General features: G+C 32.8%; 7 protein-coding genes and 2 non-coding genes across 14 annotated transcripts; 7 read left to right on the top strand and 2 right to left on the bottom strand.

Moving 5' to 3' along the window:
- The first annotated feature begins 335 nt into the window (after window positions 1-335).
- LOC118035941 (uncharacterized) lies at window positions 336-3,022 on the top strand. The gene is made up of 3 exons (XM_035041615.2): window positions 336-427; window positions 686-2,552; window positions 2,652-3,022. Exons 2-3 carry the CDS (start codon window positions 696-698, stop codon window positions 2,853-2,855), a joined length of 2,061 nt encoding a protein of 686 aa, XP_034897506.1. The 5' UTR covers window positions 336-427; window positions 686-695; the 3' UTR covers window positions 2,856-3,022.
- A 4,767-nt stretch (window positions 3,023-7,789) lies between these two features.
- LOC118035940 (ultraviolet-B receptor UVR8) lies at window positions 7,790-11,660 on the top strand. Of its 2 annotated transcripts, XM_073403625.1 has the most exons (7): window positions 7,790-8,177; window positions 8,613-8,699; window positions 8,840-9,095; window positions 9,194-9,543; window positions 9,653-10,054; window positions 10,308-10,692; window positions 11,154-11,660. In XM_073403625.1, exons 3-7 carry the CDS (start codon window positions 8,859-8,861, stop codon window positions 11,394-11,396), a joined length of 1,617 nt encoding a protein of 538 aa, XP_073259726.1. In that variant the 5' UTR covers window positions 7,790-8,177; window positions 8,613-8,699; window positions 8,840-8,858; the 3' UTR covers window positions 11,397-11,660. The 2 variants fall into 2 exon arrangements, with proteins under 2 accessions (XP_073259726.1, XP_034897505.1); XM_035041614.2 differs by lacking the exon at window positions 8,613-8,699.
- Window positions 11,661-19,389: 7,729 nt separating this feature from the next.
- Window positions 19,390-21,491, top strand: LOC118035939 (dof zinc finger protein 1). Its single transcript, XM_035041613.2, has 2 exons — window positions 19,390-19,560; window positions 20,076-21,491. The coding sequence occupies exons 1-2, from the start codon at window positions 19,534-19,536 to the stop codon at window positions 20,943-20,945; spliced, it is 897 nt and encodes a 298-aa protein (XP_034897504.1). The 5' UTR covers window positions 19,390-19,533; the 3' UTR covers window positions 20,946-21,491.
- A 3,505-nt stretch (window positions 21,492-24,996) lies between these two features.
- On the top strand, window positions 24,997-25,070 carry TRNAI-AAU (transfer RNA isoleucine (anticodon AAU)). The gene has a single exon. It is a non-coding gene; the product is annotated as a tRNA-Ile (tRNA).
- A 2,712-nt stretch (window positions 25,071-27,782) lies between these two features.
- LOC118035938 (pentatricopeptide repeat-containing protein At5g27110) lies at window positions 27,783-31,283 on the top strand. Its single transcript, XM_035041612.2, has one exon. The coding sequence runs from the start codon at window positions 27,885-27,887 to the stop codon at window positions 30,441-30,443; it is 2,559 nt and encodes an 852-aa protein (XP_034897503.1). The 5' UTR covers window positions 27,783-27,884; the 3' UTR covers window positions 30,444-31,283.
- Window positions 31,284-34,832: 3,549 nt separating this feature from the next.
- LOC140956200 (uncharacterized) lies at window positions 34,833-37,593 on the top strand. The gene is made up of 2 exons (XM_073412832.1): window positions 34,833-35,191; window positions 36,430-37,593. Exons 1-2 carry the CDS (start codon window positions 35,081-35,083, stop codon window positions 37,447-37,449), a joined length of 1,131 nt encoding a protein of 376 aa, XP_073268933.1. The 5' UTR covers window positions 34,833-35,080; the 3' UTR covers window positions 37,450-37,593.
- Window positions 37,594-40,183: 2,590 nt separating this feature from the next.
- Window positions 40,184-41,682, bottom strand: LOC118035937 (protein yippee-like At4g27745). 2 transcript variants are annotated; one of them, XM_035041611.2, is made up of 3 exons: window positions 41,436-41,682; window positions 41,117-41,240; window positions 40,184-40,612 (listed from the first exon to the last, which is right to left on the bottom strand). In XM_035041611.2, exons 2-3 carry the CDS (start codon window positions 41,207-41,209, stop codon window positions 40,385-40,387), a joined length of 321 nt encoding a protein of 106 aa, XP_034897502.1. In that variant the 5' UTR covers window positions 41,210-41,240; window positions 41,436-41,682; the 3' UTR covers window positions 40,184-40,384. The 2 variants fall into 2 exon arrangements, with proteins under 2 accessions (XP_034897502.1, XP_034897501.1); XM_035041610.2 differs by having other exon boundaries at window positions 41,117-41,680.
- A 2,803-nt stretch (window positions 41,683-44,485) lies between these two features.
- Window positions 44,486-45,341, bottom strand: LOC118035936 (uncharacterized). The gene is made up of 3 exons (XR_004685282.1): window positions 45,204-45,341; window positions 44,977-45,078; window positions 44,486-44,867 (listed from the first exon to the last, which is right to left on the bottom strand). It is a non-coding gene; the product is annotated as an uncharacterized protein (transcript).
- A 2,456-nt stretch (window positions 45,342-47,797) lies between these two features.
- Window positions 47,798-54,624, top strand: LOC118035935 (RNA-binding protein 1). 4 transcript variants are annotated; one of them, XM_035041605.2, is made up of 7 exons: window positions 47,801-48,133; window positions 48,816-48,937; window positions 49,316-49,550; window positions 49,696-49,757; window positions 49,874-49,955; window positions 50,829-50,949; window positions 51,076-51,356. In XM_035041605.2, exons 1-6 carry the CDS (start codon window positions 48,037-48,039, stop codon window positions 50,930-50,932), a joined length of 702 nt encoding a protein of 233 aa, XP_034897496.1. In that variant the 5' UTR covers window positions 47,801-48,036; the 3' UTR covers window positions 50,933-50,949; window positions 51,076-51,356. The 4 variants fall into 4 exon arrangements, with proteins under 4 accessions (XP_034897495.1, XP_034897497.1, XP_034897498.1 ...); XM_035041606.2 differs by lacking the exons at window positions 50,829-50,949; window positions 51,076-51,356 and adding an exon at window positions 54,139-54,624 and having other exon boundaries at window positions 47,799-48,133; XM_035041607.2 differs by lacking the exons at window positions 50,829-50,949; window positions 51,076-51,356 and adding an exon at window positions 50,516-50,811 and having other exon boundaries at window positions 47,800-48,133.
- The last annotated feature ends 16,388 nt before the right edge of the window (window positions 54,625-71,012 follow it).

Here is a 71,012-nt window from a genome sequence, read left to right as displayed (position 1 = left end):
TTGTATTTGTTTTCATCCAAATTATCATTCTCTTAATGGAATTCTGCTTACTAATAAAGCTCTCGGTTGTTCATAGCAAAAGAACAATAAAACCTATTGCCTCTTTTTAAAAACAATGTAATTTTCTTCTTTACTTTAATTTGCTATTTTCATACAGTGAGAGCAAAATAAAACATAGATGTTTGCCTGTTGTATTAGAAGCTTTCCCTTTCATAAAAATTCTTTTCTTGAGGAGAGCAAGGGTATCAAGTACTCACGATATTCGTTTGCTAGCTAGTTCTATACATGTAAACTTCAAGAACCATAACATCAATCAACAAGGTTTCATCTTTCAATTTCTCTTTCAATTTCTCTTTCAGAATATTCTCTCTCAGCTGAATTATCATATTTCACGGACGAAATCTAACAAGCATCGTCTTATAAAGAGGTAAACGCATATTAATTTCTGGAATGATGTTAACTAAGTTCCGTTAATTTGCATTCTAATAGGTGAACGCATATTGTCAACTCCGATTTTCTTTATGTGTTCATATCGAATATTTGTTGAAGTAACTTCATTATTTTCTATTTTTTGTTTCATGACTTAAAATGTATATATACATATCTACTTTACTTTTTTTGAATCTGATTGTTGCAATTTTGTTTCAATTGTTTGTAATTTGATTGTTTCATTGCATAAATATAGGACGATACCGATGGAGGCACTCTATCCATGTTTGAAGAAACTGTGGAATGAATGGCAGCTGCAAGCATTGGTCTTGCTTAGCCTCTTACTCCAAGTAATACTCATCCTTCTCGGCAATCGTAGGAAGTATATTAACAAAATTTGGATCAAGATTATTGTATGGCCTGCTTACTTACTCGCAGATTTAATAGCAACAACTGCACTTGGTATCCTCACAAATCGATTTTCTTATCATTCTGGGCCTTTGGATGCACAACTCGAGCTGACAGCATTTTGGGCACCTTTTCTCTTACTGCACCTGGGTGGGCCTGACACAATCACAGCGTATTCTTTGGAGGACAACGAATTATGGTCAAGGAACTTGCTTCAACTGGTCGGCCAGACAGGATTTGCATTTTACATCCTTTCCGCAGGGTGGACAGGGTCCCGCGTTTCATTTCTAACAATTCCAGTAATGGTGGCAGGGCTGATTAAGTATGGAGAAAGAGCATGGGTCCTGTGGTCCGCAAGTTATGAGCAGCGTAGTAAAGCATCAAAATCCCCTCATCATAATATCTTGCAGTCTATTTCTGATGTTCAAGATTATTCTAATATTTCTGATGATAAATTACTTCAAGTCTCCTATGGGATGTTGGAGATGGCTAAAAGCCTCTTAGCTGGTGTTTCAACAACTGCAATAGAACCGTCCATATTGGCTAAACATCAAGAAGTGACCTCAAATCTTTTGGAGAAAATGTCTCCTAAAGATGCTTTTAAGGTAATTGAAATCCAGCTTGGATTTATGTATGACCTGCTGTATACGAAGGCACTAGTGTCCTACACCCCCTGTGGAATTGTCTTGCGGATCACCAGTTTTCTTCTCACCAGCATTGTGCTGGTGTTATTTTCTTTGGCCCCGCACAACGTACACAAGTACTCAAAGGTCGATCTTTGCATTACTTTTTCTTTGCTTGTTGTGGCAATTGTTTTGGAGCTTTATGCGGCTCTAGCATTCCTATTCTCAGACCGTACTCTTGTCTGGATGAGAAAACATAATTTCCCTAGCATCTCACGATACATTACTTCTCTCCCAATACATAGAAATCATAGATGGTCAAATTACATGGGTCAATTCGATTTGCTAAGCTACTTCTTCAACGAAAAACCCATGGGTTTTCGTGGAATCTTAGAGCTCTTGAAAATCAACGAAAAGCTAGAAAAACAACGATATGCTACTTATCCTCAAGTCCCAGAGGATTTGAAGGAATGGTTAGTCATGCATTCGAAGAAATTTTGGCGTGTAATTAAAGAAAGTCAGGGCATAGAAAGTATGATGGCACTTTCGTGGAGAGGATCTGTATCGTTGAGTTATATGTTGCCCAAGGACACCGTTTATATATTAAGTACTGGAATAGAGTTACAGCAGACAATCATAGTTTGGCACATTGCTACAGAGCTCTGCTATCACCTAGATCATGATTATTTCACCCAAAGAGAAACCAGGCCATCTGGTAGTGCAGACACTGGTGTATTGAACTGGAAAATGAGCAAGCGCATCTCAAGATATATGATGTATCTCCTCGCCATTTCACCTGAAACGTTGCCAGCAAGTGGGGCAACTGGTCAGATCAACTTTGAAGGCACTTGTGATGAGGGCAGGAAAGAAATTGCATCATTTGAATCAAAGTTAGATGATCAAGTCTGCACCCTGAGAGAAAGAAAACATAAGATTAAAATCGAGGCTTCCAAATGGTTGTACGAGCGGCACAAAGATTCAATTACTGGTGAAAATCAAATAGAGCAACAACTGAGTGGATCCCTTTTATCCTTGGGGTGCGTGCTTGCTAATCACCTGACAAACTGCTTGCAGACTAAACCTGAAGAAGAGGTGTCACCTACATATCTGTGTAATCTTTGTATTCAATCTCCTTTATTCCCCCCTTCTTTTTGTTTGTAATGTATTCCTTCTTCATGTATGTGCTGTCAGCGCATGGAGAAAAGATGGGACGCAATTGGCAGTTGCTGGTTTGAATTTCTATACCATGCCGGAAGACAGAGCAGCGGAAATCAGCACGCACAGCAACTCAGGCAAGGTGGAGAGTTTCTCACTCATATATGGCTTCTCTATGAGGAGTTGACGCTTCTCGATAAATTGTCAACAGCAGAGGCGGACAGAAATGAGGGAGAATAAAAAGCTCTGTTGAGAAAGTTTGGTCTTATCAAGCATTACTCTCCAGCGAGCTGGTGCATGTATAATCATGCAAGGCCTGTAAACTTTGTTGACCATTTGTCACGTGCCAAGAGAGTCATAAAAATAACATCCGAACATTTCAACACATTGATTTTTACTGTGAAGCAGCTGCCCAAAAATGGATACTGCCTATCATGTTTGTTTTTAGAATAAGTTTAATTATTTGCATTTGTTGTGATATCGGTTAAATTAATTTTTTTAGCATAAAAAAAAATTATTCTATTAACATGTTTTCTAATAAAAAAAATAAACTTAAAATATAATGTATAGTAGATAACATTTTTTTAACAAATATTGATATGATAATATGCTTGTTTTTTAAATATTGAGACAATAATATAATAAATTAACTTGTTAAATATGTTACTTGGATTATGATACCGTGATAATCCTATAAAAAAAATTAAAAATAAATTATAAAAAATAAATTTTTAATTAACTCAATGTTGAAGAAAGAAATTTAAAAAATAATTTTATTAAATTAAAAAAGGATATAAAAAACTACTGGAGTTAACCTGTTAAATTTGCGACTCGAGTAAAAAAATCAGGATAATTTTATATAAAATAAATCCAAAAATATTATAAAATTCAAATTCCAATAACTACAATATTAAAAAATAAAATTAAAAAAAATCAATTAAAAAAAAAAAAAAAACTCAAGTCAACTCAGGTTAACTTGTTAAACTCATGACCTGGATAATAAGACCAAAATAATTTCATAAAAAACAAGTAAAAAAATAATAAAACTCTATTTTCAATAAATTAAATATTGAAAGTTGAAAATAAGGAGAAAAAAACTAAATCCATGAGACAGGATAACTATACATATAAAGTAAATAAAAAAAATTATAAAAAATATAATTTCAAAAATAATATAATATTAAAGGTTGAAACTAAAAAAATAAAAATAAAATAAAAAAACTAAGTTGTTGAAGATAAAATTTTAAAAAATAAATAAAAAATAAAAATAAAATAAAACAAAACACTATTAAGTAAATAATATTTTATGTATATGGCTACCGTAATTATTATCCATTGTTTTTGTTAATTAAGTCATCGTAAGAGCAGTATAACTCAAAAATCTTCACGTATACTTGTTGACACTTTTTCCAATGTCAGGAATCTTTTTTGCCTTCTCTCTCTCTCTCTCTCTCTCTCTCTCTCTCTCTATATATATATATATATATATATAGTCAAGAAGAGAAACTTGCTTTTAAAGATATCTTCAACATTCACAAAAGCAGCAGCAGCATAACCTATCAGCATTTGTCTCACCTCTTATACTCTTAACTTTCCCCACTCTATATTAGGTTTCATCTACCAGCAGATACCCCTTGAACACAAGTTGAAGAACAGGACGTAAAACATGAGCAAGCAAAACCAAGTTCAGAGTAGGTGATGATGCTTCGATTTGCACGTAATTGGTTGGACAGAGCATGTCAGCTCAAGAAACTCTGTCACAGCACATCTACGTTATTTGCGCTTTGAATATTTTCCTACAATATTTGCAGCTCACACATCATGTTATTATCCCCGACCTTTGAGGATCGATCGAGTTACTGGTCGAACCAATAGATTATAGGCAGAGCGCAGAGTCAATTGTGTGAATATGCAACTTCCTGCATTTAAAAAACAGTGCTTAAATAGTGGCAACTGCCGAGCATAGTGCTGGTGATCATATAATAAATTAGCGATGCCTTCAGAAAGGATCAAGTACCATATGGCTTCTTCTTGTTTCTCATAGTTAAAATGATTTTTCGATAGTCAACCAAGCTCGTAATTTCTCCGTTCTTTTACAAATACTTGAGTTGACTAATCTAACCCATTAATTAGATTTAGCTATGATTGTAGTACTCATCATGTTTTCCATCCAATTTAGATTTCGTGACGCTATCACACACGATGGTTGCTTACAATCAATTTAATAAAAATGCAATAATTCATGAATCAATCTATCACTCTTGTCTTGCTTGGTTGCTCTAAGCATGTCAGAAATCACAAATCAAGAACCATTTCTCTAGCTCAAAAGCAAAGAACAGAGAGAACGTCTGCAGAAAACCTTATCAGGAGGGGAATCAGTGAAGCTTCCTGCCATCTTCTTGAGAGAGATTCCTTGCTTCGCAGTCTGATAAGACTTCAACGAGAAAATCTTTCTTGGAGCCCATTTCAATGCATGCATCTGGGCTTCAAGGTGTCTGAATAATCTTACAACCATTACGACGATCACACCAGAAACAATCCCAGATCAAGTCTTGACCAAATACTATCCAATAACTTGTTCATACTTACAAGTTCTTTATTTATTCTTTTTATCCTTAAATATTAAGCAAATAAAATATTTTTCCATGAATTCAAGAGTTATACTGGTTATTTATCAACGAGGATCTGTCTTGGTATTTAAAAACATCCCACAGAAATTAAAAATCGTGAGGGATATTCGAACTAGGGGTGTTCACGGTTCGGTTCGGTTCGGTTTAGACTTAAAAAACCAACCGAACCGAGTTACATTAATTTTGTAAAATATTAACCGAACCGGACCGAAAACCGATTCAAACCGGACCAGACCGGTTCGGTTAAATCCGGTTTTTTTGGTAAAAAACCGGGAAACCTAATCCATCATCCAGATTTTTCATATGGCAAGGAGTTTGCATGAAAGGCACAGAAATTCAAGACAGAAACTTTCTTGATGGAGCTAGATGAAGAAAAATTATCTTTAATATCCAAAATAATTCCTCCATGATTTCCATTGCCATTAGTCCCATCGATCTCAACCATTACCACAAATACTTACCACAATAAAGACAACTAAGAATGAAAAGGAAGGAAAGATAAAAACAAGAAAAAGATACAAGAAGTGACAAAGATCATTGGATATCAATTTTTGTATGTGAAGTTGAAAAATATAACCTTTGCATTGAAAGCTCATTCAACAAACCCACTGGAAATGAAGATTGGGAAACGGGAAAGGAAGAATAAAAATTAATTAAGAGGGGAGAGGAAGACTAGAAATTAATTAAGAGGAAGATTGGGAAGCTGGAAAATTAATTGAGAGGAAACGGGAAATGAAGTTTAGAAATTAATTGAGAGGGGGGGGCGGCTGCTTTTGTGAGAGACAGGAAGGTTACATTAATTATTAGGGTTAGGTTACAATTTAACTATTTATACCTCAGATATGGGTAACTTTTGGTTTTTAATGGGTCCGGTTCGGTTTGTTCCGGTTTTTGGTTCAAAACCGAAACCGAACCGGACCTGTTAAAAATTATGGTTTTGACAATCGGTTTAATCGGTTTTTCATTTCGGTTCGGTTTTTTCGGTTAATTTTTCTTCGGTTTTCTCGGTTTTCTCGGTTAATCGGTTATTTTGAACACCCCTAATTCGAACCCATAAAATGAACCCAGAACATCCGATGACTCGGCTACTTCTTGAGTGCTTACTTGTTAAAAACGGAAACTTGGCTACTTCACTGTTGCGTGTTGGATTTGTTTTTCTTGGTCATTATGATAACAAGAATGAATATTCCTTTTTGACCCAGTGGGTTTTCAGCTTGCCTGTACACTTTGGGTTCTTAAATTGCTTCTCATGTTGTTTCTTCTATTGATATTTTTTATAAGTGTTTTTTTTTATAATTTTAATGTTAAAATTAAAAAATTATATATTATTATAATATATTTTATATTTAAAAATACCTATAAAAAATATCTTACATTCCAATACTAAATGACACTCGTTGTTTATTTAAGTTATTTTTATAAAAAATAAATACAGAAAAGATATAAATATGTTTAGCTGAAATAAGAAAAATAAAAATAAATCTGAAACTTTCAAATCAACAAGATGTATAAAATATATATTAATTATATGATATTTTCTAATGTATCCCTTTCTTTCTGTCCGACTGAATTCCAAGGTAAACTTTATTTTTTCCCTTAAATACATTAAATTTCCACAACTTTTCTGATATTTTCTAATGTCAACCCTTTTACTTTTCAAGAATTCTGATATTACCTCCAAAGTTAAATAAATTACTTTTTAAAATTTTAATTCTTAAAATTTTATTTTGATTTTTAATCATGTTTTAGATATTATGATATATGTATGAATTTGGGAGAAAGAAATGAAATACAAGTTAGAAAAAACAAAAAAAAAATACCATTAAAAAATTATACCTTTATTAGCTATTCGAAATATGTTAGTAACTTGAAAGGAGTATATTTTTATAAAAAATATATTTATTTAAACATATATCAGTTTCTTATATCATTTTCAAAAGTAATTTAAACATATTATTAAATAGAAGTCTTAGTAAAAATATAAAATCTAAACCATTATTATTAAAATTGGCTTGGTTATGTAAGTTAATTTGGTGACTGTTCATCTAGGACTTGATCAAAACTAAATTTTAAAGTTAATTAAATGGAAGCTAGGTAGTGTTTGGGATTTTAACTGTATTTTAAATATATACTAAAATAATAATTTTTTAAAATTTATTTTTGATATCATAAAATGATTCAAAAATATTTAAAAAAAAATTAATTTTTTTAAAAACAAAAAAAACAAAAAACACAAGCATGCCACAATGTCAAATTGGGTATTAATATATTGAATTCAATCAACACCAAGTTTAATTTAAAAAATTTAAAATAATATTATTTAAACTGTAAGAAAATAACTTTTTTTATGAATTAATACAATTGAACCTTTCAATTCTTGATACGGTCTTGAAATTTAACTGAAATTGTTTTTTTTTTAAATGCAAGGATGGTATTGGAGTTTTTAAACTATAGGGATAGGAGTGAAATATCGATGCATGTACATGTGTGAAAACATAAATTACCCGGAATTTCATATAGGATATATAGCCCTTTGATTTGATCTCACCCTCTCTATCATCATCCACTACACATCTAATTCCATTTTTTTCTCTTTATATATCTAACCTTTGATCATCATCATCTCTCGGATTTTTGCATCCGCTGATCTCCCTTTTGAGATTTTCTCAGTTTGCTCCTTGATCATTCAAGGTAGAGCTTTCAGTCTTGAAACATTTATGTTTTTTTCTTGATTTGGTTCACTGGTGATTGGCTGGCCAGATCAGGGAGAAACAGGAGGAACAACATGGGGTTTCTTGGAAAATCTTGTAGGGGCTTTTTGTTTCCCATTTGTTGACTTGTTGGCAGAGAATTTAAAGAAAAAATAAAGGGTCTGCAGAAACAGAGGATATTGAACCAGAGAAGCAGGGGAGACTGAGAATTTGAGATTTGGGTATGGGCTCTTTGATAAATTCTTGGACTTTATGGTGTTAATTTTGTATAGATCATAAAAAAAAATATCCGTTTGAAATATTAAAATCCAGTATGCAAGTGTAATTAATTCTTACTCCTTGCCAAAGCTTTTTTCTTGAGTGATTAGAATTAATTTCTTGCGTCATGAATTTTAATATATTTGCAGCTATGATGATGGTGATGTTGATGATTAAAGATAAAAATTGAAAATTGATACACTTTTCTGCACTTGATCATCGAATGGAACCACCCCATTTTGTGTACAAGGAAAATATTTTGCTTTTTGAAACTTTGAGACCCTCTTTTGGTTGGAATGTAAAGATGATTGATTTACTAGTTGCTGCCACTGTTGGTTTGATCAAATTATCTCCGTCCATGATCATGCTAACTAGTTTGGATTTGTGGTTTATCTTAGCTTTCAAGGAGTTTTCATTTGCATGGTGTTTTTATTTTGGAGGATTGATTTGAGAATTGAACTTTGCTGATAGATTTATAATTTAAGGTAAATACTTTTTGGCTGAGATTCTCTTACTGTGAAAAGTTTTAGTTCTTAGTACGATGTTGGATTACAATGTGGTGATGTCGGTATCTGTTTGTCTGTTTTTATTTAGCTATTTAAATCCTCTAACCTGCAACGTTCAGGCACTGCGATAGTTTGGCAATGCCCATGGATGCCACTACGAGTGGAACCCCAACTATACAATACCATAACATCAATGATCAGCCTGTCACTGTCACAGCCATTGTTGCTGTTCCTGTTTCAACATATCAGCGAAATCAGCGCCATTGTTTTGGGGACTTGATTCCTGGAGAATTCCCGTTAGCTACCAATCCATCAATTGTCCTTCATGTTCTCACCGCGTGTAACTTGGATCCTCAAGATCTTGCAAAACTAGAGGCAAGTGATATTTTTCTTTGACTTGTGACTGTGAAGCTCTTTTTTATTTGGTAGAATTGATAGTGCTGCTGATTTGATTTCCATTGTGAATATTGCAGGCAACATGCTCCTTCTTTAGGCAGCCAGCAAACTTTCCCCCCGACAATGAATTATCCATATCAGAGCTTGCTGCTCTGGATATGTGTCAAAAAAGAGCCATATTTAAGCCAATGGCACCTGAAGAACGCCAAGATTTGAAACAAAGATGCGGGGGCTCGTGGAAACTGGTCCTGCGATTTTTGCTGGCTGGAGAAGCATGTTGCAGGAGGGAGAGATCCCAGGCAATTGCAGGACCTGGTCACAGTATTGCTGTGACATCAAATGGAGTAGTTTACTCCTTTGGCTCTAATAGCTCAGGACAACTTGGGCATGGCACCACTGAAGAGGAGTGGCGACCTCGGCAAATCAGGTTGCTCAACCTCTACAATCACTTCTTACACCATGCATTGTTAATTGAGGAAAATGCAAAGATTGATTGCTTTGCTAGAGAAAGTTAATGGAATTTCACTGTGTTGCAGATCCCTCCGAGGCATTCGAATTATCCAAGCAGCTGCTGGACCTGGTAGGACAATGCTGATTAGTGATGCTGGGCAGGTTTATGCCTTTGGAAAGGATTCCTTTGGTGAAGCTGAGTACGGAGCTCAAGGATCTAAAATGGTTACAACTCCACAGCTGGTCGAGTCCTTGAAAAATATATTTGTGGTGCAAGCTGTGATAGGAAATTTTTTCACTGCTGTATTGTCCAGAGAAGGAAGGGTTTATACATTTTCTTGGGGAAATGATGGCAGAATTGGTCATCAGACAGAGCCAAATGATGTTGAACCCCATCCTTTGTTGGGGGCACTTGAGAACATTCCAGTGGTACAAATTGCAGCTGGATACTGTTACCTTCTTGCTCTGGCCTGTCATCCTAGTGGCATGTGAGTGTTTCTTAATCATGCAACAATGCAAAAGAAAAAACTAAAAATTTTCTTTGGCATTTACTTTTTAACCCAGGATAAGAATTAAGTTCTGTTTAAGATTGTCCACAATTTAATATTTCCTACTAACCATTCCAAAATCCTTGAGATATATTCTTTTGTCTCATCACTGTTTGGTCATGACTGCTATTGAACTGGCTACATCAGTTTAGTAGTTTCTCATCTTTTGTGTTATATTTTGGATGTATACCAGGTCAGTATACTCTGTTGGATGTGGCTTGGGTGGGAAGCTTGGACATGGATCAAGAACTGATGAGAAATACCCCCGATTGATAGAACAGTTCCAGCTTTTGAACCTTCAGCCAATGGTGGTTGCCGCTGGTGCATGGCATGCTGCTGTGGTAGGAAGGGATGGACGGGTTTGCACATGGGGTTGGGGTCGCTATGGGTGTTTGGGCCATGGAAATGAAGAGTGTGAATCAGCTCCTAAGGTGGTGGAAGCATTGAGCAAGGTCAAAGCTGTTAATGTTGCTACAGGGGATTACACAACCTTCGTGGTTTCTGATGACGGTGACGTATACTCATTTGGTTGTGGCGAATCTGCTAGTCTAGGTCATAATGCTGCTGCTGATGAACAGGTATGGCCTCCAGTTTTATATATATATATAGAGTTTGTTTTCATTAATGCAGAAGGAAAAACGTTTGCCTAATTTCCTGGTCTCATGAACAATGTTTTTCTGTAACCCCCATTATTTTGGCACTTGAAGTGCAATTCAAGATCAATGGTCTAATTTCTATAATGTTTATTACTCTATGCAGTCATTACAGAATGAAATTACATTTTTTTTCCCATAATTCATTTAACATTAACAGTGATTGATTGATTGACCTATTATTATTAATGTTGCCTCTATTATATACCTATACTTAAAAGGTGATGGCGACATTAGAAACTGATAATGCTTCATGTTGCATTCATTGTTGTCTTGTCATGATTTGACCATGATTTCGAAATGCTATCTCTGGATATTGATGTTTGCATGATTCTTTGATTAAGTTACTGAAGCCTGTTTACCTTTGTAAAACTTCTCTTCTTCAGGGGAATAGGCATGTCAATGTGTTAAGCCCAGAGCTAGTAACATCATTGAAGGAGGTGAAGGAGCGAGTAGTGCAGATCAGCCTAACCAATTCCATATACTGGAATGCCCACACCTTTGCACTCACTGAATCTGGGAAACTGTATGCATTTGGTGCCGGAGACAAAGGGCAGCTTGGTATGGAACTTGTCAACAACCAAAGCGAAAGGGGGAATCCAGAACGTGTGGATGTGGATCTAAGGTAGAAATTAATTATACCCGTCCCCACCGTTCCTCCTCCGTGCCTCCTTGAACTATGCTAGTATCATTTACCATAATCACACATTGCATTTGATGTTTAGATTTCCTTGTTTATTCTGTACATAGGAAACAGAAAGACAATTGTTAAGATTTAAGTCTAGGTAGTAATGGCCAAAGCTCATTCATGTATATGATAACATTTAAAAAGATGACTAGTGCTTGGCTGCAAGTTGTTAATAATTCATGCATTGGTTAACGTTCATCAATAACCTGTTTCTGTTGATCTGGATTTCCTAACTCAATTCATGTTCACTCACTTGGTTTGAGTGTTATCAGTAGCCTGTAGGTTCTATAGATTTGGGACCATCAAACAAATGTTTCCCAAATCCACTTCTAGTTGCCGATAAAACATCGATGATTCCGGGCAACTTGGGGTAGTTTTCTTAACTTATAGTTGTGATTTTCTAGCAGAGCCACCCGAAGTAATTAAGAATAAATGCCTTCTCAGTGTGCTTTTCAAGTACTTTTTTTTTATAGGGAAATAGGTGATGGTCTTTGTAATATTCTCATGGTGATGGTATATTTCCCGGCCCATCTACTGGGGCCGAAAGGCTTCGTCTTAATTACTTGTTTAATTCATTGCATTACTTGTTAAAGTGAGTTTGACGCATGGATATCATCAGATTGGATTGGGTTACGTGTTAAGTCAAGCCCAAGCCTGGTATATTGTTTGGAAAAAAACAAATTTTAATAAAATAAAATGGTTTTTCTTTTGGTAAAAAAGCAAAAAAATAAATAAATTAAAGTTAACCCGGACAAGACTCATATAGGTTTGGTTAAGTTAATCAAGTAGTGAGTTAGCATGGGTCATCCAAGTTTAATTAGATCAACTAGTTATAAAGCAGACTTGACTCGAGCTAGATTTGTTATTGATGAGCTAATATGTTGGGGTTGGGTTAAATAACTTATTGTGCGGGCTGAATTGAGGGTTTGATGATGGTTAAAAACTCCAATTTGATTTTTAACCTAAGTCACCTCGAAATAACCATAAGCACACTTGGATAGGCAAACCTAGCAACCAAACGTAATTGTCACATTAATTTCAAAAGGCCAATATTTGATTTGCTGTTTTCTATCCCTCCTTCTCGAAAGATGCATGTAAACAGGTTTGATTTCAAGCAGATAGTACAAGTTTTAACCGGTGAGTGTTTGGTGTATCTACTAATTAATGTGCCAAAAACCTTTTGCTATCTCACATATTTGGTAGATGAATGAGGTGTGCATTAAGATATGTACTACTTGCGGAAAATTTATCTTGAACTTATTTCACTTTTATTGGAAAGTGATTTTGAAAATATTTTTCTTTGGTAATACAATAACTTTGAAAAAATTATAATATAAAAGAGATTGATTATTGTTATTTTTTTATATATAATTGGACCGGTCCGACTATGTGAGATAACAAAATTAGAATACAATAAATTTATCTAAATATATTGGAATGGGTCCGACTTAATAAAATAAAAAAATCCAAAAAAGTTCTTAGACATTGTGTTTTATTTCAAAAACTAGTGTTTAATATTATTTAATGGCACTATATAATTATATTAGAAAGAGATCGCATGATGTCGTAACATTTGCAGAATTTGATCGCAATCCCAATTTTATTTCTTATAATATTTTTACTTGATGTTGTTGCATACTCAAGAAGCCATGAAAACTGTAGTCCTTATCGAATAGATTTCGTATATGATAGAATTGCAGATAGTTTAATGAAAGAATAAAAATTATTTTATATAAAGTATTATTTATTTCATGATGTAATACCAATAGTTAAATCTATAATATTTCAATTAAAAACCATCAATATTAATATATGTCTTTTTTAGTTATTCTATAATCTCAATTTGAAAAACATTCTTAACCAAACAAGTTAAATTATTTTTGTTCAACCTCAATTTCAACCATAATTTTAACCAAATATATATTTTACCACACCAACCTCAACTAAACATATTTATTATAAAACAATTTTTTTCAAATCATTACCATAAAAGCTACCATAATTTCAATTAAATTTTTGAATTGATGAATCATGGAACCAACTACCAAACAGGGTGGAATTTAATAATCCTGCTAGTGACCTCCCTTCCCATGTGTTTTTGTTGTTCAAAAAGGGAAGAAAAAACAGAGACATCCATGCTCAAACAATGGTGTGCTTCTGGATCCATGCATGTGAGCCAAGTGCCTGGGCAAAGCAAACGTGAATATTCTCATTTTCTCCCCATCATTCAAGCATAGGCCATATATACAAGTGGGTCCATTGATTTGATCCCACTGTTTATGATTTCCCCAATCAAATCATGTTTACCCTCACTAATTAATCTTAAGCGCAGTTGCTAATCAGGAAAAAAAAATATTCTTCAGCAGAAAGTAAGTCAAACATTGCTGTCTGCCTCCTAATTTGGTACCCGAATAAATACCATGGAATATCGCTCCCATTAATTAAAACACTAATGATTTCTCGTTCAACTCTTGTAGTTTCCTTTTCCTTTTCCTTTTTTTAAAGATAAAGAAGAGTATAAATAGGTTAACTGCTCATGTAATGTTTTCAATTCATTTTTGTGATTTTTTTGAAAAGAAAAATAACCCAAACCCTTTTTTGTTATAATTATTCTTGAGTTAAGTTTATGATAAAATCATGAAAAATATTTGTTGGGTTTCATGATAGTAGAAATTGAACATGTGAGCTGTAAATTAATGGAAAAACAAGTCTAGGAAAAGAAGATGATGAAAATGTTTACCCTTATATTTTAAAAGTGTTTTAAAAAAATTTAAAATTTTTTATTTTTTTATTTTAAATTAATATTTTTTAAATGGTTTAAGATCATTTTGATACGTTAATATCAAAAATAATTTTTTTAAAATAATAAAAAATATTTTAAAAAAATAATTACAGTTATATTTTTATATAAACTCGATATGAAAAAGAAAAAAAGTAAAATATTTAACTTGGATCTCTAGTTTTAATTTATGTTTCACTCCATTTAAAATTGGTTTTTGCTTGGTGAGACCGGGTAAATTTATACACCTGATTTATAATATTTTTCTTCTTGAGAAGAAAATCATGTTATTAGCCAATTAACATGGCTTACCGGCTGGTGCGAGCTGCCAATTTCATGCAATAAAATATATAATCTATTTTTATTATAACATGTTTGCAAGTTATCCAAAAAAATCTTGATTTTTTCTAAGATAACTTTTGGCTGTCGTCGTATATTTTTATATATAAAAAAAAGGTGAATCAAAAGAAATTATTCTATTATTTATTTATGATTTTCTTAATAATGTAACTTTAGAAGAAGCATCTAGCACTCTTGAATATTTATTAAGTTATATGTGTATTTATGATTTGTTTCTCTCTCATTAGTTTACTAGATTAATAAGTGGTTATAAATTCAAACAATTAACTACTTTCTATTGATTTCATGATCACATATATTTGAAAAAAACTTTTTAATAAAATAAAAACTAAAAACAAATGGAGTCAAGACTAATCACTTATTCAACTAATTAAATTAATTTACATCTCACTCCATCAAAAATCTATTTTAAAATCCGGTTGACGGCATCTAATAATTTCTGAAAAAATTATTACTAAATTTGTCTTTAATTGTTTAGGAATTAAAAAAAATAAAAATAAAAACCTAAAAATAGTATTAGCCCAGCAAATTAATTATGTAACTTGATTTATGTTAAGTTTCAAATTAAATTTGATTCTATAAATTTGGATTAATTTAATAGATTCATTCACAATCAAAATAATCTGGTTGAAATTCAATTTATTTATTTTAAAAAAATATAAAAAATATTATTTTAAATTAATCTAAAAGTTTTATTTAAAAATATGATAAGGATTGCATTTTAAAATATTTTAGTTCAAGAATATATTAAAATAATTTTTTAAAAAATTTATTTTTGACATCAATTTATTAAAATTATTTAAAAATACTGAAAAAATTAAACTTAAAAAATTAAAATTTTAAACAAACAGTATTTTAGCCAAAATGACAAACGGGGTTTAATATGGCTAATCCATCACCCGGAATTTTAATAACTTTGCTCGACAGGTTTAAGAAGCGGCAATTAACCAACTCGAAAAGAGGTTTAGATGACGTGTGATGCACCAGGGAGCATCGGCAACTCCTGGCCCTACAAATTTCCCATCACATGACGTTGATTAAAACATAACCATCCATTCTTTCCTCAAATCATCAACAAAAGATCAAACGGTCGCTGCAGATTCTCTTTTTTTCTGATTGTGAAGGGCCCACTTTCTCTGACTTCATAGACACGTTTCGATATTTCATGGCGTTTCTTCTGTGGGGTCCGCTTCTTGGAATGTACGTATGCACCACGTTTATATTCTATCCAGATGGCTTGGGGTTCGAGCCGCCGCCGCCACTACGCCAGTAATTATTTTTTATTACTTTATATGTTAAAATAAATAAATAAAAGAACTGAGTCCTAATTTTCTGACGATATCCCAATAAATTTAAGCGTTATTTCTTAAGACAGAATTAAAATGGATTGAATTAATCAATTTGTTTATTAAACAAGCTAATTGGATAAAAAGCTACCACGCATTGAAGACTTTATGTATGTAATTTTTAAAGTTCGCATTATTTTTTGTTCATTTTAATTATTCTAATTACAGTTGATATTTATTTTTTAAATACGAAAATATAAATTTGATGATTTTTATTTAATTTAAACCACGTTTTTGTTGGTATAAAATATTTTTATAATTATTTTTAATGGTTTTGTGTAAAACATTTTATAACAAAACTCATTAAAGTAAAATCATAATTAATCCATAAACTTATTTTATTTAATGAAAACAATTTTAGTGAATAAAATCTTTTTATTATTTTAAAAAATATATTAGTTAATTTACACATACTAATTAATTATTTTAATTCCTATAGCTATTATTATGATCGTCTATATTATTATTTCATCATCATTTGTTTTTTACTGCTATCATTATCATATGTATTTATATTTTTATTATTTTCTTATAACATTCTTATCTCATCACCATGATATATCATAATTATTATACAATTACTATATTTTAAAAATTCATAAAAATAATTCCTAATCGTGTGGTTAATAATATTTAGTGTTGCAAATATATTTTTTAAAAAATATTATAACTTCCAGTCATAGATATAGACATGACTAGATGAAATAATTAGTTTTATTTAGTAAAAAATTAAACAGCAATATAAAGGATCAAATAAAAAAATGATTATGATAAACTAGTAAACAAATCATTTTTTTGAACAAAAAAATAATATAGTTTAATTCTCAATTAATTAAATATAAAATGATAAACAACTTGTCTTTTCTTTTTATTTTTTTCACCTAACCTTATCATTTTAAATGGTAACTTATTCGAAGAAAAAAAAGAAAAAAGAATCACTAAGTGATCTTTTAAATAAATAAATTATATTTTATTATTTTTCATATAACATCTTATCTCATCACTGTGATATATCATAATTATTCTACAATTATTATATTTAAAAATTCAGAAAAATAATTTCTCATCGAATTAGATTGTGTTGCTATAGTTGAAATATATAAACTCATCATGGCTTAGGTTATAATAAAAATCATCTGAGCAATTCGTTATTGGGTCAGGATTTTTATGTAAAAAAAATATTCATTGTTGCAAGTTTGTTTTTGTTTTTTTCCTTAAATCCTGTAACATCGAGTTATATCTATAACTAGAATAAATAAACTAGTTTTATTTAAATAATAATAAAAATAAACAACTATATAATATATCAAACAAAAACAATGATCACTATAATTTAGAGTTTTTTTTTTTTGAAAACAAATAATATAGTTTAATTGTCAACTAATTAAATATGAAAAAGATGAGATTTGAAAAAAAAAAAAAAAAAAACCAAGAAGAATCTTGTCAAACCCACAATTCTAAGTTATGAAATTACAATAACTTATTAAAAAAGAAAAAAAAGTAAAAAGAATTACTAAGTGATGTTTTAAATAAAAAGCAATGATGAAAAAAAAAACTAAAAAGAAAGTAAACTAACTCTTACAATTTTCTTGTGCTTCTAGAGGGAGTGTTACAGCTCAGCTCATTAATCACATTAATCAGCATTCAATAGCTGGCTAGCATGTCCCCGTAATATGCAGTGGTTTTTTTCGCAGGGGAAAGAAAAATGGTGGATTTGAAAAGGAAAGCAGCACCTTCTTGGTGCCATTTTTCATAGATTTTTTGTCACTTAGAAGGTAAGTTTCAACAATTGTTTTGACCCTTTCATGACTCCCAAAGTCTTTAGATCGAGTCATTCCCAAGTATCCCAGTTGTGAATGGTCAATTATGTTTGGCTCTTTATTAGCCTCATAATATATATATATATATATATATATATATATATATATATATATATATGTAGGGCATATATGCATGCATTTATAGACTTCCATCAAAATTCCTTTGACAAAAAACGGTTGCCTTCCTTTACTCTCAGAGAAACATAGGGAGCAAAGACGAATTAGAATTGGGCTCTGCTTGCTCTTTCCAGACACAAATATTGTCCAATTACAGGGGCTGCTGCTGCCACTTGCTGACTCCTGTGACCATGCGGAAGAAGCCGCCCTACCTCAGCCCTTTCTCTCTCAGGTTTTCTCACTAAAGAATCAAGGGACTAGAAAACAAGAATAATAAAGAATTCTTGAAAAGTAACGACGACGACGACGAGGAGGAGGAGGAGGAGGGGGAGGAGACTCATTGTTGCTTTCTCTCGTTCTCTGGTCAGAGATTACCCACTAAAGCACACTGTGCAACCGCGTAAAGACACCATAAAACAATAAACATTGACCATATGCCAAGAAAATCAAGTGTGCTCACATAAATTTCGCAAATAATTAGGATAATTTTGAAAGGGTTTGGTTCTTGCAGCACATGGGGGATCTTACTTGGCCGGACATATCCAAATTAATTAGAGTTTTTTCTCTCCAAATATCCTAGTTTCTATCTGGCAATACACCTGGGCTGCATTTAAAATGTAAGAACATGAGTTTCTTAATTAGTTAATATTTTGTTTAGCCTCAAACTCATATAGAATTAAGAACATCTCTAAAATATTATCGAACGCTCATCATTTAATACACACACACCAAAGTAATTAATATTTTTATGTCTAATTACTTTCATTCGTAGAAATATATAATATTTCTATATATGAAATTAACACTTATATATAAATAACGTGTGAGACGTAATATTATTTTCGAAACGGAAGAAAGTATGGATCAATGATGATATCGATGGGTGGTTTATTCTCTCTAAATAATAACGTCCATATTTTGATCTAGATGATAAAATAAAATCATTATCGTGCATTTTAAAACTGTTTTTTTCCCTGTAAATCCTATTTTAAAACAATATAAACTCATTTTAAAACTGTTTTAAAAAGATAGATTTATTCTATGTATTTGTATCGATTTTTTCAACTAAATTCAATTAAAAATATTAATTTCTTCAACTAAATTCATCTTCTATATCTTTTTTATTTGTTTTGAAATACTAATTAAACACATTATACTCATACTTGCCATCACGTATATATTTTTAAAAAAAGATAATAAAGATAGAAATTACATATCTTTCTTTGTAAATCCTATTTAAAAAAAATAAAAATTCATACTAGAACTGTTTTAAGAACATAATTTTTTTTTTAAATCATTTCTTCAACTACGCACGGCTTCTGTATCCTTTCCCTCGCTGTGAAACACTAATCGAACACGTTATGCTCACACTGTGCCGTCATGTGTTTTCTTCTTATTCTTTCTTTACACTCTTTTTTGTAACCGAAAAAAACTAAGATAACGATAGAATAGAAAAAGACAAGAATGCCCCTTCTCATTTCTTGATATGCTAGTAAACAACGAGAACACCAACCCAAGAAGACACCACAAATACCCTCTCAAGTCTCAAGTGTTTCCATCTCTTGCTTTTAAGACCAGTTTGCTAGAAAGTGAGAGTTGTTGATTTTTCCTTCAGCAAAAGACTGCATAACTCCCTTTTTTCCCCCTCTTTAATCCATGGATACTGCTACTCAGTGGGCACAGGTAAAGACACCGTCTTTTTTCTCTACACACAATCATGCTGTTCTTTTCCCTTTTCTCCTTTTCTGGGTTGGGGTTTTCAAGGCTAATTAGAATAGTATTTATCTTTTGGTTTGGTGGTATGTATGTTTTTTTCTTGATTACTACTTGCTTGGTAGTATATGTAAAGTTCACTTTTTTCTCCGTGAGATGATGCTGTTCATCAGCCCCCACTAATGTTTGAATTTATGTGTTCTTTGTTCTTGAAAGTTGAGAGTACTGCACTTCTTTTTATCTCCACCATCTGATAAAGCACCTAGAAAAGTTTTTATAGTGTTTTTTTTCCCCTGTTGCATGTAATCCTCCAAGGGTTAACAAGTCTCCTTTTGTTTTCTTTGTCTTGTTTGTTTCCTCTCAACTTTCCTTTTCTCCATCTTCATCTACCAAATTTGGAGTGAAGAGTTGTGAGAGGGCTTTGTTTTGTGTTGTGTGAATCCTGAAATTATGGCTTTTTTGTGTCCATGGTTTTTCACTTTCAGGGGATTGGTGCTGTTAATCCAATGGAAGGTTCAAGGTCTGATGTGTTAGAGAGAAGGGCAAGGCCTCAAAAGGATCAAGCTTTGAATTGTCCAAGGTGCAATTCCACTAATACCAAATTTTGCTACTACAACAACTATAGTCTTTCTCAGCCAAGGTACTTTTGCAAGACTTGTAGAAGGTATTGGACTGCAGGTGGGTCTTTAAGAAACGTTCCTGTTGGTGGTGGTTCAAGAAAGAACAAGAGGTCATCAAGTACTCCATCAACATCAGCAGCAGGAGCAGCAGCTTCAAAGAAGTTTCCTCTTGATCTGACCCAACCAAATCTCCCTCATTCAGCTTCTCAAAACCCTAAGATCCATGAAGGTCAAGATCTAAATCTAGCTTACCCCCCATCAGCTGACGATTATAGTAATTTGTCTGAGTTTGTTGAGATACCTTTTGATACTGAAAGCAACAAAACCCACCATCAAAACCCTAATCCTTCAAGTACATCTCCCTCTCATCATCATCATCATCATCACGTCTCACCCATGGAGTTTCTCAAGAGTACTGCCATGAATTCAAGAGGATTTAGTGCTTTCATGTCAATTCCACCACTATCCGATTCAAACAACACCATGTTTTCAACTGGCTTTCCTTTACAAGAATTCAAGTCAACTCAGAATTTTTCTTTAGAGGGGCTTGAAAGTGGGTATAGTAACACTCAAGGGGTGCACGAGACTTGTGGCAGTGCAAGGCTTTTGTTTCCTATAGAAGACTTGAAGCAACAAGTTCCAAGCAATACTGAATTTGAACAGAATACCAGAGAGCAAAGAGATAGTGCTCCAGCCGGGTATTGGAATGGAATGTTAGGTGGTGGATCATGGTAATTAACAGAGATAATGGATATGGTCACAAAAATGTTTAGCCTTGTGTTTGATCTTAATATAGCCCCTCCCCCCACCTTTTGTTTTTCTTCACCTGGTGAGTGACTTGTTATATGTTGAATCAAAACTAGCTAACAGGTAGGGTTTCATGTCTCTCTCTTGCTTTCATCTCTAGCCTTATTTTCCCTCCCTTCTCTTGACTTCATCTTGCTTGGTCTTCTTCCTCACTCCTAGTACTCAATGTGGATGCATGTTTGAAGCTTATTTTAGCTACGGCTTCAAGATGGAACAAGAAGTCTACAGGCTTCACTTAAATTGAGAACAAAGAGAATATGTACTTACCTAGCTCTCTCTTTTGGGTTTCACGTCAAGAGTTACTTGTTGGTACCTACCTAGCTTAAGTTTGGACATAAGTGTTCTAAGTGTGTAACATGTACTGTGATGAGGATGATGTTGAACATGATTTGACTAGTTTTGTTAATATTTTTTAATTAAGAACTGGGATTTGCGGTATGGTATGATTATTGATGATTGTTTCCATATGGATTATTCACTTTCTTGGGCTTGAAGTGAGTTGGCATGATGGCTGTCAATCCTTTACAGCACTTTTCGTGTTTCTCCTTTCTCTTTCTCTTGCTTTTTTGCTTGCCAACAGGTCCTGAAGTGTCGGGTCTTGTCAGCATCATCTTGGTCTTTGAGATTCTTCCACCCCTTAAAGCAATCTTCATGAGGCAAGGTAGGATCTGAAGGAGAATAATTAACCACCAGATCACGACTAGGTATGACCCATTAGCCATTTCTCCACATGGTATGCCACTTTCTCCCCATAGGAGATCTAATGCTAGCTTCTTTAGATAACACCTATCGCTTGTTTTCTAATATCAATCTAATCAAGGGTTCAATTCTGCATTTTTTCCTTTTCAATATATGAATTACTCCACTTTCTTTTCAATGATTCAACTTCATTATTCTAGCACTCCTGCTTATTTGATCCTCTTATTTTTTGGAATGCGCTTTTTGATCCTCTTATTTCCCCTATTCTATCTTTCCACCAAGGAGGAGGGTTGCGGTAGGTTGACACACAATGTAAAACTTACTCATGTCTTTTATATATATATATATATATATATACATGTGCTATTTGATCCTTAGCTACAAGATTTTCCTATTTTAGACACTCAATTTGAACTCTTTACACAACATTTTGCCCCAATTCTATGAAAGACAATTGCTTGCCCGCTTTTTTCCCCATTGTATATTTAAATACAAAGAAGCTCTAGCTTGAACTGGCATTCACCTCCTGTCTCCTTAGTTAGGTCCCACAAACATTCCCCTCGGTTACTCTGCCAAGGAATAATGTTCTCCACTAAACAAAGCAAATCCTTCAAAGAAATATATATATATATATATCATCACCATACTCCCATCATTAATTTACAAGAAAATAGTATGCACATCCTGCGTAGATCATACAGTTGTTATTGCATTAATATATGCAATGTGGACACCTTGAAGCCGTTAATGGAGGTGGGGTGACCCTTGCTTGCTAAACAATTATGTTTCTAATAACTTGTTCTGCTGAGTTGTTCTTATAAATTTGTCAATGAAATTGACAGATGTTTCATGTTTCCTTTTCTAGTGTCGGTGACCGATTATATAGAATATTTTTAACCCTTCCCGTGGAGAGGGCAACTTGCCTTTGTCCCCGGAATCAGTGGTTGAATTTTAGGCACTTCGAATTATTTGATGAACCCGTTGTATGGTGGCAAAGAGCCCTTTCTTTAACAAGATCACGGCAGAATAAGAATATATGCGGTTCTTGTGTTGCGGCAAGAGTTAATTTCTTTTTTTCACACTGGTAGACCTTTTAGTCATAAGATGACGATCTTGATCGAGTCTTCAAACAAATCTTTGTCTACACTGGAACAACTCCCTATCTCCATTAGATTTCTAAGATTTCGAAAAGTTTTTAATTGAGGTTTTCCATCCATGTTCGTTGATGGATTCCCTTCAAATCTTAACCGTTCAAGTGGGAATTTTGTAAAGATTTTACATAAAAAGAAAAAACCTCAATGGGAAAATTTTTAACTACGGCACTCAATGAGACTTCTTGTTATAATTTGAAGGCTAGCTTAAAGTTTGTTCTTCGACTCCATCGTTATCTTCTTATATCTTCATTTTATTTTTTGCACCTAACCCCATGTAATGCATGTCGTCCTCAATTGCACCGACTCCATGCAAACAAGGAAATTGCTTACATAGATAATGACACTTTCCATGATGGATCCACATGTTGATGCCGGCTGCAACCTCATCAGGGTTTTACCTATAAAAGTTTCTATACTGCTGTAAGACACTAAATGCACACAACCACGAGTGCTATCCAAGTATGCATGAAGATAAAAGCGTGTTTTGCACTGTATTTTAAAAATATTTTAAAAAAAAATTTGATTTTTTTTTTTTTTAACTTTGAATTAACATGTTTTTATATGGTTAAAGTAGCTAGTATCTGCAGAAGCCAGTGTTGTCCCCGTCTATAGGTTACTCATTGTCACGGTAATTATTGTAGAACTACTGCTGGAGTACTTGATGACAATGGACACCTGAAAGCTGCCTAGCTCTTGATCATAGCAGACAGTGGTGGAGTTAACATTCATTAATTATCTTTGAATTTCAGAATGTTGTCCGCTTTAAGTAGCCTCTTAGCTTGGCTGGAGAATCAGGGGCCAAATCTTTCAGTTTTTTTTTTAGTCCCTAATGTAAAATCATATTATTTATCAAATGTATTCTTCATTATTTTGTGTTCGGCAGGGGGTTGTGATTGGCAAATGCTAAGCTAGAAATATAAAATTGGAAGAACCATAGAATGTATTGAGAAGCCAAAATCATTTATACAAGCAAAAAAATTTGAATAAATTTCAATGATATAGAGTTAGGCTGGGTTTATTTACTTGAAGTTTTTGTGTTTGTGATGCAAAACACGTAGTATGGTGTTTGACAACACACTAATTTATGTTTTTTATTGTGAGATCCACTAAAAAATTGAGTTTGAATTGCAGTTTTTGAGAAGCAATTTTTAAATGTTTTTGTAATTGAGTTTTGTAAAACTCTGTTTATTTTTATGTTTCAAAAACGCTTTTGAAATAAATTATTTTTTTTACTTTAAATTAATATATTTTTTATGTTTTCATATTATTTTGATGCGCTGATATCAAAAATAATTTTAAAAAAATAAAAAAAATTATTTTGCTACGTTTTTAAGTAAAGTACTTTGAAAAGCAACTACAACCACAAAACCACCAAACATTTTATACATGTTTTTTGATGCACATAAAACTCAATCACGCTTTTTATCAAACACGTATTTAAATCCAACAAACCATATCTTTTTAAAACTTATTATTTTTTTAAATTACTACCACGAAAATTACCTAAAAACAAAAGCATTCTTAATGCTTTGATGACCAACTTTTTTTTGATCGAAAACTGCAAGGCTATGATTAGAACTAGGGGCGAAACTATGAAAATGTAAGCAGGGCCGGACCCTGAAAACATTTTAAATTTTTATATTATTTAGTATTTAAATATGAAATAGTATAATATTTTTATTTTAAATAAATAAATTTTTTAATAATATATCTTATTATATTAATTTTAACCTCCTCTATCACTGGATTTGCAGGATGTTTAGTGAGCCATGGAATTAGTCATGGTGCGCGCAAACTGATCCGAACACCCACGTAAATTAAAAAAAAAAAATACTACCAACTCCGCAACCTTCATCAATTAATGTTTAATGTAAAGTGTCATGGTTGTGTTGAGGTGTAAAGTGTTTATATATATATACAGCCTCGAAGTTTGAGTTAGCTAAGCATGCACAAATCCACTCCATGGTAGATTGATGCATAACAAGGGGCCAATAATCATCGAGAGAGATACCGTAGTTGCACTCAAAAGGTCTTGACAGCAATGACGTTAGACGGGCAAATATTTAAACAAAATTCCTAGTATTTTTCTTGGCTTTTATATTATAGAGCTAAGCGTGATTTCAACTGGCCTATTAGCTCAGTTGGTTAGAGCGTCGTGCTAATAACGCGAAGGTCGCAGGTTCGAAACCTGCATGGGCCATTTCTTCATTTTCTTTTTTATTTGGATGCTAAAATTAGGAATAAAAAAGAAAGGATATAAAGGAAAAATATGAGAAAATAATTCTTTGACTTTCCTTTTTCTAGATCTAAATTGTTAGAAAAGCTATGAAAATAAAAATAAAAATTGATAGAAGTTTGACCACAAAGAGTGCTGGGGGTGACCTGCACATGTTTTTGGGTTCCTTTTTTTTTTTTTTTTTTTTTTCCGGCAGACTTTTGTATTTGCTATTTCTTAAAGGTCAAATACTTGGCAGCGAACATTTCTTTTTGGTAATCATATTTTGCTTTTGATTTGGGAAAGGTCGCCTACCATCGTCATCGCATTATTCATAATTTTATCAATCTGGTGAGTTTTCTCACAGTTTATTGTGATTTCTCTCTGAAAGTTTTTGTATCACAATTAGAGGAGGCCATCAAGTTTGTACTCTACAGCGGTTGGTTGCTGAGGAAATTGTTTCATTACTTGAGGAAAAATGATAAGTTGACTATCGAAGCAAGCATCAATCTAGCTATTGATCATCTCATGCACTGCGTTTTCTGAGATGTGGTGAACTACCAAATTTTCGTTCTGCTACCCTTCGTATTTTTCTTTTATATATTTTAGATTAACGTGATGGATATCTATACCAGCTTGTATGCACCTCGATTAATTTCATGATCATAAAGTTAACGATTATGCAAGTATATAGTAGCTCATAGGTTTGTAAGACTCAAACTGGTGATTTCTAGAAGGTAAATTTAAGACTTAATCAGTTGAGCTACATCCCTAGCTGTATTTTTCTTTTTTTATCAAGCTAATTGTGTTGATTTTGCAAGCAATTGTCTTGAAATTTGCCTTCTTTTTCTTTGCATGTTACGGTATCATGTTCGGACTTGCTAGTCAGATCCAAGATCTATGCATTTATTGGAACTCAATGTGCAGCAGCCATGTTCATATGGCACTGATCATCTGCATGCAGCTTGACATGTGTCTGTGAATGCTAGCGAGAGCACCTACTGAGAGGAAGAAGGTTGCTCAAGTTGCATTGTCTTGGTGTGTATTAATCTGGCTTGTATTTTCCTTTTTACTTGTTATAGCAGAGGCTAGTTTCTTGTCTGACAGAGAAGCTGGGGATCTTGCTCACCGTGCTATGATGCAGTTTCTTCATCCTTCGTTTCTGCTCACTTATTCTCCCCGGCCGGTACCCAAAATGCGAGACACCTGTGGCTCCAAGTTTCCTCTGACAGGGAGAGCTTGATGCAGTGGCATGATCGAAGGGACCGAGCTCCCTAAATCAAGTTGTCTCAAAGGAGATTTGGACCTCATTTGCATTTGCTCTTAAAAGGGGGCTTAAATCTATAATGTACAGAAGTTCTATCAGTAGCAGTAGCTCCATCTTGTCTAGGGCTATTTTTGCTTAATAGCTTGTTTTTTTTTTTTTTAAAAAAGAAAAATAACACGGTTTAATAAGAATTGGTAGAGTAATATAATTTATATATGTCTCGATTGAAAAACATAATTTTTAAACTTGTTACTATTGACATTTTAAATACATTATAAAATAACCAGTACAAATTACGATGATGAGAAAAAGAAATAAAAAAATAAGAAATATTTTAAAGATACACTAAAACTCCTTGAAAAAAAAAAAAAAAAAACATCAATTAGACATTTTAAATATAATAAAATGAGTTGCATAAATTATGATGATGAGAAAAGAGAGAAATAAAAAAATGAAAAAGTCTTTTGAAGATATACTAAAGCTTTTTAAAACAACAAAAAAAAAACATTAATTAGAAAATGAAGTTTAGATTTTTCCTAATAATGAAAATTTCAACAAATCTTTATTTTAATTATTGCAGCTTACCGTGTGCACAATAATAGTAATATATATATATTTATTTTAATTATTGCAGCTTACCGTGTGCACAATAATAGTAATATATATATATATATATATAACATTATTAAATTACTTGCATATTTAACCTGTATTTAATATTAATATACAAAAATATATTTTGCATGAAAACATGTGATGAGCGCCAAGAGCGCATTATGTATCATCTTCGCTTCGTTGATTTTACACCCATTATATTAAAGGGAGTCAGTACATATTATTATTTATATTATTATTTATGATGCAAATGAAATTGTCGTGCATTGTGAATTCTTGAAGCTGACGGAAGTAACAACAAATTTAAGGTCTTTTAAATAAAATAAAAAAATATATAAAATAGTAACTTGATAGCTACCAAATTTTACCCTTTAAAAAAATCTCTAAAAAATTCAATAAAATATTATCATGATTTAATAATTAGATTGTAATTTTTATTATTATAGATTTTATGTTTGACTAAAATCTAGTGCATCAATCTTAAAATAAAATTTAGATTTATTTAAATTTGAATAAATATGCAGTTGGCCGCGTTAATAAATGTATTTTTAGAATGTATTTGCTTTATAATTAAAATGTTGTTTATTAAAAATTTATTTTTTATTTAAAATTATATTTTTAATATTTTTAAATTGTTTTGATATGTTGATATTAAAAAGAAATTTAAAAAAAAATAAAAAAAAATATATTATTTTAATATATTTTTAAATAAAAAAAATATTTTAAAAAGCTATTACTACATGAAAGAATTGTTATGTCGATTTAAAGGGTTGGAATTAACAAAAACTAAATATCTGAGGACCATATGATGTAATTACTAATTCACCCGTTGAGCAATTTGCCATGTTTATGTGTTCGACTTTTCATGCCTGTTTTCTTGCAAAGAGAAGGGGCACCTGTCCTGTCCATGAGCCAAAATGACTAGCCAACTGCTGGAACCCATTGCTTGCCCACCATCACCACTTAACCATGTCCCCAACATTCCTCGCAACCTCACTGCCCTTTCCTTTCAGAAACTGAAACAAGCCCATCAACCGGTTAACATTTCTCAGCAAAAAAACCAGTCCAATTTCTCTCTACTAGACAATAAGCCATTAAATACAAGCAAGTATGCTTCAGTTCTTGATTCTTGTAAATGCCCAAAACTTGGAAAACAGGTTCATGCTCACACAATCAAAACTGGGTTTGATGCTGATGGATTTGTAGATACCAAGTTGCTTCAAATGTATGCAAGGTGTGGTTTGTTAAAAGATGCAGACTTTTTGTTTGAAACGATGCCAATGAGAAACTTGCATTCATGGAAAGCAATTCTTAGTGTGTATTTGGATCATGGGCTGTTTGATGAAGCGTTTTTACTCTTTCAAGTATTGCAATTCGACGGTGTTGAATTGGATTTCTTTGTGTTTCCTTTAGTGTTTAAGGCTTGTAGTGGCCTTGGTAGTGTAGAACTAGGGAGGCAGTTACATGGGTTGGTGATAAAGTTTCGGTTTTGTTTGAATATTTATGTGAGTAATGCTTTGATAGATATGTATGGTAAATGTGGAAGCTTGGATGATGCTAAGAAAGTTTTAGTAAAGATGCCTGAAAGAGATAGTGTAACATGGAATTCTGTCATAACAGCTTGTGCTGCTAATGGGATGGTTTATGAGGCATTGGAGTTTTTGGAGAAAATGAAGTCTTTAGATTATTCAATGCCAAATGTTGTTTCTTGGAGTGCAGTTATAGGAGGGTTTGCCAAGAATGGTTATGATGAGGAAGCCATAGAGATGCTATTTAGAATGCAAGTAGAAGGGCTTGTACCGAATGCTCAAACCTTGGCGGGTGCTCTTCCAGCATGTGCTAGATTACAAAGGCTTGACCTTGGAAAGCAACTCCATGGTTATATCACGAGACATGATTTTATCTCTAACCCTGTTGTGGTGAATGCATTAGTTGACGTGTACAGGAGGTGTGGTGATATGGGAGGTGCGGCTAAGATCTTTTTAAAATTCTCAGTGAAAAATGTACTATCTTGTAATACAATGATTGTTGGGTATTGCGAAAGCGGTGATGTCTCCAAGGCCAAGGAGCTCTTTGATTGCATGGATGTTTTAGGAATAGAAAGGGATTTAATTTCATGGAACTCAATTATTTCAGGTTACGTTAGAAACTTCATGTTCGAGGAAGGTTTCAGCATGTTTCAGAATATGCTAATGGAAGAAGGGATTGAGCCAGATTCTTTTACTTTAGGGAGTGTTTTGACTGCTTGTGCTGATACAAGTTCTTTGAGGCAAGGGAAGGAGATACATGCCCAAGCCATTGTCAAGGGCTTGCAATCGGATACCTTTGTTGGTGGGGCTCTGGTGGAAATGTACTCTAAATGCCAGGACCTAACGGCTGCCCAGATGGCTTTTGATGAGGTGATGGAGAAGGATGTGCCAACATGGAATGCTCTGATCTCAGGCTATGCTCGCAGTAACCAGATTGAAAGAATTCAATATCTTCTTGAGAAGATGAAAGGAGATGGTTATCATCCAAACATTTATACATGGAACAGCATTCTTGCAGGTCTTGTGGAAAACAGACAGTTAGATTTAACAATGCAGTTGTTCTCTGAAATGCCGATCTCAAAGTTGAGGCCTGATATTTACACAGTTGGGATAATTCTCCCTGCTTGCTCGAGGTTGGCCACTCTTGAGCGAGGAAAACAAGCTCATGCACACTCAATTAAATGTGGTTATGACACAGATGTCCACATAGGAGCAGCCCTTGTGGACATGTATGCAAAATGTGGAAGTTTAAAGTATGCACAGTTAGCCTATGATAGGATATCAAACCCTAATTTGGTGTCCCACAACGCCATGCTTACTGCATATGCGATGCATGGACATGGGGAAGAGGGAATTTCTCTCTTTCAAACAATGCTGGCCTTAGGTTTTATACCAGACCATGTGACTTTCCTGTCTGTTCTCTCTTCATGTGTTCATGTTGGATCAGTCGAGACAGGCTGTGAGTTTTTTGATTTGATGGGGTATTATAACGTTAAACCCACTTTAAAACACTACACATCTATGGTTGGTCTTCTAAGTCGTTCAGGACAGCTTCATGAAGCTTATGAGCTTATAAAGAAAATGCCTGTGGAATGTGATTCAGTTTTGTGGGGTGCTTTGCTTGGAGGCTGTGTTACTCATGGCAATATTGAGTTGGGAGAAATTGCAGCAGAGAGGCTGATAGAATTGGAGCCAAACAATAGTGGAAACTATGTATTACTGGCTAATTTACATGCTTATGCTAGGAGATGGACTGACCTAGCAAGAGTAAGAGGCATGATGAAGGATAGGGGAATGCACAAGAGCCCTGGATGCAGTTGGATCGAGGACAAGAATGAAATTCATTCCTTTCTTGCTTGTGACAGATCTCATAAGAGAGCAGAAGAGATTTATGCTACTCTAGATTACTTAGCCCTTCACATGAAAACAGGGATAGTACATGGGTAATGCAAGTATACAACAAGCTAGCATGTGACAAATATACCAGCATTGTACAAATTTTTATAGCATGTGAGAATACAACTACTGTTGTTTGAAGACCTACAAACTACTTCTTTTTATGAGAGGTGACCTTCAACTTAACCATGGAAAGTTGCCTTTCCTTCGGCGATATTGGCAGAAAATCTTATCTTTAATATTCTGTTCATGTCTAGTGACTCAAGGATCCTTACCTTCTGTGTCATGTCTCAATTGATATCTCATGTTAACAGACTAGTAGTTATTTGATAGACAAAATAATCTATTGAAATAAAATTCATTAGTCATTACATAGAAAAACTATACATAATGTTTATTATGCAATTACAGAAGTATGATGAAAGATTTTGCTACTAAAAAGTCAACTAGAAATTTCAGAGCAAAGTTTTCATCTTCTATGAAATCTGGTGTAATTATTATTAGCAGCTTACTCTCAAAGTAGATAGAAACAGCCTAGGTGCAATAAACTCATGATGGTAATGATATTAAATGCGACTGAAATATAATATGATTAGTTTAAGAGAAATAAGATTCTAATTTCAGATAACACAATTTGTTTAAGAGAAAGATGTGTAGAATGCCACATAACTTGGTGAACACAAAATAGATGGCATGATTTGTTTGAGAAACAAAAAATTTATATAAAACATTTAGATGATAACAACTATAGGCACGAACATCACTGAAAACTTGCAAGTCTAAACTTTAAATAACTTCCCTTATTCCATGATTCGCAGTAAGAGATTTTATGTTTCTAAGCTGATTGTTGTCAACGTAAATAACGACAGTAAAGTCATTCTATATCTCATGTTCTTTTGGGCACTATGTGAATGGTCAAAACAAATTTGGAAAATGTTGAATATTTCGATTGTATGCAATTGAATTTAAGTACCAAAACTGACTTACATATCACATGCAGAGGCAGAGTGGCTGTGTGTAGCACATAAAGCCCCTCGTTTCTATAAGTGTCTCTTCTGTTTCCTGCTCTGTGAAAAAATGAGGAAGCAGAAGTTGGGTGTTTGCTTGGCATTAGGCGTTGTGGGTTGTTTTAGTGGCTGTTGGTATTTTGGCTCTGTGTTTTTATTGAGTTTTGAGATATTTTCAACAATGGAACCCCATGAAGCAGATTTGCCTTCTGGATAGAATGTTACTGCTCAAAACCAACAATCCCTCTCATGCAGCCAAGAAAACCCAAGGGCGCCAGCATGGTAAGATTTCATTCACTCACTTTTCACTTGTGTATGCCTTATGGTAACGATGAAAAGGGAGATCATAAAATAAACATCGCAGGTGCTTTTCTTTCCATTTTGTGCTTCCTTTTTAAATGGGCAGTGATAAATGGTCATACTCAAGTCTAAGGGATTCAGTAGAGTGGAGGATTTATGCCTTTTTGGTTAGAATTTGGCTAATAGAAATGTTTACTTCCAAGACTACTTTTATCCATTCATTTGGTGCACTGAGCTCAAATTTCATGGTGAAAGCAGCAAATATTTGATCGTTGCTCTATACTACTAAGCGCAGGGATTTGAGGTCTAGAAGAAAAATCCATCTTGATTTTAGGCATACTTTATGCTGTAAACATATAAAGACAGGCTTTAACTGTGTTCCTTTTTGCTCAGTCAACAAGTTGTGTATGATTTTTGCTATTTGCGCATATGCCTTGAAAGATGCTACACTTTTCCCAGTTTCTGTTCTGCTTAATTAAACTAATATGCTAGTAATGATATCTAAAGGATTTGTCGTGGCAACTTTGATACAAGGATATGAAGGAAAGTAAGATGAGGATTTGGGATGTATAGAAAACATACATGAATGCTGGTGTTTAATTTATTTGTCTATCATCAGGATAAGGAATTTTATTTCTATTGAATCAGTTTCTATGTCTGTTTTATCAAAATGATGGAGAAGATAGACGAGGAGAGCATAACAATGCAGAAAACATGAAATTTTTAGGCAACAAGTGGGTCTAATATTGTTTACTGGTTTATTGCTTGCTTCTTTTTCATTATTATTAATGTGGGTATCCGGGTCCTGAAGTTAATGGCTATGTAAGTCTCCAGTGACCTTGAAGTTTGTGAGACTCGAATTAGTGATCTTTAGGGAATAAATTTAGAATCTGACTAGTTAAGATGCACCCCTCAAGGTTATTATTGCTTGCTTTCTGCTATGACGCGTGGAGGTACTTTCTCCCTTGCGGAGTAGTATGTTTCTATGCAGTTGCAACTGAGTAACTCAGTCAGAAGTCATGTATATACCCCCCCCTTCCCTACAAATGATTGTGATTGTAGGGTATAATTGGTTGACCGTATTTAGGCTTTCAAGTTGCTTGTTAGAAATTTGAGAATTGAATCAATAGCTAATATACATCTGCGTGTCTGCATCTTGCAAAGTATGGCTAGTAGTTTTTGAGAAGATGGTAAAAGAGGGAGGTCAAAAATTGAGGGGCTAGATCAATATGCAGATTCAAGGCCATGATCATGAATATCTCCATTCGAGGAGCAGGAAGAAAGTTGAAATGTGAACATGAAGAGAGGAATTCCTCAGATTTGATTATTTCTTTGAATTTCTCCATTATTGACATTTAGTCTCTCTGTTTCATGATTTTCCAACGAGGCACAGGCGCGACAGTATTTTGGTAGTTCATCTGATGTGATCATTGTAGAAGTTGTTTCATCTTATTTTACCTTTGGTAATTAAACGGCAGACATTATTATTGGGAATGGTCGCTTTTAGGAATTTAGCTAGCCAGATAAGGTGTTTGCTAACCATCATTGTGGCTTGAGGTCCAACTGTGTGGGAGCCAAAGTAGGGATGTTACTGTGGTCTAATGATGCAACTTAACACACATTCCCAGCTAAGTTTCCAATCCATCGAACTCATGGTGCATGAATGCCTGGACTCTGGCTTGTGTTCTCCCAGCTTGTGTTGGTTTAGAAAAGCCCTGAGAAAACATTTCCGCGGTCATATAACAAGACATGGGTTTTTGTCTGCCCCTTTGACCGATAATGAATTGAGGATGTAGCGACATGCTTAAATCCTCTCAAATTTGGATTTAAAAAAAGAGCGTAAATTATCACGTAAAAATTTGGTGGAATAATACTGTTTTAAAAAAAATTAATGAATATCACAGTTTGATCATGTCTTGGTTTAATCTTCTATTATTAATTGATCGATTATTTCACATTAAAATTATAATTATATATAAAAAAAAACATTTTAAATATATTTTATGAATCAAAAATATCTTTGTCCAACTTGTAAACTAAAAAATAAGTTTTAATTATAATTTTAAAAAATTATTGTTCACATAATAGTAAATTGTTCTAAGCAATTAGGTATGAGTTTTGTTAAAACTAAATGAGATTTTGCTCAAAACAAATTATATAGATGGTCTAATAGATGCATTCATGGATAAATGAGACAAGTCTAGGTCCAAAAGAAGTTTGGTCATGTCAGATCAAAATAATAACTCAAAAAAACCATAACTTTTTATTTGACCGTAAGATTGCGATCAAATTTTTACAAGAGTTTTTAGAAGTTGTTTTCCCTAGAATTGTTATTGCGTTCCTATATAGATCATCAAATCTTTAGATATAAAAAATCTTGCCGAAGCTCCTTGATTTTAACAATTTTAAGATTTTTCTTGTTATTTTTGGAATTAATTAATCGATTTCATTGACTATTATAAATCGGTTAACCAGTTGAGTCAGAAATAACACAATTTGAATTATTTTTTTTATATATAATTTTATGTGTTAATTCCCCAATTTATCCCTTAGAATTCTCAACCTATCTTTTATAAGATAATGATTGTTGGCTATTCCGAGAGTTGTGATGTCTCCTAGGCTAAATTATCAACTAGATGTTAGAATTTTACTTTTCCAGCAGCTCGAGATGATTTTGCTGTACTATTATATCATCATCAGATTCATCTGCTCATTCATTATTTTATATAAAAAATAATAAATAAAGAAGATGGCTAAAAAATCCCAACTTTTTTTTAATCTTAGTTTAATTTAATTAAAGGTTACTTTGACCTCTCAAAATTAATACTAAAAATTATGAAGAACATAGACTGATTACCAAATATTTTGAACCAAGCAAAATATTTTCACAACAATGAAATTCTTTAACATGCATGGTAACAAGATAGAAAACAATAAATTTCACTTCACAGAAACACATGCAAACTTAATTTATCATCCCTAATGCATAATTAGGACAAAAGGACTCTTACTTTCCGAAAGTAGATAATCATCGGTTGTCAATGCCATTGAATTTCTTTAATATTATTTATGTCCCTTTTTTGCACCATACAAATATTGCATGATCAAAAAGCAGATAGAGCATTAAATAAAATCTTTTTCTTGCAGTTTTGTTCATTAATTTTTAGTGCCAAAAATGGCATCTATACCACATGGGATAGGAGCATAAGCGTGCAAAGCCAGTCATGCTTGAAGCACCAATCTGCCAAAGCTGTGAACTGCAGCAGAAAAGGTCACTTAGTCAAAAACATAAATCACAATTTTCTTCTAAAGCAAGGTGGATTGTTACAGAGGTTGGTGATACTAGTTCCTGTGAAGAGAACTTCGAGAAGCTTTTCAACAATGGAATGCTATGGAGAAGGAAGAAGACTAAGAGGGAAAGTTGCTGCCACTGAAGCTGAACAACCCAGAAACCATGTCTTACAGTCAAGAAATCCCAGGAACAATAACATGGTAAGATTTCTTACACACATTTTTCACTTGTATATTCCTTTTGGTTGCCAAGAAAAGAGGAGTTCATGAAAGAAAATTGGATTGTTTTCTCTGTCTCTTTTTGCTTCTTTTACTTTGATGGGTTTCAAGAAGTGAGAATAACGGAGGTCATATGCTCAGTCATTATGAAGATGGAAAAGAAAACCACATAATGCTAGTCTTCAGCTTCACTTGAATGGAGGGTTTTTTTGCCTGTGAATTCAAAATGATGGGAGCTCTGGGGCTCAAAATTTATTTTCAAGCTCCTGTCTTTTCCCAACAATCAAAACATGCTAAAATTGGAAAAGATTACTGCTTTTCTGATCTTACCATCCTCATTTCCCTGCCTCCACTTTGTGTGTGTTTGTGGTGGGTGGTAAGTTTCTAAGAATGCACTATTGTCTTGATCATATCAGGTTTTGTTTATGTTGGTTTTAGATAATAGAAATGTTTGCTTCCAAGAATCTGTTTTTTTTTTTTTCCTTTATTGTTCTTTTGGTACAGTGGGCTCAAGTTTCACGGTAAATGTGTTAAATGTTTGATCAATTGCTTGATACTAAATTAATAATGGGGTGTGAGGATCTGAGGTTCAAAAAGAAACTTCATTCTAATAATCAGCTTAGCCTCATATTGTGAGCACAGAAATGCATGTAATAAGAGTTCCCTTTACTGCTCTGGCACCTTGTCATGTGTGATTCTTGTAAGTATCTGTCGAGGAAGGATTATGGAGATCCTTTAGTTTCTGTTCCACAATATTAAACTGACAATCGTTATGCTATTGAAGGCGTTTATCATGGTAACTTTAATTAAAAAAATAAATTGAAGAACAACAGAGCAATAAATTGAAAATTTAAGGGAGCTATATTCTCTTTCTCTAGTTTATATCCTGGCTCCCTTCTGTCAGGTCATGTTAAGGATGATGGCAATATGCAGGGGACTAGGTTGGGTTCTCTCTCCCATTTAGAGAAGTTATGTTTATAGCAACAGGCCAGCTACAATCTCAGTAACTGTATGTGGCAATTTGTTATAGTATTTTTCTCTTTTTGATATTGACATTTGACGATGCATTGTTTAAGATTACATTTTGTTAGTATCTAACTCTTGAACTTTTCAATCTTGTCAATGATCTATAGGTTTAAGCATTGTATGTGCTGATATTGATAATAGTTACACTGACAGGATATCAAATTTGTTCACTAATATATGCTTGCACGTTGCAGGGTATGACTTGCGGTAAAAGGGCAAGGCCTGAACTTGAGGGGCTTAAGCAACATGAAAGGGAGACTCGAGAAGCAACTGTGGATATTTCTGGACAAAAGAAAACGAAATTAGTCAAATCTGAGAACCAAGAGCAAGAGGATGAAATGTCAGCCGTGAAAATGGGAGTTCCAAGAAGTGAGAACCTGAGACACGAGTGGGAGAGGAGGTTTAAGACGGAGCTCCCGGAGTTGGAAACTGCTGGGACAGGGACCCCATACACTGTGGTGTCTCCTGAGACTATGAGGAAGATGGGGGGATATGATGACGTCAATAGCACAGCTTCAGCTCCAGAGGAAGTGGGAGCAGATGATGATATACTATCTACACTTTCAGGTCCCCCTCAAGTACCTGATGCAAGTGGGCTCACAGCAGAATTGGGCCAGGCTTATGCATTGGCGATTCCTGCAGTGAAGAATGCGCTCATATCCTTCCTAATCACTAAAAAGTCAGAGGATCTAGCCTTTATGATCACTCAAGCTAACAGTGCATTCGCATCTCTTTATGCCCTCAATGCAGATTGTGGTTCGTTCTACAATAATGTGAGATCTTACATTCGTCATTGCTCTGAATTCTCTACAGCTCAGAAAGAGTTACAGGAGAACACGGAGGCTGTAGAGTTGGTGTCTTCTTATGAGAGTATTTCTGATCAATCTACTGAAGCAGCAAAGGCTGTTTCTGAAATTGAGGCAAATCTGGAAAAAGCCAAAGAGTACCTTGCTCCTCTTGAAGCAAGGTATCAAGAGACCAAGGCCTTGCTGGACAAGCTTGAGGCAGAGCTTGGACAAAGGAGAACCGAGGTGGCTTACCTGGAAGCTGAGAAGATTCAGCAGGAGGAAGCAATGGCTGAAACTGAGATAAAACATCACACCATTGCTGCACAGGCAAAGGAAGCCAAAGAAACACTTCAATCTATTCTCCGCCAACTAGAGGCTGCTAGAGCTGCTATGGAAGAGACTAGAGCTCTCCTTTCCACTTCTTGATCCCCTCATACAACTACCATGTGCGCACATTGTTCAACTGATTTGGTTATAGGGACATTAGTACTATCCTTACCTTCTGTAAATAAAACCATTTTGGAATCTCTTTGGAATAAATGATGCAAGAAAGAGTACTTTCAACTTTAGACCCACCATTATTGACTTGCATGCTCAGTTGAATAGGAGTCATGCTAGCGATGTTGCATCATAAATTTGGTTCAGATGACTATGGTTTACTGGCTTGTTGCTATCTAAATCATGTCCTAGCTACGGAATGCACTTGTACAATAGCAATCAACTTCCAGCTCCACAATGCACAGGCTTGCCTGTTCATATTGTGTGTAAGTGGTTAAACCACATCATGCCTGTTTGCAGACTGATTTTAGGCAGCTTGTCCTGCTCTTTTCCAGAAGTGGAGAGCTGAAGGAGTCTTTTTGCAGGATAAGCAAATGGCTATGGAAACACTTTCTAGCCGTAGCAGATAATTCGCCAACTCCAGGTAGAGATCTGTTTAATTAAGAACTGATATAGCCATTTCCATTAAATCATTAGAGGCGGTGAAAATCTGATCTTCCGTAAGATTCTTTTATTTCTATAATTCATGTACAACAAGTTTGCATGATTCATAAACGATATTTGGTTGCAAACAAGATAAAGCCCAACCCTTTTCAAAAGATTTGCAATTAGCAATAATGAGGCAAGGTGTTCAGCTGAGAAACCACTTTGAATCTTTCTCAAGGTCAACAAATTATCCTTAAGCACCCAAGGGTATAACATTAAGGCACTAGAAATCTGCAAGCCGTACCCAAATAGCTGACATTGTAGGGTTCTTTAATACCTCATAAGAAGTCTGCACCATTCTATCCTCAAGAACAACTAGTTCAAAATTATCATGTGTACCAAACCATTCCCTGCAACAACGTTAGGACTGCTTAGATAGGATCAATCTCTTGAGCTCTTAAAAGTGTCATTAGTGATATATAGCTTTAAGCATTGTTATGCTGATATTGCTAATACTTGTACTGTGTGAGAACTAAATTTTGAGCTAACTCGTGTGCATCTCTGAGAGTATTAGTAATTCTTGTGAAGATGGGAAAGGGAGGAGGTCCAAACTTGCGTAGACAAAAGAGGAAGACAATAATCAAATCTGAGGACCAACGACAAGAAGATACAATATTAGCCACGAAGAAGGGGAGTCGAAGAAATGAGAATCTCAGACACGAGGAGAAGCGGAGGTGAAGACTAAGCTCTCCGAAACTGGAGCTACTGAGATGGAGAACACTAATACAACGTTTCCCGTTGAGCCTGTGAATGGAACAGGGACTTGTCATGAAGCCTACGACACTCTGTTGTCTCCAAAGATAGAAAAAATGGATAATGATATACTGTCTATGCTTTCTGGTCCGTGCCCGATACGACAGGGATCGTAGCTGAAATGCTCCAGGCTTATGCCTTGACAATTCCTACAGTGAAGAATGTATCTGTATCCTTCTTAGCAACTGCAAAGCCAAAGGATGCAGCTCTTATGACCACTCAAGCTAATGGTGGCTTCACAACTCTTTGTGCCCTCGGTGCAGATTACCGTGTATTTTACAACGCCATGACATCCTATATTCTTCTTTGTTTGGAACTCTCTTCTGCAGAGAGGAGCTACAGAACAATATGGAAGCTGTGAAATTGGCGTCTTGTCATGAGAAGCTTGCTCATCAATTTATTGAAGCAGAAAGGGCCTTTTCTGATACTGAGACTTATCTGGTAAAGGCCAAACCTTACCTCCATCAAAGCTTGAAGCATAGCTTGAAGAAATGAGAAGAGAGGTGGCAGGGCTGGAAGCTGGGAAGATTCAACGAATGGAGGCATTGGCTGAAATTAATAACAAAGCTGGGGCCATTTTTCCCCAGGCAAAGGAAGCCAAAATAATTATCAGAATCGTAGAGCTCTACTGTCCATTTCTTGATTTCTCCCTACAAGTCCAAGGGACGTATGCTGTCCTGTTTGATCTGATTCTTATGTTATCGTTGATGTTAACTTACTACTTTTGTAACTAAAGCGGACACTGATACTAGTAGTTGTAGCTTTTAGAAATGTAAAGATGCTAGACATGGTGGTTCTAACCGATCTTGGACTTCAAGACATGGGGGTCCATATTCTGATTAAAAACAAAACTACTAAATTCTGATGAAGCAGCTTAAAAAAACATATCCAGTAATAAGATTCCAATCCATCTAAAACCTAAATGCCAATGATGCTTGGTTGTTATGGTGCATTTAATGTTCCTATTACTTCATTTAAGAGAATGCACCAGTAAAGGAGCAGTGAGTTTTCGGAGAGCAATTTTACTTGATCTTTGGCTTGCTATATCATGTGAATGATGCATGCACCAGAAATCTGCAATTATGTTGCAGATTGATCAGAGTAAAAAATAAATGAACTCCAAATGGGTTTTATAAAACCACATCAGAAATGAGCTCTGCATCAGTCTCCTCAAGATCACCTAGTTCAGACAAGCATGTAAACCAAAGAACACCCAGCAATCTAGGATTTCATTGTTTTGCTAATCCCTGATTCGAATACAGAATTGCAGATGGACAAGTGAATAGATAACCAAACCTTTTCCAGGTTCTAAGTTTCTTTTCCATCTGCTTCCAGCCAGTCAAGCGGAAACCAGGAGTCTTGCATCAAAAACCAATACCTACCACCAAGTAAGATTGAATACAGAGCAATAACAACACTATCCTTTTCAGGCAAATCACAATTCCATTAACAAAGAAATTGAGAGTCCAACCATCTTTCATACATGGAACAATGCAAGGATGAACCGCTAGGGACAATTGACACTCTGAATTAGTTGACAAATTCCTGTTCAAGATGAACTTCACAACAAGCAACAACGCAGCTGAATCAACACTGGAATAAATACAAGGACTCTAATGGGGTGCTACCAGTTCTCCATGACAATCTTTAACTTCTCAAATATGAACTTCCCTTCCTTGTACTTCTGAGAAGGCTCATAAGCTCTTTCATACTTCCAGCCCAGCACCTCCTGACAATCCGCACAAGATATATCAGCAACAGTGTGGAGACCAGTCGTGAGATTCCTGTCCTCTTTAGGTCCGACGACAATGTTCATCGCGTGAGAGAACAAAAAGGCTCGACCATGTCTTCCCTGTGAACAAAATTATGAAGAAGATGTTGAACAGAATTCTTGTCACTGCTTCCTATCATAATATACTATATGATTCCATTGTATAGCAGGGGAAAAAAACGGAATTACTTGATAAAAAAAACTAGCAATCAGAGATTGAACTGAATACAGCAATCTTATGGACATGGAAGCAGGTATCATTTTTAGGGTTTCACATTATTGAAGACAAAAGACCCTTCATAAGAGACTCGCTTATAGTAACTTGCTGAAGGGTCTGTTATCACCTGATTTTCTACATAGATTGCCATCAATGGATGAGAGAAATGCTATGAACAGGATAATCCATATCATTTCTCTCACTGATAAAATGAAACCATGTCGATCTAAAGATCATTGCACAGAAAATCTATATAACACAAAGAGCACCAAGTCAAGACATACGGACAAGGAACAGCCAATTATCATAAAAAAGCAGCTAGAAGAAAATATGAAGCAACAATTTTATAAAAGATTCAAGTGATTCACCTGAAAAGCCTTAGAAATTACATCATCATGAAGTGAAACATGGTTTCGACAATTACAACAGCTGTACAACCTTGGACCCACCAATTCCGCCATTAATCAACAATTTCAAGGTTTAAACACCTTACTGATCACTAACAAAACACAAACACGAACACAGGAAACAGGAAACAAGAAACAAATAAATTCAAGATTGATCACTCACAGGGCAAGAAAATCCAAGAGGAGATGATGATCAAGCAAAATTGCAGTCTTTACTCTTTTGTGACCAAAACAAGGCTAAAAAGACAAGTAAAAGACCGTAAAGCACAAGCTCCTTTACCTACAACAAATTCAATGATGGCCCAAAAGTCTGAAACAGGAAGCCAGAAACAACGTTAGCTTACTAGTTTAGACCAAACTCTAAAGTTGAGTGTAGATTCCAGGTACGGCTATATTACATTTTTTAGAGAGAAAAAAAATGTGGGGTTGATAAGGACAATGATTATTGATTGGCTTGAAAGAGTAAACCATAATAACATCAAAGATATCAAATTAATATTACCTAACCACTAACACAGCTGTAGTTAAAAAAGAAATACACAAAGGCGAAGGTAGTTTTTTAAGTACACAAAGGCGAAGGTAGAAACTTCGGACACGAATCTATGTAACTCAAGATGTCGGTTATATTCTTTGGTTGTGTATAGGATTTAGTGTGTGTTTGTTATTGAGCAGTAGATAATTTTTAAATGTATTTTTATTTTTAATATTAACATATTAAATAATTGAAAATATTAAAATAAATATTAAATTGATGTATTTTCAAGTTAAATGTATTTTTAAAATTCATTTAAATACAATTTGAAATAAAAAAATAAACAGGAATTTAAAATTTTATTTGATTACGAGTTCAACTTTTGGCCTACAAAAATGATGAAACTTCCATGAGATAGTAGGCAAATAGTACAGTCTCAATTTGGTTGAATTTATATTAAAAGTGTGCTTGGTAATTTTAATAATTTTTATGATTGTGATTTTAAAAAAAAATAAATTTTAAAAAATTATTTTGAATTATGATTGGTTTAATTAAAAATATATTTCATTAAAATTATAATTGAAGTTATTGTTAAGTAAATAAGAAATATTCAAAATATTTGCTTAAAACAATACTTAAGTATTAAAATTACTTAAAATCACCTGTATTATTTTTTATAAAAACATATCTAGAAAGTGGTGAGATAAATAATTAAGAGAATGTTTGGAACATGGTGCAAACCGTTCCATAAAAATTTAATTTTTTTATGTGTTTTAGATCATTTTAATGCTATAATTTCAAAAATAATTTTTAAAAAATAAAAAAATATTATTTTAAAGCATTTTACCATGAAAAATATTAAACAATCATAACTACACTCTCAAACAGACTCGTTTCTTCTTCATTAATTAAGGACCACCATCTTCTTTTCTTATTTTTGGCCTTGACATGTTGGAGTTTTTTTGTCTACCGTTCTCTTATAAAATCTTCAAATTATAAGGGTTTGACGAATAATTTCTTCATTATATAAATTTTAGTGTTAAAATATTTTTTTTTATATCATATGTTATCTTATTCATATGATATGTGATTAATTTCACGTAATAAAAAAATAGCATATAATATATATATATATATAATGAAAAACTTGTATAATCGAAATATATAGATTGAACAGTACTTTGTTTGATTTCTAATACAAAATAATATCATAAAATATTTAAAAATAGGTTTAATTTTATTTATAGAAACTCATTTCCAAACTAACACATCTAAAATGAGTGGGACTCGTGAGTGGGATCCACACTACAAGTACATGATTTTCAAAATTTACAGTATTTAGTTTAAAAATTATTAAATTAGTATTTTTTTTAATAATTTTAATGTGTTATGGTAAAAAATAAAATTAAAAATTAAATTTTTAAAAAAGTTCATAACGAACACGAGCCATGACATGGTGGAGCTAGTTATCTAAGACGAGAACGCGCTGAAATTAGCGCGTGGAGGGCGGATTTAGTGAGAGGATTCAATAGCTTTCGCATCGTTTGTAACTTTGTTAGCGCTTAGGAAGCTCCGTGCTTGAGACGTCACGAAGCGCGTGTGAAGAGGACGCACACCCGAAATGACCTTATTGTTATTGTTATTTAAGAGTATTTGCAAGAGTGCCATTATTGACTATAAAAGTCAGCGAGGAGTATCTTGGATTATCGGAAACTCATACAGTTATTACTTATTATTACTAATCATTATAATTTGACAACAATATATATATAAATATATATATATATATATATATATATATTATTAACCATTTAAATCAAGTCCATTGTTTAACCATGTTATTTCTCATATAAAAAAATAAATAAATTTTAAATGAATTGATAAGACGAGAAACAAATCCATCTATTATTTAAAAATATTTATTCATTTTTTATTTTTTTTTTGGTCACGTTTGTGCACGGCTATTTAAAAGATTAAGAACATGCTGTGGGCAGAAATTGCTGGAATTGATATGTAACTACTACATCCGAGAAAACAAGAAACAAACCCAGCATTGGTGCTCCCAAGTCTCAAGCAATGGGTCATATGTCAAATCATTTGTCTGATCTTAGATTTTGATTACTCTATAATAGGTTAAATTGTGTACTTAGCACGGAAAAGAAATAAATGGTGAAGTAATACACGTTACAACGTTTTGGTTAAATATTTTAATAATTTCGTGGTTTATAAAAGTTGACTAACTTCACGGATGCTTATGCCATGTCATTTTATGAGAAAACAAGAGATACTGAAAGATATGCAACTTCTTGACCGAGAAAAATAGCACAAAAGATCACCAGCTGGAAAGGATTAACAGATTGATTGGAAACGCGGTATAAAAAAATTAAAAAAAAAATTTTTTTTTTAAAATTTAATATAAATTTATATATTTTGGAATTGTTTTGATACGCTGATATTAAAAATAATTTTAAAAAAAAAAATATATTTTAATACAAAAAATTATTTAAAAAGTAATCATTAATACACTATCAAACACACTTTAAAACTGAAAATAATGTGTATTATTAACACATAACTTCACCTATAAGGAAAAAGAAAAATGACACAGGAGCGTGATTCTCGAGTCTTTCTTATGTATTTAGTAATGTGGTATTTTTATAATTTATGGGTAAAATTAAAAAAATATTTAATTGGTAATTTAGTTAATATAATTAAAAAAATACAACAATAATAAATAAATAAATAAAAATTAACAATAAAAAATAACTTAGAGCCGATCTAAATTATAAAACAACTTAATAATAAATTATCTAGCTCTAAAAGTGCTCCTTTCAATCTATAATTCACACACACATTCATACACAAATTATTTTCAAGTATTTCACAAAACATTAATCAAACACAAACATAGTCTCAAAAGCAACATTTTAAATGCAAATTAACACATATCCTTCTCATATGAGGCATTTAGAATATGAATCTTTCTCTTAAAATGAGTCTTGTAGGTGTGAATATCTAATATTCCTTCACAAGCTTCAGTTTCTCAAGTATGAAATTCCCTTCCTTGAACCTCTGTGTTGGATCAAAAGCTCTCACATATTTCCAGCCCAGCTCCTGACCACAACTGCTGCAGTGGATACCAGCAATTGTGTACATCCCAGTTATCATCTTCATGTCTTTTTTATGTCCCAAAACAATGTTCATCACATGAGAAAACATATATGCCTGCCCTGATCTTGCCTGGCCACCAAATCATTTGAAAAAAATAAAAAATCCCACCTTAAATTGATAATTTTATTACCATATATCATTTCTGAATGGATAGACAACTAAGTTGTTAATTTGTCACCTGATAAGATTTGGATAAGAGATCAGTACTGAAGGCAAGAGGATTTCTGCAATTCCTGCAGCTGTACAAGGGATTCTCACGGGATTCCGCCATGTATAGCAGCTGCAAAGTTTAGCATCAAAAGAAAACAGAATTCTTGAACATAAGTTACATGAATAATACTGATAATAATACTAAATGTTCATGAAAACAAGCATGTCAAGATTAAACAGAAGAAGAAAAATAACTGATCCAAAGATGAGCACAAAAGAATATTGTGTTGAGAGTATAAGAAGGATATGATCAGTGTCTTGAGATCAAATTTATGGAGTTGTAAGAGAGAGAGAGAGAGTTCAAAGCAAAAGGTTGACCGACCAAAGATTGAATGACAGTGGAGAAAGCTAATAATTGACTATTATTCTCTACTCTTGGGTTTTGAACACAGATAAAACTTAGTCCTTCATGTTTCAAAATCTATGCACATCAGTCCCTCGATTGACCACTATTTGGTTTAAACCGAATTTAGAGATTTCGGTTTGCTTTTTGTTGGCCTTTCTCTTTCAGTTTACTTTTTCAACACTGAATTAATTTTAGTTCGGTTTTTTGGTTTAAGTTCTTTTTTAATAACAATTGATGATATTAGTGTGTGAAACCTAATATTCAAAAACAAAAAAAAATGACGTTTAATAAACCAAAAACCATAAAATTACTTCTAATATTAGGAAAAAAAAATCATTTCTTAACTAAAAAATGGATTCACATTTTGGTTTGGATTTTATCTTGATTTTTTAAAAGTTTGGTTAATTAAAAACCGAATAAAGCTTATTGAAATTAAAACTAAGAGTTTATTTTATATTTTAGTAATAATTGTTTTTTAAAATGTTTTTTTTATTTGAAAATACATTAAAATAATATTTTTTTAATTTTATTTTTGACATCAATAAATTAAAACAATAAAAAAAATTAAAATAAAATAAATATATTTTTTTCAAACACAATACATTGTCGGGATAATGTTTGCACAAATTATTCATATTAAGGACATGAAATTGACCAATTTGTCTGATGTCACGTCTCTAAATTGTCTTTTCCTTTAATTTGTAATCAAATTCCCAAATGATTGTCATACATAGGTAAAAGACAATTGCAACCCTATTGTCATCAACCCTATTTCTTCATTAAAAATAAGAAAAACATCAAATTTATAACTAATTTTTGGGGGAAATCAAAATAATGGGTATATTAAAACAAAATTCTAACACCAAATATATATATATATATACACACACAATTAAAAAAATTTATGATATTGATCAAATAAAAGAAAAAAACTTTTAATGTGTAAAAGTGATTGCATACAAAATAATAGTATTGTATTATTCATCAATTTTCTTTTAATTTTTTGGATAGTAATAAAAAAAACTTGTAAAGAATATGAATAACATACACACACACACCTTATTAATATAAAAAAAAAACTCAAATTCCTCATACTACTAGTCATGTTATCTGTATTTTATTGACAAATAATCAACTATTCCTTAAAAAACTACTCACAATCATCAAAAATTTGTGGTTGAGTTTGAGATATCTCCAAGAGATTTAATCACATTCTCAATCTTTTTTCTTCCTTACATTTAGTCAATCGAGAGTCATTTCATTGAAACCATCAAGTCTACACACTTTTAACAAAATAACAATTTAAATTTTTATTTAATTAATTAGGCTCATGTTATCAATAACACTTTAAAATGAACATTTCATTTAATTCAACTGGATTCTCTATGTGAAAAGAAAAAATAGGTTATTTCAAACTTTTAAATCATATTATGATATGTTTCTATAACACTCATATACATACAAAAAAAGCCCACCATGTATTATCTTAAGATGAAACCTCTAAATACCTAGAAAGTTAGATAAGAAAAGCCAAAACTTTGATTGCAATACTAATGATATTTTAATAAGATCTCGATGATACAAATACAATAACTTGAAAAATGGACACCAATAATAATCTTAGTGTGCCATATTTACTGTTCAAAGATAATAGGTAGCTCACTTATCTTTGATACTAAATATAATTCATTCGGGTTATTGTTGATGACCTTTCTTAAGTGTTATTGGATTCTCCCATAAATATATTTTTGAAGGTAATGGTGGTGTTGTAATTGTAATTTCAATGTGCCTCCAAGATCTTTTTCTTTATTTCTTCTTTCTTTTTACAGCATAACCAGTATCATTAAGATTTCGATAAGACAAATCCCACAATACTAAGAGTTGTCACCAATGATAACTTGAGTGTGTCATATTTATTATCCAAAGGTGTTAGGTGGCTTACTGTTTTTAGCATTAAGTGTGACTCACTTTAGTTATTATTAATGACCTTTCTTAGTGTCACTTAATTTTTCTTGTTGAGATTTTTTTGATGGAATTAGTAATGTAATAGTCATAACTTGGATGTGCCTCTAATGTCTTTTTCTTTATTTATTTATTTATTTCATTCTCTCTCATTTCTTTTCACAAATTATAAAAAAAGAAGAGAAGAGATAAAAAAAAAAATTACTAGAGACATATTGAAACTTTATTTAAAATATCACAATTACAATTATAAAATTTCAACAAAATAAATTTAACAATACAAAAAAAAAAGAAGAAAAAAGAACAAATAATGACTCTAGTGTGTGCATACTTTCCGCTTAAACGTGGCATGTGCTTCACTTATCTTTAACTGCCGTGTGCCAAGTTATCTTCGATGACCTTTTCATGATGTTATTGAATGTCTTGTAGATATTTTTCTATTAATATTAGTAATGTTGTAATTAGAATTTCAGGTGAATTTGAGTTTTTTTCTTTATGTGTTTTCTTATCTCTCCTCTCTTCGTTGTCACGTTTCTCAGTTATTTCGCCTCTCTCTTAAAAAAGCGTGCTAAAAAGCAAAAATAGCCCCTCCAAAAAGTAAAAGATCCGTTGATTGGATTCCCTCCCCTCGTATCTAACTTAACTCCTGTTCTTGATGGTTTCACTTCCAGTTTCAGTTCTGTCTTAAAACCCCCTCCTTTTCTCTTTCTTTAACCAGACATGGCGGATAGTTACTGGAGATATGCCGGCGACTCACGGCAGCCGCCGCCGCAGTCCATGTCTTCTCTAACCGGAAAACGCCCTCGCATCGATTACGGTACCACTTCAAAATTACTACTCATTTCTTTTTAATTCTATAGTAAAGTTTCCATCTTTTCCCGCTTATATGCATAAGTCAATCAGGGTTTTCTTTTAACATTTTGTGGCATGTCCTGCTTGATTTACGTGCTTGATAGCTTGCTTAATCACGGGTTTTGGTAATGGGGCGGAAGGCTTTGTGTTAATTGTTTTTGAAAGGAAAGGGCAGCTGAAAGGGTTGATCTTTTAATTAATTTTGCTGTTGATTTTTAAGGAATTTATGATATTGATGCATAATAAGATGGGAATTATTGTTGTTGGAGAATTTATTGTCTGTGTTTATATTTAAGAAAAAGAAATCTTTTTTTTTTCTTCCTGTTATAATGTTTTTGGTTTTGCTATTTCCTTTGTATTTTAACTGGAGCTTTTTAAAGTCTCAATTTTGGTGGATATTTCTTTTCGGCCTTTTCTGTGAAGCCTTGGTTATTTCAGCATGTTGATTATCTGTGATGTAGTAGTCTGCTGTTCTTGTCAATATCTGTGTGTTATTGATCTAGATCAGTTTTTGACATTCTGTTGAAAAAGATTTATGTATTAGTGCTATTTCCATGCTTTAGGAATGATGTGCAGCAGTAGGATGTTCCTCCTTTCAACTTATTCAGATGGTTTATTTATGTTGAAATACATGCTTGATCTTGCAGATATCCCAAGCGGCCGTGACCTATCCAATTATTATTCCCGTGATGATGATAGAGGAGCTCTTCATGTAATCAGAGATTCAGACTCCATCGGAGCATCTTATGACCGTTACTTGCGTAGTGGGGTACTTGGTTATTCTTTATCTCTTTTCATGTAGTTGAGGGGGGGGGGGGGGTACCACAGAAAATAATAATTTTAGTTACGATAGCCTATCTTGAATGTCTAACTACACTGCTTTTGTACAGGCACAGAAGAATGTCATAAAAAGAAACTAACTCGTAATACCAAAACAAAGTTAATGTCTCAATTTGATAGGAAATCTGTAGATACCCAAAAGTGTCTAAAATAATCATGTTCAAAATCTTCTTAAATTACATGTTAGCGGCTAAAAGTCTTTGACAATGGCTGACTACTTGACTTGATTTATTTTTTAACCTCAAGTCTACCCCTGTCACTCGCTTCATGATTAAAAGTTATCTGAGTAATTGAATGAATGTTTCAGACAATTTCATCTTATGGTGGGGGACAGTCTGCCAGAGCCATGAGTGGGGTGCCTAGTCATCCTGTTGATGACACACGCATGGTGAGTATGGGGCCCATGGACCCTGGGGCTAGTGTAAAAGACAGGTCATTGCGCATGGGAAGTGGAAGATCTGAGGTTTCCCTTCCTCCTGATGCTAGCAGCACACTGTTTGTGGAGGGCTTGCCTTCTGACTGTACGCGACGGGAAGTTTCCCGTATCCTTCCATTGTTTTCCATATGTAATCATATTTTTACTTGGACTTTTTCCCTTCTAGTATTGCTCCGTAGCCTTCCACATGTAATTCCAGTACTCTTGGACCTTTTCTCTTCTTCTTTTGTTCCTTCACTTGGGATTAACAGATATCTTTCGCCCTTTTGTTGGCTACAAAGAAGTGAGACTTGTAAGCAAGGAATCAAGACATGTGAGTCTTCAAGATATTGTTATTATTATGATTGTCATCATCCTTTACATTATTTTAGTATGTGCTGAATCAATATTTAGAACATTAATGGATTCACTGGTTGCTAAAATGTGCAGCCCGGGGGAGATCCACTAGTACTCTGTTTTGTTGACTTTTTGAGTCCTGCACATGCTGCCACTGCCATGGATGCATTACAAGGTGAACTTAACATACTCTACATTTTTTCCCCTTTAGGGAGTTTTAGTCTCATGTATCAGTTTGCAGGCCCATTGTATCTGTTACTATCTAATGTTTCCTTTTCGATGCTAGTTTTTAACTTTTTATATAATTGCACCAATGCCTTTTGCACTTCCTTTTAGTTTCTTTTGTGGGTTGGGGTGGGTTCACAGCTGTGTGGCATTAAAGATTTTTTTAGTGATTTGAGCCAGCTTTGGAATAGTTGAGTGGTGGTAAGTGGATTAGCGAGGCGCGTTCTTGAAAGTTTGGGCAGTTGATTGATCATATTGATGGATTGATCAAATCGTCATGACATTTTTGACACTTATATACTGCAAGGACCACTTTAAACCTACTCGAGTTATCATCTATTGATGGATTTCAAGCCAAACTGGTTGCGTAGGTTAGCTAAACTGCTTAAGGCCTATATAATTATCCATATGGCTAACTGTATTTTGTGTGATCCAATGATGATGCTGTCAGTATCTCATGTCACATTTAGCCTTGCGTTTCCTCATCTCAGCATTCTATGTTATGCACAGGCTAGCTATCGCGAGAGAATAAGCTGTTCCCAGTTTCAATTATTAATGCATGTGCTGAGACAAAAATCCCCATACTGTGTAAATCAGATGGCCTGTCTTCGCCCATTCCTCATTTGCATTGCATTTTTGTCTGTCAGTCAGGATTTGACTTGGGTGTGTTCAACAGTGATGATGAACGTTTGGTATATTCTGCGTTTATGTACTTGAGATAAATGATTGCAACGCCTTTTATGAGCTATCTATTGATCCCCTAATTCGTCGTTCAAAGCGTGGTTAGTCGTGCAACGTGAAACAGTCGAGCTCGATTTTGCAGGTTATAGATTTGATGAGCATGACCGCGATTCGTTCAATTTAAGATTACAATTTGCTCGCTATCCTGGTGCAAGGTCAGGTGGCGGGCATCGTGGCAAGCGTTGAATAGTGCGGTCTGGCAGGTGATTTATGCTTTCTTTTTTATCCACCCGACCTCTTATTATTCATGGCCGTTAGGTGCTCTGTAAGAAAACTTTATTGTGAAACGATCAATCGGGCTAAACCATGGAAACGGCAATTTTCTGTAGGATTTGCGAACTGGGGAATGTAATGGGGGATGATACCACAGCTTTGCAGTATCAGGAATTACACGAACATCTGAATCAGCACCTTTAGTAGGATACATGTGATCACGTGCTTTTTGATAATTATTCTGCAATTGTTAGCGACTCGGATAAAGCGTGCTTTGTGTTAAAAGATGCGGGTTTTGTTTGTTTTGAATTACTTAAGGTTGTCCCCCTATGCCTATTGGAGGATACCAATGAATTTATTTCTAGCCGATCTAATGAAGTCTATCTGTGTTTGCCTATGGATTGGGTTTAGATACATGATTGCGTGTACCAATGAAGACTTGTAGTTATTTTCGCTCGCCTATGTTTTGGGGTTAGGAACAAATGATTACATGCATGTGCGCACAAATACTGATGCATAATAACATGGGCACTCACATTGATTAAATATCTGCATTCGCGCATCACGTTTCATAGGCACACTGTTTATTTATTTACCGCTTGCATAAGTTTTTTAAAAAGAAATGGATGGTCTGTCTAGGAAATAAAAGAAATTGTTTCTTGTTGGTCTTTTTAAATATTTTCAGCATCTGAAGTAACTATCATGCATGTTGGATACTCTGCGCGGAATATATTTTCTCAATTCGTCAATCTATTCCCTGAAAGTTTTCTCCAGGTTGCTGGGTTAGAGTGTAGTTTTTACGGTACTATTAAATCCTAGTTTCTGGTCTGTGGTTGAGAAATTTGAGTCCTTGAGTGTCTTTCAGTGGGTTCATACATTGAATGTTAAGATTGCTTATGCGAGCCAACTTTTATTCGCTGCCTGCCAAAGAGCTTAACGAAGTCCAGTCACAAGCTTTCACTATGAGAATTGGAGTTTAACATATTGTGAATTTTTGGACATGGAATCATTCTGGTCTCTTTTTGTCGAATTAATTTTACCATTATCAGGCTCCGCTAGTATACCTATTGCTTGCAGGCTTGATCTGTAGCTAGAAACTAATATACCTATTGCTAGCAGGCTTGATAGGTGCTTATTAGGCTGGCTTGGAAGCAGGTTAGCTGCTTGGCTGCTTCAATTTAAAAATGGCACATCCTAGTGCGGGGTACCACGATCCCTGCTTGTATATTCAGGTCGTTGAGTTGATTGTATATCTGGTTCAGGATTCACTTTGTTTAATCCCAAACACCGTGTTAGTTAGATAGACGTTGCATGGAGGATGATCACTGAAATCTTTCTCCGTCATTGGTACTTAGCAATCTACGAGGGCTGTAATTGCCTGTTACCTATCAGCTGAAAAAATCCGCCATCAAACTAGAGGCAGCTGTGTCACATGCATCTATATACAACGATCTGGATTGAGGATCTTCTATAATAAGAAGTTAATTCACCTCTACTGATTACTGTATTGACCCATTGGCTTTTGTGGTAATGGTATTCGAGAGACACCATAGACAAAAAGACTGCCCGTATCAAGAACATGTTGCAGATATTTCTCATACCTTTTCAAATAGTAAGCAATATCTCATGCAGGAGGTACACTACTGTTTCAAGAATGGGCAAAATACATGTGAACATATGGACAAGATCAAGAAAATGTTTATTCTGAGACGTAGGTATCATATTATTTTGGTACATTTTGTTCTGTTGATATGAATTTGCTGAGACATTTCGATGTTAGGAGCAATGATGAGCTTCAATCCAAGGTAGTGAGTTTCTGACTGTAGTTTAGACCGGAGTGAAGGATCGTTGTCTGACCTTTAAGCTAACCTTTCCCTCCCGCTTGTTAATTCCTTAACTTTCAGTTTGCATTAGGCTCAGTTTATTGATGCAACCACTTTTAGCATTACATTTGTTCAAATGCAGATTTGAATGTATGAGTTTGGTGCGATTCTTTGGTCTATGCCTGTAAAAGTTCGGTGTCTTTTTTCTCCTTTTCAAACCAAACGCCTTCCCAAGGTTTGACCCGTACACAGAAGAATTTTTGTTCGCTGACAGGAGTTTTGCGATCGATCTCAAAGTGATGGAAATTTCTGTGTCTGGACAGTCCCAGAAAACATAAAAAAGATTGGAGCAAATGATATTAAACATGAGAAAACATTCAATTCTCAATTTTTATTTAGAAGAGAGCAGCCATGCATGATGGCTTTTTTAGCCGGTCCGGCTATTGCAATTATTCACGCAAGTTATTAAGAGTTTTGGGTTAGCAGCACTTGCACAACCCGCCAAACAAACATCCATACAATGTGAGCCATCATCTATTGCTGGGCTTGAAAATACCAGTACCGCCATTGATGCAACAGCCAAAGCACCACTCAAGACAACTTTGGACTCCATCACCTTTTGTTTTGGAATATTTCTTTAGTATACTACATAATAGCTTCTTATATAACATAAAACGAGTGTCAATAGAAATTGAAAATCGCATGAAATAACTACTTTTGAAGTGTGAATACCCCACCCGACTCTTGTAGTTTTTCTTTTGATATTATTAAAGAAGAGAAATTATAAGGTGAATATATTCCTATTCGCAGCAGTAGCTTGATGATTGGTACCCAGAGTGCCCATTGAGAAAGTACTGTGTTTGGCCATGGTAGGCTATTGTGTTAGGGTGGTGACGAGACCTCTAGGTCTCCGGTGTACCAAAAAAAAGGAATTTGTTTGATGGTTCAACAGATTGTATGCATTTGTCTGCCAATGCCATTAATTGTGGTTGTCGTAGGGACCAGAGTATCAGAGGTGTTCGAGTGTAACAGAGGCAATCAAAGGTCAGGGGGCTGCTGACAAGGTTACATTTCCATCTCTCTTGATGAACAAGGCAAAATCAATTGTTGGAACTTGAAAGTATCAGTAACAATCTTGAAGAGGCGAGTTTATCCACAGCATGCAACTTTTAGTTACGTTCCATTCCAATTCTGCATTTGTCATCGGAAAACGTTATCAACCATACCGGCTGGCGATAAATTAATTGCTGTCATAACACAGCATGAAATAGTTCTATCAGTTTGAGTTTTACGTGCATTTGTGTTTTTACTTTGACATTGCAAAATGCAGGGTCTAACACTTATCCCTAAACGCAGCAATCTGGAGCTTATCATGTGGATATTGGATGCTGGTCACTGTTATCCTTTGGACCTGAAGTTTGTCGAGCATATGGTTCCTCTAGATTTTTTCTTCATAAGCAGCATACTTGGAGGAATTTCAGGCAAGCTTTCTTATCAAACCAGAGCCAACTGTTGGCGGGACAGTAGGAATAAAATGGTTTTGTTACACTCTCCTACATCATTGGTTGAAGCCTTTTTGACTTGCTACATTCTAAAGGACACGTTTGGGAGCGTTTAGACAGGCATAGTTTATGGGTTGTTCGGGCTTTCCACCACTCTTCTCGTATGAAGAAAAATCAATCAACAAATCATGATAATTGAGGTTTATATATATATATAAAAGATAATAGATGAATCCAACTGAATGGTGTAAGTCCCGTTTGAGTTTTAAGAACAATAAATTCATATATCCTGCAGCCTGTTTCCTAGTTTATTTTTCTTTTCTATAAATTCTATTTTCCACATGACTATTTCTATTTCAGCTTTCTCTACCTCTGAATCTTCTGAAAGTAAAAGAATTGTACAAAGTGAAGAGATAACTATTAAAGATTTTACAAAAAATATTGATTATTGAAAAATCCCAAAAATTTCTCAAACTCAGATTTATCAAAAATCTATATATATATATATATATATATATATATATATATATATATATATATATATATAAATAAAAGTCTTTATATATCAATAATATGTATAAAAAAAAAACCCCAAAAAATTCATAGTTTAGGCAAAATGCTTAGGCCCAACTGCTTATGGAAATGGGCTCTGCCCTGGGCTAGGCCTAGTACTTATGGCCTCCAGTGTCATTCCCAAATAAAAAGTTATTAAAGATAAAGAAAGATGTAAATTAAAAAATAATAAGAATAAGATATAAATCAAGATATTTAATCTTACAACTTGAATCATGACATGATTGTATTTAGCAACTTTGTTCACATAATCTATTTTTTATTTAATTAAATAATCATAAAAATAGCTACACATGCAATTGATTAAATAAAATTAAAGGCAAAAAAATATTTTTCAAGTTTACGACATAACTAAAAGTATTATTCATAAAATAATATTTTAAATTTTTTAAAATAAATTTCATTTATATAAAACATAAAAAATTATAAATGAATTGAATAATCTCTTAAAAAATTAAATTTATACAAAAATAATTAAAAAAATAACCACTATTTAAAAGAATATGATAAACAAAATAAAAGGGATAAGGGATATTGATTAACATATAAATTTAAGAATTATTTTGAAAAAAATACATATAAAAAGGAATTAACTAAAACAAATAATTTTTTTTATAATAAAAAAAGTTAGACGTTATTGGGTCTAGAAATCCAAGCCAACATGCTTGACCTTTTTAGTAAGGGTTTGCACACAAGCCTGAAATAGTAGGCATGTGTACTTGAGCCCTTATTTTTTTTTTTTAATAGGTCCTTAAATTTTTTGAAGAAAAATAAGTTGGTTGACAAGTCATTTGATATAGACCAGTACAATGGTTGGAAAAACAAGGCAAAAATTGTTTTGACACCATAACATATTTTTCAATCTATTTTTTTTTTACCTAAAACACATAGAAAACATCCTAAGTAATTTGATAAACTTGCTCATGATCTCAAACAATCTTAACAAAAACTGAAATCAATCCGAAACTAAAAATTTTATTAAGCTCATATATGTTTTTCTAGATAATTTCAAGGTAAAAAACACTTAATATAAACTCATCTCATAAAACGAGGCAATTCAACACCGATCTTAACTGTTTCTGTTGCCGAAATCAATGCTAATAGAAATGTTCTTTCTCTAGTGTAGGATTCTAATTGTTTTCTCTCACATTTTCCAAATTAGAGCCCGAAAAATAAAGAAAATAAAATTTGGGATCGAAATTGATGTTAACCTTAAATTTTAGAAACTAAAGGGGTCTAATATTTATAATTTATAAAATATGAGGACTACAGTAAATGTTTTGTCTAAACCTTTTTAAAACCATTCATTCCTTCTGTATTACTTTAATCCCTTATCTTTAAATCTCACTATTCCCCAATAAAATGGTTTCTAATTTGGTCCAATAATAGCTAATTATTTAAAAATAAAAATAAAAGACATTATGAATAGTCTACCCACAGTAACAATTGAGAGAATCCACGGTATATTCTACACAACGGATTCTTCACGCATTTTAGATTTATAGTTAATTCTTTCAAGACAACTTTAGAATCAGGAACGAAAGGGCTACCTAGCTTTAGGCATTGGATTTCACTTGTAATTCTTCAGCTATAAAAATGAGGCAACTCTCCTCCTCGACTCGAGCATACAAGGATCTCTTCAGGAACAGGTGCTGCAAAAAATTACAAAGAAAAGATTACAAAAATTGGCAAAAAGCAAAAGATCGCACCCCAAAAAAACAGAGAGGAAACTCCCCACCGTCCCCCTCAAAAAAAGAAAAGAAAAGAAAAAAAGTGACCCTCTGTCAATTTACACGTAACATCAGTTTCTACATGTACAGGCCCTTGGACCCTACAAAAAGCCATCAAAGCTCCCACACATGAACTCGTTTGTCTTTCAAATTGGAGATCGTGTCCAAAGTGGCCCCACACTTGAAATCATCTCATTTTTGTTCACACCAAAATCTAGCAAACTTAAGCAGATAAATTTTTTTTTACTAACCTTTTATTTTTATTTTTTAAAAAAAAATTATCGGTGGTTGAATTACTATAAATTTTAGAATTATTTAAAATTTATATGATTATTAATTTTAAAATTTTAGAGAATTAATAGAAATATGTGTAAGCTGATTTAAATATATATAATTAAAAAAACAAAAAAAATTACAACCCTAAGTCACATGGAGTCTCTTGTAGCCATTTAAGAATGGGAGCTAAAAAAATAAAGATAAAAACTATCATATGGATGGCTCTGGGCTGACTCTCCTTGATGCCAGCCATTACTAACCTGAAATGTGACCCTACAGACTGGTGCTCTGCGCTGCTAGGCACAGCTTGCTAACAGTGCCTCTAAACAGTTTTTTATTTTTTATTTTTTAAATGTTTTAAGTATAAAATTATATTAAAATAATATATTTTTTTATACTAGAATGTTAAAATAATTAAAAAATATTAAAAAAAATAAGTAAATGAAAATTAAAATATTTGAAAAATATAATTGGAATGCGCTACCGATAACATTGCTTCTTTTTTTTTTTTTTTTTCTATACCGAGGCCAAAATGGTAAAATAGAGTGAAAATGTTGATTGGAAAACAAAATATTCTACCTTTTGTCGATTCCACAGGTAAATCAGCTTTTTAAGTGGGGGCATTAATTGTACTGAAAGGTTTTCAAAAATTCATATGCTATATGCTTCTTTGGACAATATATTTTTATACCAGCTTGAAGAAAATTCCATGTGAGCTGATTATTATATGGAATATCTTAGAATACTTTTTAAAATAATTACCAATATTTATTTTATATATTCATTTTGCACAAAAAGATAGATAAAATGATGAAAGATTAAATCATATCCACAAAAAATAATAAAAATATCTCCATGATTTTTCATTTTTTTTTAAAATATTCTTTCTCATTTTTCTTTCTCTATTTTTTTTGGTAACTCTCTCCATTGAATATTGATACTTACTCTTTAAGTATTTTAACCATGAATTAACAGGCTTCTCGTCTAGTGATAGCTAGCAAGTTACCTAGCAAATTCTTTGTAATTTATCACGAATTCGAAGGTAAAATAATTATAATTTTATCATTGTTATTTATAAAAGCCCTGCATAAGAAAAAAATTCCATGAAAGTGGGAGAAGAATATATTATAGGGAAATCAAAAAACCTTATTGAAAGCAATTATTAATTATATATATGCTTTAATTAGGAAGTGATTCTTTAGAAAAACCAAGAGCTATGGAATTCCTTCCTTCTCGAAAGCAATTATTATATGCTTTACAAAGTGATTCCTTAACAAAAACTTCGTCCCAGCTTTGAAATTCCCTTCCTTCCCAAAAGCGAAAAGTATAATTTCATAAAACCTAGCTAATCAGAAGATACTTAAAGGTTGATCCTCTAAAACAAAGAATGAAGATCTTGGTGTTGATTCTTGACAGTTAGCAGCACAAACTACGGATTAACGCACACTGAGGCAATTGTCAAAGATTTTATAATAGTTTTCTACTTTATAATCAGCAGCGAAAAGCTTAACTATTGCTAGCTATTCCTCACACTCCTTCTAATGTTTTGTTTTATTACATGCATAGATAATATTGCCCCTGATCTAAAATATTTTAATAATATCACGCGTATATGGCTTGTGTAAAAATTATAGAAAACCAAAACCATAACATATTCTTTATAAATTTATTAATTCAAGATATATTCTTGTTACTTTGAATTATACAAGGAAACGGGAGGATTGGATGGTTTCAAAGTGAGAATCGATGTCCAACAATGGTGAAGTCAATTTGAGGAATTCGATAGAATTGCGTGGATTTGTTTGTATTACATGAAATTCATATAAAAACTATGTATGCTTTCTCCAAGATGAGGAAGTCCAACAATGGTGAAGTCAATTTGCGTAATTTGATAGAATTGCGTGGATATGTTTGTATTTCATGATATTCATATAAAAACTACGTATGCTTTCTCCGAGATGGTGAAGTCCAACAATGGTGAAGTCAATTTGCGTAATTTGATAGAATTGCGTGGATATGTTTGTATTTCATGATATTCATATAAAAACTACGTATGCTTTCTCCGAGATGGTGAAGTCCAACAATGGTGAAGTCAATTTGCATAATTCGATAGAATTGCGTGGATATATATGTATTTCATGACATTCATATAAAAACTATGTATGCTTTCTCCAAGATGGTGAAGTCCAACAATGGTGAAGTCATGATGTATGATAACAATTGCGAAGAAGATTGATCAAATTGGATGACAATTAATGAAATGGAGCATGGTAATTATTAAAAATGAAATATATTTAAGTTCTTATTAATTTATTTATCCCACTTAATCTAAATTATTGAACTGATCATGAAGACTAATAACAAGAATTAGAAAATGACCGGTGAATATTTTTCAAGGACATGAGAGGATGTAATCCTGCTCATCAAATTACCTTTTATCTTCCGAGATATGAAAATGAAAGAGAGCTCGACAAAACCCAATTATATATATACGGAATGGGAGCTTACCTCAATTTGTTGACAATTTGGCCACAATAGCATGCTCTAGATCGATTCTGTTGCTAACGTACAGGCTACAGCTTACCTAATACAAGAAAAGAGGCGTTTAATTATAGAGGCTTGTCTTTAAAAGGATGAAATCATTCCTGATTTTTTGGGTTTGATGCATACTTAAGTTTTTTAAGGTCGTCTCCATTGACTTTGGCACTAAAAATTGTCGTGGAACCAGCACATGGAGTATTTAGAATTCCGTGTACGAATGGTGTTTGGGAGTGTAGTAGCGATTACTTTTTAAATAGCTTTTCGTGCCGAAAAGCATACCAATAATATTTTTTTATTTTTTAAAAATTATTTTTGATATCAGCACATCAAAACGATCCAGAAAATACAAATCATACTCAATTTTAGCAAAACAAAAAAAATTAAAATTTTTGTAAAAAAACAAATTGGACCGAGTAGCTACAAAAATTTGAGCTTAGAATCTACTCAAAAGATTGAGCCCTATACTGAATTACTATATATATATATATATAGAAAGATAGAGAGGTGTGTAACAGTAGCTAGAAAAGACTAAAAACAGTTGATTAGCTACCACGAGGAGCAAACTATATATCCATTGATTGGACGTTGTTGAGGTTAACTTCCTACCTACTAACCTTTCAAAGCTAATCAAAAGCAAAAAAGGCTGGTTTTCCTTCTCAAGAAATTAATGTAAAGGGAGGACAATACCCAACTAGTTGCTTTGATTTCTATACTTGTTGTTGGTGGTGACATAACCAATTTCATCACCAGGTGTACAATGTGCTCCTGACAAATTAATTTACATGAACTATATATGAAGTGCAATTATTAGATCATAAAAGGCAAAAAATGGAAAGTAAATAAAACATCAAACTAATTAGTAAGTTGAAAGACTCCATAATTATAACATATTTCAAAAGACACTCCCCCCCCCCTCTCTCTTTAATATTTTTTTTATATTTTTAAATCATTTTAATATATTGATAATAAAATTAAATTATAGAAAATAAAAAAAATTATTTTAATTAAAAAAATACTTTTTTAGATAATCAGTGTAATAATTCTAAACACCCTTTTAATTTCGCATCAAAATACTAGCTAGCTTCACAAATAAAGAGGATGAAATAGATTAAAAGAAAAAAAAACCATGATATGTCGAAGAACAAGCCAGTTGGTTTATGCACAGCCATGGAAGTAATGAAAACTTTCAAAGTTTTCCATGGACACTTGTCTTCTCTTCATTAAAATTCGTTGAAATCGTGGCTACATGGAAATTTTGCCAGACTCTCTCCCTGTAATGATCATCTACCTCTTATGACGGCAAGCCATCGAGTCCAGATAGCATTATTACTCATAAAGTCAATCCCCAGTTGTATATGCACACTCATAATTGAAGATATCATCGTCTGTGATGTGTTTGATATATTAAACAGAGACAAGACAAAACAAATCATCATCAAGTGTTCGATGCATTTATATATATATTAGACATGTCGCGAGTTGTTGTGAAGTGTTTGGTGTACATATAGCTTACGAGTAGGGGTTTCATTGCAAAAACTTTTCTGTTTCAGACACTAGTAAACTATATATTCCATAGATAAGATGGCCAAAAACTCTCAAATAAAAACAAAACATAAAAACTAACATAAATTGTTAAGAGATTTCATTTACTCTTGTTCAATGCATAAGGGAAGCACATGATTGTCTAGCTCAGTTACATTCAGTCCATTTCCATGTCGTGTCCCGTACTGCACCAGAGGATGCCTGTATATGTATGATATGCTGACGAAGACGATGATGGATGCGTGATGGATCAAATAGAATTACAAAGTTGTCCTTAGCTTACCAGGCAGTGGGGACCCATGCATCACCCATCAATCATGGGAGACGGTCACATTTCTTGGCCTTTCACCATGGAAGGATGCAGCTAGCAGTGTGCTCACTAGGAAGAGAATACGATGCTTTGCTTTCCGTGTGCTCCTTGTAATTACCCTATTTTTAGTTTCCTGAAAACAATTACTCCTGCTCTACGTACAAAAGTTGCCAAATTTAGTGCCGGTTAATTTATATATTCGGTAGCTTTTGCTTTTTTAAAGTAGTTTTTAAATTGTTTTTTACTTGTAAAAAACATTAATTTATATATTTTTTAGATATTTTTTATGTTGTATAAAAAATAAAAATATAAAAAAATATTATATCAAGTGTGATTTTCCATTGAAGTAGTATTCTTATCTTTAATTTTCAATATCCAAAATATAATTAATTATGAATTTACATATGAAAATGAAAAGATCAAGTGATAAGTTATTTTATGTGCCTATGCAACTTTAAAAGAATAAGTAATCCCACTTTTGACCGATGTTAAAGAATCATGATTAATTCTAAAGTGAGACATATAATAAGCTAAAAATCAGTGTAAACTAAAAGATGAAAAAGTATTAGCTATTAAGTCCTTGTTTATTGCCTTTTCTTCTCGATTGTTAAGCTATGTTTAGTTATGATATTTTTAAAAGAAATAATTAGTGTTACATCAACTCTTCATGATATATTTCATCAATTAATAGTCTCATAGTGCGATTTATTTCTCCCATCAATTTATAATGATGACCTGTATTTATCTGTATGTATGAGATATTAACAAATTAAAATAATTTAAAAATTTCAATCTTCTTCGTCATCTAAAATCACTAAAAATACATAATACATATTATTGGTGTCAAATACCAAACATCAAAATTAATATTTTTTTGAAAACAGTACTGCTTTATTTATATTTTTTTTTAAATAGTTTTTGATATTATGATATAAGTTGTTTTTTACTTGAAAATATATTAAAAATAATATTTTTTTTGTTTTTTTAAATTTTATTTTTAATATTAAAACATCAAGACGATAAAAAAATAATAATAATTTAAAATGAAAAAAACTTAAATTTTGATGAAAACAAGGTCATGCACGCTTGCCAAAATAGGACCTTAATATTAATTATAACATTGAAATTTCCCTTAAAAAAAACCAAAGAAGTGTGAATAACCTATTCTGAAAAGTATATAAATAAATAAAAAGAGAGAAAAAAGTTTCTTCTTCTTATTTATTTTTTACTATTTAGTTCTCTCCGAGTCAAAGAAATAATTTTTGGGGAACCGCCCAAGCGAGAAAAGCCACCACCCCTCCTTCCACCATTTGATCTTTCTCTCTTTCTATTTTTGTGCTGGCTTTACCTTAATTTCAAGATTCTTGAAGTATTTGATTTACAAGAACAAGGCCCCATCACTATATTAAATACACTACATTAATGTCTTAGGACAAGACTTTAGCACCCCCTATAAGTTGTAATTAAATCATCAACAATGTGATTATAAATTAAAAAATAATAGAAAAAAGGTACAAGGCATGAGTAGAGCTTTGAGTAACAAAATAACATATTATATTCTTTTTATTCATAGATAAAGATATCTTCAAGTTATTTTATATATCAATTAAGATTATGTGTTTTCCGAATAATTTTAAAGTCACATATATTCTCTATATGCATTTAGAGAAGCTTGTATACAAGCTATATAAAAACTCGAAGGATTGACCTGAATTTCATTAGTTTATTTTTAAATTTTAAATCTTGAGATCATATTTAAAAGACTTTTCTTAATTTTTTTTTTTAAATACACCTGGCTACTACCGGGATTGCACTTTTATAATTGTTCGAAAAGCTGGGACATAGTTGTAATTGAAATACTTACAATTAACCTAAAAAAAACATCTAATTCTTTCTTGCTTCTTCCTTTTTCCCTTTTTTTTTTTTTTAAAAAAGAAAACTCTATATAAAAAAATTCATATATCTTGGAAAAGGGTTTCTTTGTAAATACACAAAGTCATAGCAACATCTTTAATATATACTTCCATGTTAAGGTGGTGCTTAGTTCCTCAGCAAACGTGTATCGAATTTCGAACCTTCCTTTACATTTACTTTTGCTGAAGCTTCTCCTCCTCTCCCTTTCTTTCCTTTTCTTTCTTCTCCCTTCTTTAGCTAGCCTTGGTGCTGGTTCATGGATATTGCACCCTTGTGGGCTCTTGGGGGTGGTTTCTTTCGTCTATTAACTGCATGGCAACACCAAAAACACATTCAACTACAATCAGTGATCATCAAACCTGCACAAAAGCACACCATTTCCTTTCTTTGCTTGCACTTCTTTTCATTTTTATTTTACTCACTACCTCCACCAAACCCATAAACCCAACAAATATGGCGGCATCGATTTCCATCAAAAGGCTTCTATTAGAATCCTCAGAACCAGCCTCTACTACCATGAATTTGCATCCAAAACAAAAGCAAGACGCACGTACTTCTTCTTCTTCCACCTCATCATCAAAATCTACGCGTACCAAGTTTGGAGCTGCTGCTCATGAAGTTCCTAGCGGTCCAAACCCTATTTCAAACAGGTAAATAAGTTGATATATCAATGATGAAGCACAGAAAACTCGTACTGCCCTTGAGAGCCGGTTGTTGAAGATGATAGCTAGAGAGTTGTAACGGTGAAGTTAATTACGAGTTTGTCATCTTTATTGTTATTGTTTTAGTGCACCATTAATACTGCTTGTCCTCAGTGAGAGTGTTCTTACCTTCTTGTTATGTCATCAATCTCAGCCTTACTTCTTTCTTTCTTTCTTTTTTCGTGCTTGTTTTAATGGGGGAATTAAGGGGTTCTTTTTTCTCCTACTAGAAATTAATGTATAGCAAGAGAGATATATAATTAATATTTTGGTATATGTATGCTCGATCCCATCTCTATAAATTTGATCCATACACATATATCATGATGCGGTGGTGATGGTGTTAATGCCCAGTCTTGAGAAATTAGCATGCAGCGAGTCCCGTTTATTTTGAGTACAATTCTGAAATGTTATCGATCGAAATGATCTATCATCTTGGAGATCTCTTTATTAGGTTGAAAAGGGGTGTCATTTGATACTATTTTATAAGTTTGATCCGAGTTGTCTGTTCATATGTTTCTCATAGCTAGTACAGGAGTACTTTAATTTTCTTTCAATTATGTTCGCTGCCAAAAGCTTCCCAGATCTTCAATAGCATAGAGAAATGGAAACACTATTGTTTTGGTTATGTTCACATGTCTGTTGACCAGTACAGTGTGTTGATCATCGAAAGTTAGCCGTAGAGAAAAGAAGTAATTATGATAAAAAGAAGATCTAGCTAGCTAGCTAGCATGGGAATATAACTGTTGCAGGGATTTCCTTTTAAACAAATTGGGTTTTCATAAGACCAGGCGAGGAAAGGCAGATATAATTAAGAAAGGAATCTGTGGGTACAGTTGTGTCAGAAGTGTTGCACAGTGAGGGGCAGGGCCATTTTGTTTTGCTTTCTGAGTGATTGATCTTCCGCTTTCATTTTGGACTTGAGCTACTGTCTTGTAAAACACACCATCCAAAAAAGCTGAGATGAGATGCCAAATCAACAACTAAAACGTCGTGAGAGGGACAGAGCAAGGTAGCCCATGATTTGATAATGATAACAGTATCATTTTCTATTTTGTTCAATAATTAAGGAAATTGCCACCAATGATATGCTTTTTGATGGTTTTCCTGACTGAGGGAGAGAAATGAAGCTTTTATTATTACCGTTAATACAATATATATATATAGAAAGGTTAATATTTACATTATCCAACCCACCCACTGATCTAACTTGTTAAAATTGAATAATATGTATATTACATATAATAATAGGTAAACAAAACTAAAAAATAAATATCACGGGTTAAGTAACGAGTTAAAATTTTAAAAACTTGATTAATTTAATCTAATATATATATTTTATACACCTTTTATCTTTATTTTTTATAGTTTATAGATTGAATATTTATTTTTATTTTATTTAGACATGTTTAGGCTCCAAAGTTATGTGAACTTCATATTAAATTTCTTTAACAGAATAAAAAATAACTTGTCTCTTTGATGGATGAAAAAGAGAGATAACTAAAATTTAACAGTGTTGCAAGCTATGAAAATTAGAATTAACATTAGAGATACCAAGATATCCATAATCCACGCTAAGGTTCGTCTTTAAATATATACCCTTGAAAATTAACAATATAAATCCAACCTGTGGATGCATGCAATATCTACTAAAAATTTAGCATAAACCTAATATATTCATTCCGCTCAGGTCTAAAAAAATTGAATGAGTGAGATTTATAATTTATAAAATATTAAAAATTAAAGTGGATATAAGTATTGTTTGAAGCCCAATTCAACTTGATATCCATAAAGAACCCTACTTTCTAATAATGGATATTATATCAATTATTATATCAATTATAATTTATAAATATTAAAAATTAGGAGTGCTGTTCAAATAGAGGTTTGTAAAAGTTTATTTATTTGTTTAAAATTAATTTTATTTTAATATTTTTGAATCGTTTTGATATATTACTGTTAAAAATAAATTTAAAAAAATAAAAAATATTATTTTAATACATTTCTAAACGAAAAATATTTTAAAAAATAACTGCTACCATACTTTAAAATACCCATTAAAGCTTCATTCTTACAAATACATTTTTATGTCAAAGTGCAAAACAATAAATCCTTTCCTTTTGACTTTTGTCAGGTTATTTTATGTGTTATCCAAGAGGCTGAAGGTTTTAATTTCATCTTCAACCGGAAATTATGGCTGTAAAGGGACAAAACTTGCATTGTTGCAGCGTTTAAATGCCATACCTTTCTGTTTTTAATATTTGATTTTGACCAAATGCATGACCACTGAAACTTCCATTGATCTATATCTGAGGTTTTTGAAAGAAAAACTCAGGCCAAAGTTCTTTTTCTACACTTTCTTACGTACTGTCTGGACAAGAAGAGAGCAGCAACCCTCTATACATTTTGCATATTCATAGGAATTTTTAGCAAATTCTTTTTGGATGCTGTTTGAAATATGATATTTAAAGAAGACGAAGCTCTTTAACTACCAAACCAACCCTTCTGTGTTAAACGATAAAATACACTGTCCAAATAAAAATAATAATCTAAAAAGGTGAAAATAAAGTGCACTTCCATATTTTATAATGTCCCTCAACTTTTTTTTTTCTTCTTCTTTTTAGAACAAGATGAGAACTGCCACCAAGCCATGGGAAAGGGAGGACAAGATGCATGGAACTTTAAAACCAAGCAGCAAAGTCATTCTCCCTGTACACTCCTTGGACAACAAGACCATCAATCTACGAGTACTTTTTATTTTTTTTATTTTTTATTATTATTAATATAGATATTCAAACCAGTTTATGTACACCTTAATTAATCATATGATCTTTAAAATTGACAATTATATAATCCTTGAATATATAGCCATTATATTAGAACCCATAAGATTCAAACCTAAAATCATTAAAAAAAAAAATAAATTTAGTCCTAACCTTTACCACTATACCAACTAATACTGTTTGACATTGACAGCCTACTATATGATTTCTTCTATTACATTTAATCCTTCACGTGAGACACGCTTGATGAGGGATATTGATTTGACCTGCTTTGTAAAGTTGCTAATGCTATTTGACAGCACCATAATCAAGATAAATTCCTAAAATTATATATAAAAAGGAGATAAATCCGTAAACTTATGTATTCTATAAGTTTAGCTCTGAATAATGTATTCTCAAAAGAGCTTAATTTGGAGTTTATTGAGGTGCCTTTTAAGGAATTATAATATCTTTTTCCCTAGTCTTGCAATGGAATTAATATTTAATTTATAATAGAATAGATAAGGATAAAGAAAACAATGGTGTGAAAATATCGTAAGATATAATCTCATTTTACTCTTTTAAATAAGTATATAGTTTTTATTCAAGAGTTTGTTCTATATCAATGACATCTTGACATTTCATCGATTTATTAATCTTTCACAGAGAGTAAAATGAAAATAATCAAGTAACACAATTTAGCGTTTCTTTAACAAATTAAGGATAATTAAAAAATAAATTAAATATACATAAAAAATATAAATATTTTGATATAAATTTTCTTAATTCAATTTCAATCAATACCAAAGAAAAAAACTCTTAAATACTGATTTTGATATTGAGTTGAGAAAAATTCCTATTTAAAAAAAACCCTTAATAATGATATTGAGTTTTTTATTAGCGTTGTTATATAATTATTTCACATAATTAAAAAAAAATAGAACAACACAAATAAGCATAATTATAATAACTATGATAATACAAAAAATGTGATTATGTTGATATATTATTTGTTTTATTACTTTCCAATCTTTTATTCTATCAATTTGAGTGTTTAAACTTTGATTTTTGTTTTTTTATTGACTTCCATCAGTCACTTGAGACAGGAAAAAGTTAACGTGGTTGGGATCCAATGGCACGTGGCAAAATAGGCCCCACTAGTAATTACACAAAGAATAAACAAGATAGAAAATTGTATTTTGAGTGGCCAGCCTTCGTTTATTATTTTATTACAGTATCCAACCTTTTTATTCTATCAATTAGAGCACCCAATTTTTTTATTTTTCTATTTAAAAGTTCCCTCAATTACCATAGACTGAAAAATACTAACGTCGTCTGGATCTACTGACAAATGGCAGCATCTAACTGACACGTGATAATATGGGTCCCACTATATATATGTATTAAAAAAAGGAGAGAAAAAACTAACCAGAATAGTTTACTCAATCGTTTTCTTGGATTCGGTGCTCAGAGAGATAGCTGACAATGTGAAAGTTGTTTGTAAAAGCATTTCTAAGGAAGAGAGGAAGAAAGGAAGGACAGTAAGGATACATAAAAAAAAAAAAAAAACTTTTTGATTTTTCATTTGTTTTTTTTTTTTCAATTTTAAATAAAATTTTTAATTTTTTTCTGAATAAATTAGTGGAACTCACTTTTTTTGCTATGTGTCTATTAGAGACAGAGTCACATGCAAATGGAGCCCAACCATGTCAGCATTTTCTTCTCTTAGTTGACTAAGGGAAATCAAATAATAAAAAAAAAAAACTGGGTACTCAAATAGATAGAATAAAAAGGTTGAACACTAAAGTAGAGAGATAATGCATTAAAAATGCAATCTTCTTATAAGAAATTAAAAGGGGATCTACTTTTGTCAAGTGTCGGCGAAAGAACCAGGGATAATTAAAAACCTAAAAATTAGATTAAACTAAGAAAATTAAATTATATAAAAAACTCGATTAAATTGATGAGAATTTTAAAAAAATTAACAAGTTCAGTTCAGTTTTATAAATCTGAAATCGAAAAAACCAAACTAAAAAAATTGAAAAAAAAAACCCAACCAAACCGGTTTGAACTGGTTTTTATTCTAAAATAACTAAACCGAATCAAAACTAATTAATTTGAACCGGTTATTTTTTAAAAAATTAATTTGATTATTTTTTTTTTTATAAAAACCATACTAATAAAAAATAATTACCTTTGAAAAGAACTATCACATGTATCAGTGGATGATACTGGCCACGTCGACATTTTTCGATCTCAGAATAAATAAAGTTCGAAGTTTGACACTGAAATAAATAGAATAAAAAAATTAGACACTAAGACAGTAATAATCAAAGATTAGACACTATCACTAAACACTTGACTATATATATATATACCAATAAAGAATTACCCCCGCAATGAGGAGGTGTATTGCTAGTTCCAAATTAATTTCATTGCAAAAATTCTAATTTTTTAAAATATAATTCGACCGTTACCTCCCTCTTTTAAGAGATCTCTTATAATAAAATATTATGCAAGAAAAAATTTTCAAACTGAATTTTATGTCCGTTGAGATCTTCCGAGGATTTTAAATTTTTTCAGGGAGTTGAAGCTTAAAATCGAGTATTATATATAAAAATGCCCTCCCTCCCTTTATTTGAATAATTTTAGTTTTGGGTGCTGACCCTTTTTGAACACTATTCACTGGACAGTTAAACAGCTAGACCGTTATGTTCGTTGTGCGCCCCTGCATTCAGATTTTTATTAGCAGTTTTTGGGCCTTAAGCGACTTTTAAGTTGAAAGCCCATTAAATGACATTCAAATCTTGAATGTATTTTTTAAAAATATCTTTTATTGAATATTTTTTTAATATTAATATATTAAAATTATTGAAAAATATATATATAAAAATATTAATTTGATTAGTACAAGTAAAAACATTTCTATCTCTATGAGAGTTTCATCCTAATCTGCAGGGTGCCAATTTCTACTAATGTCACGACCCGATTCCCGGATCCATGACCGGCACATAGGCAAGGTTCCCCTTCAAGGTTCCAAACCTATGCGAACCCAAACTTACATACAATCTTATCCTTCAAAACTCAATCAGAGTTGTTCAACGCAGCATAAACAACAAACTAACTTCATAATATAATTCGATTGTCTTAATACAAGAGTTCATATATATTCATAGTTTTGGAGCACTAACTTGACATAAAAGGAAGGTACAAATTACAACCAAAAAGCAGGTTCGGAAGATTCAACAAAAGTAACCCGCTATCAAGCTATAAGCCTGAAAAGAATAAATAATGAGAGGGTGAGTTCAACAACTCAGTGAGTAGATAACGTTCAATATACACACACGAGGTAATATAGCAATGAGAAATATATATACAAGTATGGCTTTAGTTCTTATACGAAGGTTTATCAAATAGGCCATAACAAGAATATCATATGGTAGAACTCGTCAGAAAATCAAAATGCAATGAGCATGAGGCTCCGTACTGTGGGATGATCAGTTCCACACAGGTTGGTGTCTCCCCCGACCAACTAGGGTTCAGATACGATGTGCACAAAGACTAACACTACCCTGTTAGCATGGGTATTCTGACTGACATACCATAGGTTCATAATCATAATCAAACAAACATATTCATATCTCAAAGCTCAACTCATGACATCACTCAAATGAGGAGCTATCAATTCAGAATTCACTTCAAAATACATACTGGTTCATATCAAGAATTCAGATTCAATAATTGATCATGCTTTATCATAACAAGGATAATAATCAATATATATTATCAAGAAGCATGATCCAATTCATATTAACAAATCAAATATTTATACTATTTCTCATGCATATGGAAAATTATCCACTCACCTGATTCAAAAGCAAACAGCACACACAAGTTGAAACCGAAGGAAATTCTACTGACGTCCTGCCGGTAGAATATCAGGATTATCTGAATACAAAGGAGACATATTCAAAAACGACTCGAAAGAACATTTAATCTATTTAATACACTTAACTAAGGGTGTGTTCCGTAACCCTATATATTTTTTAAATTAACTAGTCACTTTTCTCAAAAACCCAAAATCTAACGGTTTTTCCCAAAATCTAATCCATAATAAAAACAACTAATAAAATTGATAATAATTCACTAAGTAACCCTTAATTATTCATCAAACTAATCTGCAAAAGCTAATATTACAGCTAGGACTAATCTGGAATTTTTCCATATTTTTAGGGCCAAATTGTAACTTTTATCAAATGGAGGACCAAACTGAAATTTATCATAAATCCCATGAATATACTGAAATTCTGACCTTAATTAATCCTCAATTCTGCCCAGGATGTATCATTATGCTTCAGGGATCATTCTGGAATTTTACT

The sequence above is a fragment of the Populus alba genome, chromosome 12, assembly GCF_005239225.2.
Source record: "Populus alba chromosome 12, ASM523922v2, whole genome shotgun sequence".
Lineage (NCBI taxonomy): Eukaryota > Viridiplantae > Streptophyta > Magnoliopsida > Malpighiales > Salicaceae > Populus > Populus alba.
The sequence above is the reverse complement of the archived record's forward strand: the minus strand, read 5'-3'. Positions and strand labels throughout refer to the sequence as shown.

Excerpts from the sequence above, each read along its gene's own strand:
- LOC118035939 (XM_035041613.2), top strand. The coding sequence starts at position 19,534 with ATGGATACTGCTACTCAGTGGGCACAG. Across the intron at positions 19,561-20,075 it reads CTGCTACTCAGTGGGCACAG|GGGATTGGTGCTGTTAATCC; the intron begins GTAAAGACACCG and ends TTTCACTTTCAG.
- LOC118035938 (XM_035041612.2), top strand. The coding sequence starts at position 27,885 with ATGACTAGCCAACTGCTGGAACCCATTGCTTGCCCACCATCACCACTT.
- LOC118035940 (XM_035041614.2), top strand. The coding sequence starts at position 8,859 with ATGCCCATGGATGCCACTACGAGTGGAACCCCAACTATACAATACCAT. Across the intron at positions 9,096-9,193 it reads AAGATCTTGCAAAACTAGAG|GCAACATGCTCCTTCTTTAG; the intron begins GCAAGTGATATT and ends TGAATATTGCAG. Across the intron at positions 10,693-11,153 it reads ATGCTGCTGCTGATGAACAG|GGGAATAGGCATGTCAATGT; the intron begins GTATGGCCTCCA and ends TCTCTTCTTCAG.
- LOC118035937 (XM_035041611.2), bottom strand. The coding sequence starts at position 41,209 with ATGGCGGAATTGGTGGGTCCAAGGTTGTACAGCTGTTGTAATTGTCGA. Across the intron at positions 40,613-41,116 it reads TAATTTCTAAGGCTTTTCAG|GGAAGACATGGTCGAGCCTT; the intron begins GTGAATCACTTG and ends TTTTGTTCACAG.
- LOC118035935 (XM_035041604.2), top strand. The coding sequence starts at position 48,037 with ATGGCGGATAGTTACTGGAGATATGCCGGCGACTCACGGCAGCCGCCG. Across the intron at positions 48,938-49,315 it reads ACCGTTACTTGCGTAGTGGG|ACAATTTCATCTTATGGTGG; the intron begins GTACTTGGTTAT and ends TGAATGTTTCAG. Across the intron at positions 49,551-49,695 it reads TACGCGACGGGAAGTTTCCC|ATATCTTTCGCCCTTTTGTT; the intron begins GTATCCTTCCAT and ends TGGGATTAACAG.
- LOC118035941 (XM_035041615.2), top strand. The coding sequence starts at position 696 with ATGGAGGCACTCTATCCATGTTTGAAGAAACTGTGGAATGAATGGCAG. Across the intron at positions 2,553-2,651 it reads AGACTAAACCTGAAGAAGAG|CGCATGGAGAAAAGATGGGA; the intron begins GTGTCACCTACA and ends ATGTGCTGTCAG.
- LOC140956200 (XM_073412832.1), top strand. The coding sequence starts at position 35,081 with ATGGAATGCTATGGAGAAGGAAGAAGACTAAGAGGGAAAGTTGCTGCC. Across the intron at positions 35,192-36,429 it reads ATCCCAGGAACAATAACATG|GGTATGACTTGCGGTAAAAG; the intron begins GTAAGATTTCTT and ends TGCACGTTGCAG.